Source organism: Rutilus rutilus (assembly GCF_951802725.1).
Source record: "Rutilus rutilus genome assembly, chromosome: 9".
Classification (NCBI taxonomy): Eukaryota; Metazoa; Chordata; class Actinopteri; order Cypriniformes; family Leuciscidae; genus Rutilus; species Rutilus rutilus.
In genome coordinates, this window is record NC_140223.1 from 8,946,536 (window position 1) to 9,018,624 (window position 72,089).

Genomic DNA, 72,089 nt, shown 5'->3' on the forward strand with positions numbered 1-72,089 from the left:
TTCTGTCACCTGATGGAGTTTTGGTTCCTTGCCACTGTTACCTAGGCTTTTGGCTTGCTTGATCACACCTGACGCGTGTTTTGCAGTGAGAGGCGCCTTTTTTCAATTGGTTTCCTATGGCAGTGAGTGTACTGCGCGCTGTTTATGCACCTGCTGCGCCTCGAGTTTTTGCAGTTGAAAAAAAAGCAACTCCAAGCAGAAAAAGCGTGCGACGTCATCGTGTTTTTTTTTTCACTGTCCAATCGAATGAATGGAGAGGCGGGCCTTCCGTTTTAGTGATGAAAGCTACAGTTGCTTGAACGCCCAGAGTGCGATGATAGAGGACAAACTTGTGGTGCTCTCGTGGGTTACCAGGAGCTTAACGACTTCACGAACCGTAACTACCACAATGTTAACAGAAAGTAAATAATGTTAATAAAAGGCTGATTTGACGTTTACTTGACTGACAGGACAGCTGTTTCAGTGGTTGCCTAGCAACATAAAAAAAACAGGTGCACTGCTCGTTCCGTGTGATGGTGCAGTACTGTGCGCCTCGCGTTTTCGAACCTGAAAAACGCGTTAGGTGTGATCGGGCCCTTAGTTGGGGACATTTAATATTCAACAATATTATTGATCTGCCTTATTTTAAGGTCCCGTTTTTCGTGTGTTTTTGAAGCTTTGATTGTGTTTACAGTGTGCAATATAACATGTGTTCATGTTTCGCGTGTAAAAAAACACAGTATTTTTCACACAATTTACTTATCTGTATACCGCTTTTTTCACTGTCCTAAGAATGGGCTGATGACTTCCTTGTTCTATGAAGTCCCTCCTTCAGAAATACGTAACGAGTTCTGATTGTGCCAGCGGCTCCTGTGTGGTGATTCGACAGCAGCTTAGCGCACGTTGCCCTGAAAGGTCACGCCTCTTATAACGAGTCAAATCAAGTTTTTATCACCTAAGGAAACTGGCAAAGGTGAAACCTTTCCTTTCCAGGCAGCAGTTAGAAAACGTAATCCATGCCTTTATTTCCTTACGGCTGGATTACTGTAACTCCCTTTATTTTGGACTCAGTCAATCCTTACTTGCACGTCTGCAGCTGGTTCAGAACGCCGCTGCACGGGTTTTAACCGGAACCCGGAAGAGAGAACACATTACTCCCGTCCTGGCTTCACTCCACTGGCTGCCTGTGCATTTTAGAATCTATTTTAAAATCCTCTTGTTTACTTTTAAAGCTTTAAATGGTCTTGCTCCGCCTTATTTAACTCAGCTACTCAACCGCTACACTCCCTCCCGGTCCCTCCGGTCAGCTGACCAGCTGCTCCTGGTCGTCCCCGGATCCAAGCGGAAGCTCAGAGGGGACAGGGCCTTCTCTGTTTGTGCTCCCAAGTTATGGAATGCCTTACCTTTAACCATTCGTCAGGCTTCCTCATCATCGATTTTTAAAACTCTTCTTAAAACTCACTTCTATACTTTGGCCTTCAACCCAAACTGAGACTTGATCTTATCTGCTAGTATTTGCTCTTAACTGTCTTATTTTGATATAGTTTTATTGGGTTAGATCTTTCACCCCTAGTTTATTATTTTTATGATATTGTGACTGTTATTTATGTTTTGGTTGATGTTTTTGTACCCTTATGTACAGCACTTTGTTCAGCTGCTGCTGATGTGAAAGCGCTTTATAAATAAAGTGATGATGATGATGATGATGATAACGTGGAGATGCATGCGCTCAGTGCCAAACAAAGGTGATTGGACTCCGGGATGAAAAAAACAGCGTCTCGACGACATGGTGACAAACACACTCTACAAACGCAACTCTTCCTCTTCTCCGTGGGAGCGCAACGAGACCACGCCCCCTCTTTTTGTGTATTCCTGTGGGCGGAGGTTAGTCAAAAAACTGTTCTAGTGACGTCATTAAAGAAGGAAGTAGAGGGATGTAGTCCAAACGGGCCGTTCGATGTAGGCGACTTCTGTTAAATAAAATATCTCGCTTGGCATTGAACTTTGAGCTTTATAATTTTACAGATATTATTTATACTCTAACAACAACATTACACACTAACTAAAGTTTGAAACATGGGATCACGAAGAACGGGACCTTTAAGGTGGACGATAATGCAATTTTCTTCTAGAAACAAACTTTGTTGTATTATTTTCATGTTATCACTGTGAAGCTGCTTTGATAAAATCTGTATTGTAAAAAGCGCTTTATAAATAAAGTTGACTTGACTGTAGCCTACGTTGCAGGAAAAATAAATAGCCTACGCAACTACATGCAGAAATGAATTAATCATTAAAGAAAAATAGAAATAAACTTTCAGCTTTGCATCTCCTTTGACATTTCCCCCAAACATTTATTTATGTTTTATATTCTATTATTTTGCATTGATGGGTGCATATTTATTTATTTATTTATTTATCTCCTTGCACATTTATTTATGTATATATTGGGCTACTTATTATTTATTTATATAGGCCTAGGCCTACTTCATATGGAGTTCTTTCATAGCGATACGGTATTTATAATGTGGTATGTTTATTTATAGGCTACGTCTCTTAAGTGGAATAATTTATAAAGCTGAGGGCTATAGGCTTCTAGAGTTAAATAAAGGTAAATTAATAATGACATTAAATAAAGGCATAGCCTACATTTTTTGGTTAGGTTTCTAGAAACAGAAAAATTGAAGAGTCTGTCTAACTGTCATTGCAATACAGTAAAACAAATGAAGCAACTGCATTTAGAAAGAGTATACTTATAATCCTGCTGTAAATACTTCTAGGCAATAAAACAATGATTAATAGAGTTTTTTTTTTAATGAAAAATATAAAACAAAAACAAAAAAACAATAGGCTATTCAAAGAAATACACACCTGACAAAGACTCCTATAAATAATAAGAATAACTGTAGAAGTACAAAACAATCTCGAATCATGACATCTTGTTATATTATCTCACAATTCTTCTGGGCAACTCAACAAAATGCTCTCTGCAAGTGCGTTTAAAAAAATAATAAGAAGAAAAAGCGCGTTCTCTATCCCCAACTAATTACCTTATGCAGTGTCGCCCCGCCCCATACCTACTCTGATCACCTAATTTTCTATCATAGAGGCCTAAAAAAGACGATGGAGCCAATCAGAGTAGGTATGGGGCGGAGCGACACGTGCAGCCACGCCCCGATCTGCAGGCTGCAGCCAGGTCCTTCAGGATTGTTACTGTACTCCTTTGAAGCTGCAATGGTTTAATCCTGCGGTCATAGTCGGAGTTTGGGAGTTATCATTTTAGTGCAGAATGAGTAAAGCTGTTTGTTTAAAAAAAAAAAAAAAGTTGTAAAAGTAATTTTTTTAGGATAATTACATTTTAATGCACAGTGGTCTAAATGCCATAAATGTAAAAATGATTGAGATAGCCATTCAAATAAAAAAAGGAGGGGCTTACTGTTTTTCTGTCACTGTCACACGTTCGTGGAAAGATGTAGGCTAAAAATATTTAAGACAGCTAGCTGTTTTACGATAAATATCTTCATCAACTGACAGTTATAGCCTGTGATTCAAACGACGACAAGAAACGTTTGCATTTTCGACATACGAATGAAAAAGAGTGTGTGCTCATTTAAAATAAAATATTATTTGCAAATAGTTTAAATTGATTACTTAGACCTAGAATGTCTTTTACAATTCTTAATTATGTATTCCCTTAAATACCTGTTAATCGTTTAATTATTTAAAACCAAAATGGGTTTGCCCGACTTTTCACCGAAAGTGAAAGTTCGTTGTTGTCACGGGTCATTTTGTGAATAAAGGAACTGCATCACGTTGTCAAAACAGCAAAAAAAGTGAGTATTAAAGATTATCACTTTATAGGCTCAACAGTATGCGATACGTTTGTTTGTAGTATGCTATGTATTGGTACCTACTACACCGCAGAAAGACGTTTATCTTGTAGTGAGGCCCATTTATGAAAGTATCACCAGTTACGGATCATAATGTCCATAGGAAGCTAGTCATTGTCCATTTAACCTTTGATAAAGTTAATTCTGTTTATTAGAGTAGCCTACTTAATCACATATTTGTGTAGTGTGGGTTATTAAAAATCTTTACAGCTAAATGTAAGCATTTATTGTGCATGAATGATGACAGACAATAAGTTAGTTCACACTTTACCTTTGAACCTTCCCCATTACTTCAACGTGACAAGTTACCAAAAGCTGTGGGAGCAACAGAGTATGCATATCTTTTAAAAAAAATATATATATTAACAAATAAGCAACACTCTCTACAGTTCATCATGTGATAGGCCTAATATACACAGATTTTGTTCTTAGCATATACAGAATTGAACTCTTATGTAAAGTAAAGGCACTACAGCATGACTGTATAAAAACAATCATCAGTCCAATAACTAAAATGAACAAAAAAATAATTAAATAAATAATCGATAGTACACAATTAAAAAATGTCTATGTGCCTGTGTCCGATCTGTTCAGTAACTGAATGCTCCTCGGCACAAATCATGTAATGGCACGTTTGGTTTTTGTTAGGGGCATTCGAAATCTATGTCCAGAGGGGAGGGGGGAAAACTCTGAGCAAAGTGGGTGGGATGAATCATCCAGTATCCTCAGAGCCAAATTGAGGGTATACTGATCTGTGAGATTAGAGAAGCTTTTGACATCAGATCCAGTAATTTTCCTGCCCATTTTAGTCACCTTGTCCAGCATGTTCCTGTTCTGGAAAGAAAGAACATTTCTGCATTTGCTGTACGATTATTTTTGTATAATGGTTACATGATGTTCGCAATGCCTTTTTCCTATATTTCAAGCTAAGTTTACCTCAAAATGCTCACCACAGACTTAACGTTATACCAAAGTTTCACACCACCACTTCAACTAGTAGCTACATTAACAACAAGAACTGCAACAGTTTTTTTTTCTATGCCATCTTCTCAGCAGGTAATGTAGGCTACTGTGAAACATTGAATTTTAATCGCTTAACCACAAATTTGGTCATACCAAGTCGATTCAAGCAACAGGGTGAACACAAAACAACTAACTTATGGTTGTGGTTGATTATTTGGAAAATATGAACAATAAGGTACCATAACAGGAACAGGTGGACAGCTGGTGGTGTTGTTTACAATTATAATTTATAAGTAACTTTAACATGGCTTATTCAGTCATTTCTTAATGACTTCAGGTTACGATTTTTGACATATTTTGACTTACGTCATCCTGTGTCCCTACACAAGTTTTGGGAAGTTTTGAAAACCCCTTCTGCTTGCAGTACAGTCCTTTCAGCAAAATCTTTGTTTACAGTGCTTGTTTTAAAAAATAAAAAATAAACACTTAGTTAAATATAGGCTATTTCTCAGTACTAGTAGACATTTTCAAAACTCTTCAAACTGTCAGTAGGGCTACAACAGCAGAGTCTGAGGATTAATCTGTGGATCAATTCGTCATTGCTTTGATATAAAAAAAAAGTTTTTGAGGAGCATATTTTTCAGATTTTACAGTACACTCTTACATAACACTTTAAAAATTCCATAATATTTACAAAAAGAGAAGTCCTCAACTAATTGTCTAAAATAACACTAATTATTATTATTGTGACTCTGTGTTGGTTTAGTTTTGTGAGTCAGTGTTTTGGTGAAGGTGGAAGATCCAGCTATCCTGCCCCAATATGGATGACACTCAGACATCCAGTGATGAAGAAATCAGGTACTCTTATTAAAGACTTGAAATAGTAAATATTGATACACCAGTAAAATGCCTCAGTGAAGTTAAGTATAAAGATATGCTGGTTTTATATTATAGTATAATTGTATTGTTGTATAGTATTATCTCTCTCTCGTATAGTATTATAAATTGTTTGAGTGCTTCAGGAACAAAAAATTGTAAAATGTTATAATGTTTTGCTGCAACTGTATGCTATATGCAGAATAATTAACTCTGTAATATTAAATTACTGAAAAAGATGTTAATGTGGACATAATGGGAAGCAAGTGGTCCTTGTGTTATGATTGAGATGACAGAGGTAGATCCAAGTGCAACAATTTATTAAACTCAGTCAAAGATTAGATTCAGCATCAACAGATTCAGGGTTAAACAAAGACATGTCGAGAACCAGGCTGGAGATCATGGGCAGGCTGCAGGCAAACGGAATCCAGAAACAGGCAGAGGGTCACTAGGCAGGCTGCGACAATCAGAGAGGTTCAGCAAGGCAAGAGTCAAGACACAGGTAGGCAAGAAAAACCAGGAACGCTCAGACATGCACACAACAGTGAAACAATACTGCACAAAGAGACGCCAGGTTAACAAGCCAGATATAGGTTAACTGATCAGAGTTAAATCAGAACAGGTGATAGTCAATCAGCAGTCAACAATGCATACTAGAAAGCAAGTATGCGAGTCCATAAACATACAAAAGGGGGCGCTGAAACTTGAGTGAGAATAATCCAGAAGGGCTGGCTACCGTCACACCTTGCCATTATTCCATATTTATATGATGTACAGTAAATGTTTATGTTTATAGTATGTGTGTTTTAAATCTAAAATGAACAAACATGAATTAAAACTGTGAAATCTTGGTACATTGTGTGGGAACAGCTAGTACTGATGGTGGACAACAGGTGAACTGGTGTCCATTATAGTGACCCTCACTCTTCTGTTATTCTATTCACAGACAATCATCACTGTCTCTGTCTTTCCATCACAGAAACTTCCACAGGTACAGATAATAGCAGAGCTTGTGTAATGTACAGCATGTTTTTTGCCTGAAATTGGAAATTCTTGTCATTTATATTATGCTATCCCCATATTAAATATAGATTGGAAAGCATATCTTCACACAAATAAATGTTTAAATGTTTTCTCTTGAAAGTGGAAGTGTATGTTTATTCATTTGTTTTGCTAATATTCTATAAGTGTCTGATTTAGTGACATTTTTGTGTCCCTGTATGTTTTGGCCCTAATTAAATAAGTGTTTACAGATTTAAGTGGTTCTTACTAGAGAACTAAATGTTACAGTTTAAATGTTACACTCCTCTCTGACAGTTTAGTCCAGCAGGAATCATCAGACTCACCAGAGCCCAGCTGTGTGTCTATAAGGAGTGACTGGTCTATGGGTCGACCACCAGATTTAAGTGCTGAAAAGAAATCATCAGACTCACCAGAGCCCAGCTGTGTGTCTGTGAAGAGTGACTGTTCTATGGATCGACCACCAGATTTAAGTGCTGAAAAGAAATCATCAGACTCACCAGAGCCCAGCTGTGTGTCTGTGAAGAGTGACTGTTCTATGGATCGACCACCAGATTTAAGTGCTGAAAAGAAATCATCAGACTCTCTAGAGCCCAGCTGTGGGTCTATGAGGAGTATCTGGTTTGGGGATCCACCATCACATTATATCTCATCTGCACTCCGGTACAATATTTCTGCATACATATGGTATCAGTATTATTATTTGCAAACACTAAAGTAAAGCTGCAAAAATTCACTGATGCTCAAGAAGACAAACACAAATTGCCCATTAAGAGCTGGGGATGTAAACTTTTGAAAAGGCGTGAGATGTGTGAATTTTTCATATTTTGTTTAAATGTGCCCGGATGATTTACATAAATAGTAATATAGAATGTTTCCCAGAAAAGAAAAACAAAAATATATAACAATTTAGCCCAATTATTGTATTCCAAAAGTTTTCATCTCTTAATGCATTGTGTTGGCTTCTTAAGAATTAGTGAGTGTTTGCATTTTTTTAAGAGTTGTGTATGAGTCCCTCAATTGTCCTTAGTTTGAAAAGATGGATCTCAAAATCCTAGTCTTTGTTGGAAGAACTCAAATGTGCAGAAGATGCTGAAAAACCAAATAGTTTTCTGAAGAAGTGTTGGCAGTTAAACTGCTCAGGACAAACAAGGGACTCATGAACAACTATCACAAAACTAAAAGACAGCTGTGGATCACCCAAGTAATGACACACAGTATTAAAGGGGTCCTATTATGCTTTTTCACTTTTTCAACTTTAGTTAGTGTGTTATGTTGCTGGTTGAGCATAACAAAATTAAATATCATTAAGTAAGTAAAAGATCTGCTAGGTTACAAAGCTCAAAGTCCACTCCAAAGGAAGATATTTGATTGGTAACACTTTACAATAAGGTTCATTAGTTAACGTTAGTTAATGTATTAACTAACATGAACTAACAATGAGCAATACATTTGGGTTACACTTTTTGGGAAGGTGTCATTGTTACAGTGTAATTAAATATTTAAGTACAGTGTAATATTAATTAACTACATGTACTTACTATAGGGTTATGGTAGGATTAGGGTTTGGTTGAGGGTTAATTGCATGTAATTATGCATAATTTACTGTCATTACATATGGTACTATGGTACTATGCTAAAGTGTTACCTACATTTGTTACTGTATTAGTTAATATTTGTTAATGTAAGTTAATACAAATATTTTTTTCATGTTAGTTAAAGGGATAGTTCACCCAAAAATGAAAATTCTATCATTGTTTACTCACCCTCAAGTTGTTCCAAACCTGTATGAGTTTCTTTGTTCTGCTGAACACAAAGGAAGATATTTGGAAGAATGTTTGTAACCAAACAGATCTCAGTCCCCATTGATTACCATAGTATATATTTTTCCTACTATGGAAGTCAATGGGGACTGAGATCTGTTTGGTTACAAACATTCTTCCAAATATCTTCCTTTGTGTTCAGCAGAACAAAGAAACTCATACAGGTTTGGAACAACTTGAGGGTGAGTAAATGATGACAGAATTTTCATTTTTGGGTGAACTATCCCTTTAACAGTGCATTAACTAATGTTAACAAATACAACCTTTGATTTTAATAATGTATTAGTAAATGTTGGTAATAAATGCTGATGAAGTATTGTTCATTTTTAGTTCATGTTGACTAAGGTAGTTAACTAATGAAACTTATTGTAAAGTGTTACCATTTTATTTAACAGAATTAACATTAAAATATTATAACCTCAACGTTTGTCTGTGTGCTGCACATTTTTACGGTGAGCAGATTCCAGAAGAGAGTACAATGCAGGCTAATGTAATGTTATCGATCCACGTGTGATGATTTGCATACTGAATGCTGATTGGTTGTTAGCTCTCTGTATGAGGGGCAGTTGATATCCAGTAACTACTGAAGTTAGACGCAAATGTGTGTGCTCTTGATTATTTCTTGGTAAGACACTATTTTGAGTGACTGCACAAGAACGATACAGCTAATGAGGCTATACGCACAAAAGCTTTTCCTGAAAAAAAAAAACATAGCCATTGCCATTTTGTCAGGACAATCTGTTGTTTATGGATCACTAATGTAAGTATGTCTTATTATTTGTAGTTGTGTTTTCTTTTTAACAGTTCCAATTAAAAGTTTTATGTAGTTGCTATGATAGCTATGATGTAAACAAAGGGCAAAGCTTTGCCTCCGCTAGCCTGCTAACCAGGGTGCGATTTGTGAAAAAAAACAGAGGGAGGGATGTTTTGAAACATTTTTATTCATAAAAATAAATCATAAGAACATGAACTTCATTCACTGCATTTGCTGCTCTGGACCCTTTTCATTGTTCCTAGCTAGCTAGCTAGAGTTTTCGCGCTGAAAAATTACATAAATATTTGTAGGCTACTTGGTGACATTCTGAAAAGCCATACATGGATCAAAGCTATAATGGAGAGGATCAGATAAATCAGAGCTTAGATTCTCTGCCCGAGCCCAAACTTGACCCGACCCTCGGGCCATATTTATACATATTTCTCGCCACTATCCCCTTGGTCAAGCACTTGTGTTACAAAATGCAACACATCACGTTTCAAGCGCATCGTCTCCTCCACTCGCACGCATCACACCGGGCCCGGGATAATAAACTTTACAAATATTTATTTTGTTTAAAAAATATTCTATATTCTGAAACCTTGTTGAATTAAATTAGAGTTGTAGCCTACTAGGCCTACTCCTCCTAGGCCATCCAAAGTTCATTCTTGTTCATTTTCTGTGTTCATCATTGTTCACTTTTTTTTTTTTTTTTTACGTTTCTTCATTCGGATCCATTTGCGATCCATTTCATTCTGAATAAACAAACAAGGCAGTTTACATGATTTGTCCTTGTTGCATTATTCATTAAGATAATAATTAATAAATGCAGGCACAATTATCCACGAACTTGATAAATGTTGCAGATATGTTTTACTATGCACAAACAAATGCCTTTCAACTTATGTGTGCAAAATTCAGAATTAAATGAATGTGCAGAAATTTGTACAAATAGAGGCCTACTATATGTGTTGTAGCCATTAAATAAGCTCATTTAGTTTCATATTTGTTAAAATATTATAATGTTATTTTTTTCCATCTATGTTGATTATGAAAAGTGAACAGCACAAGTAAGATAGGATGTGCAGTATATTGGGAGACTTGTAGTGGGTCAGACATGATTTTGACCACTTCATTAAGTTTTGTTTTGTAGAAAACCTTTCTTTAAAGTGAATTTCATTTTGTATAAATTGTATCTTAATTTTAATAAATTTTTCATCAACGAATTGCATGTATTTAATAAATAAGAAGCAGTAAATATTTATATAATAAATAATATAGCAGACAATATAATCATGGAGGCGCCGGCGCGGTCACTTGCATTGCACGTTAACTGGAGCGCATCTCATCATAAATTAACCGAAACTCAGTGTATGCCTCACAGAGAATAAAGAAATATTCTAAAGAAATATATCTAAAGAAAGCTTGAAATGTCTTTAAACAAAACAATTCAAAACGAAAAGAAATAGGCAACTCTCTAATGTAATCCATGCACTTCTCCATATTGGCGCGTTCACTATGGAGATGGCGATCGTCAACTTCATCTTTGCTTCATCTCAACTTCCCTGGCGCCCGGTTATAACGGCCCACGTATTAAAAAATGGTCGGGTTTAAATCGGGCTCGGGCTCATAATTACAGTTATTGTGTCGGGCCGGGCCGGGCTCGGACACAACGTGCACGGGCTCGGGTAGGGTCGCGCTTGATTTTTTGGGCCCGATCTAAGCTCTAAGATAAATTAGCCACGATGTCATCTATTGTCTCCGAAGGCTAGCGCTGACAGTGGGTGGTCCATTTCGGATTTTATTGTTCTATCGCACTGACAGTTCACATTACAGCGCTTTACTTTGTTTAATAGGCTAGGCTACTTCTATAGGCTATATCAGCCTCTGCTGAACCACAGATTGATTGCAAAGTTAAACCATCACAGTAGAAACAGTTTTACTGCTGCTGTTAAATTAATAACGTTATCTGTGTTAGTCAATTCGCCTCATTCGCGCGTCCAGTTTGGGACCAACTGGACGCGCGAATGAGGCTTCGCGTCTACCACGCCGCGCGAAACACCTCTAGACGCGCGTAAACGCGTCTTTACATTGAGATCACTCAGGCCAGACACTCAAAAGTGAGTAATCAAAAAACCTTTGCTTTAGCCTCAATTGAGTGAAACACCGTATGTGTAACTTCGGCCATTCTCAGTGGTGTGATTTTCATCGCCCCTTTGGAAAATTATCCATGATTTTGTGATTGATTACTGTTTGTATTATCATAGGTTTCCTACACATATGATTAAATGGATAACATCGTATTTATAATCAGAAACACACACACACAAAAAATACCAATCTGAAACGTCCTGTGAAATCCGTGCTTGCAAAGTCCATACGTGAAATCTGTTCAGCACGATCCTCTTGTTCATTGAGTCTGAATCTGGCTCGAATTGTTTTGACATTGACGCCATCGTTAATATTTACAACTGAGTAGAGCTCACGGTTATGAAGGGGCGTGAACACCAAGCATTGCCAATCACAACACACTGGGCCAGCTAACCAATCACAGCCCATTTCATATTTCAGACAGAGGGCCGCAATCAAAAAAGGCCTGTTCGAGAGAAATTGTGTCACAATTCTGCTAGAGATGGGACCCAAATGCAAATGAGCAGACAAGGGTTTTTTATTAACAAGAATGAAGATAGCAGGGAAAGTGAAGTGTGAACCACAGTTCTAACAGGGCAGAACAGACAACATAACGACAGGCCACTGCTCACTGGGTGACCACTGAGACTGTCAGTAAGATGCATAGACAGTAAAAGAAATGGACACAGCGACCCCATTGGATTCAACGGAGAAAAGTAAAGTCAATTAGAAGCACTCGCTTCCTGATGGCTGAGCGTACTGCGCAGACTCAAACTGAGCTTGACGATGTAGATGTGATGTGAGCAACCCGTCTGTCTTCTAGTAGCTGTGCCAAGAGAAATCTGAATCATTCCCTCCCGAAACTTGCAGAGACGGAGAGTGTGAGTAGGAGGTGTCCATGAGCTAGGAGCAGGAGCAACTTTTGCTAAGTATTCTGATTAATTATTTTGTCATTTTGCCTCCACGTTCCCCCGATTGCCCGCGAGCTTCTCCTCCTGTCCATACGGTAATTTCTCTACTCTCTGGTTATGACGCAATTATTTTTACAAAAACTGCATCTACTGGGCCATAACGTAAGATACAAGGTAATGGAGCCTTTTATACATTGTCGTGTTTCTTTAGAAATAAATAATGGACAAATGCAGTCTTTAAACACCTCAGATGTAAAGTTATTCGCTGTCAAAGTGACACCAAAATGAATGGGAGTCAATGGAATGCTAACAGCAGGTGAGGGTCTGCTAATCAATGGCGGCCCCCGGGGAAGCTTCAGTTTTTTCTGAAACATTGGCCCCCTTGGTAAGATGGCGATAACGTGAATACAGTAGAGACAAGGGTTAGATAGCTGCACCAGTCAGTTAAGAGTCAGTGGCCAGGGAACTCAGGAACACAGGGCAGGAACACACAGAACGACAAGATATAGCAACGATTAAAAGAACCAAAATTAAATTAAGACCAATGAAGAGATAAACAAAAAGTAAAGAAATAAAAATAACTAAAGCAAACAAAATGAAAATAAAGAGTAAAAAACTAAGATCCTAAAAATAAAAATAAAAATAAAAACTGGAATTGCAAGACTTCCACTTATCAGGGAAAATAAGAACAGAAGAAAATAACCAAAAATAAAACAAAAGAGAACACAAACTAAGTTATAATGCACAAGAGCTAAAACGAAGCAAAACAGGACTAGTGAAAAATAAAACAGCAACAAGGATACTCTGATACTGGAAATAATAAAATAAAATAACATAAAAACTAGAGAAAGCGCTGAAATAACTTCAAGAGCATAAACTGGAAAACAACACAAAGTGCACACACAACAAACTAGCAAAGACATGAGGGAAAGAGGCACAATATAAAAGGACCAGAGAACATGAGGATCAGGTGAGCACAGTTAGTGAAAGGAGGACTTAGACCTGGACTAAACAAGGGGGCGTGGCAACAGTAAACAAGGAGGCGGGACACGATGAGCACATGGCAAACACAAACTAAGACAGCCATGTGCTCAAACACAAGACAAACATAGAAACATGAAACAAAGACAACACAGACAAGGCTGGCAGGGCAGAACACAGGCAGAGAGGAGCTGTAATAATGTAAAATATAATGGGTTTTTTGAACAATCAAGCATGAAAACATAGTACACCCCAAAAACAAAATCAAGACTTTGTAAAAGGGCATAATAGGACCCCTTTAAAAATCGAGCATATGTAAAGGGCGGCACTAAATGTTTATGATCTTTCCCTTTTTTTTTAATTATTAACATTTTTCAGATTTGTCAGACTGAGTGGCACAGATGGTAGAGCACTTGACATGTATCTGAGCTATTGAACATGGGGACCCAGGTTATTCCAGCCTGGGTCATGTCCCGATTTCCTTCCTCTTTTTCTCTTTCTATGCATTCCTGTCACTCTACATGACACCATACTATAAGAAAAAAAATGCAAAGAGAAAAAAGTATATTTTAACATTTTGTACATTCTGCAAGGTGTATATCCATACATCAGTGCAACGTGCAAACAACATACAATAATGTCAACAATAACAAAACAATACAAGAGTAGCATGTGTACAGAATATACTAGAAAGAATATAAACTGATCCAATTCTTTCTACATTTTTATTGCTTAGTATTTTGGTGCACAAAACTGTAAAGACTGTAGTAATTTAATCCTCACCTGATTTTACCATAAATTTTATATTGGTAAAGCATCTCCACACATCAGCAGAAACATCACATTGTCGTGTGTTTTTATTGTTTAAATGTGATGTCTGTTGATTTAGAATTTCTGGAGCCAATTAGGCTCTACAATATGAATGTTGTACACAATTATGTAAAGTTGCTCTATTATTGAATTATTGCACATTTGCATTTTTTTTGTCGACTGAAATGTAATAATGTGTTATTTTAATTCTACAGTCGTATATCTAAACTTAGATCAAGTCTGAGGAAGAAGTTTGAGTGTCTTTATGAGGGAACAGCAAAGCAGGGAAACCCAACACTCCTGAATGAGATTTACACAGAGCTCTACATCACAGAGAGTGAGAGTGGAGAGATCAGTAATGAACATGAGGTGAGACAGATTGAGACACAATCCAGAAGAGCAGCAACAGAGGACATACCGATCAAATGCACAGACATCTTTAGACCTTTACCTGGACAAGACAAACCCATCAGAACTGTGCTGACAAAGGGAGTCGCTGGCATTGGAAAAACAGTCTCTGTGCAGAAGTTCATCCTGGACTGGGCTGAAGAGAAAGAGAATCAGGACGTCCAGCTCATATTTCCACTTCCTTTCAGAGAGATCAATCTGATGAAGGACAAAACACTCAGTCTTTCAGAGCTTCTTCATGTCTTTTTCCCTGAAACTAAAGAAATGGAAATATCCAGTGACAAATATAAAGTGATGTTCATCTTTGATGGTCTGGACGAGTGTCGTCTGTCTCTGGATTTTCAGAGCGATGTGAGGTTGTGTGATGTAAGTGAATCAGCCTCAGCGGACGTGCTGCTGATGAACCTCATTGTGGGGAATCTGCTTCCCTCGTCTCTCATCTGGATCACCTCCAGACCAGCAGCAGCCGATCTCGTCCCCTCTGAGTGTGTCCATCGAGTGACAGAGGTACGAGGCTTCAATGATCCACAGAAGGAGGAATACTTCAGGAAGAGAATCAGAGATCAGAGTCTGGCCAATACAATCATCACACACCTGAAGTCATCAAGGAGCCTCTTCATCATGTGCCACATCCCAGTGTTCTGCTGGATCTCAGCCACTGTTCTGGAGAAGATGTTGACCGAAGCAGAGAGAGGAGAGATTCCCAAGACTCTCACTCAGATGTACACACACTTCCTGATGGCACAGATTAGCATCAAACATGAGAAGGACTATGAGAAGAACCTGACAGATGAAGACCTGATCCTCAAACTGGGGAAAGTGGCTTTTCAGCAGCTTGTGAAAGGCAATGTGATCTTCTATGAGGAAGACCTGAGAGAGTGTGGCATTGATGTGACAGAAGCATCAGTTTACTCAGGATTGTGCTCTCAGATCTTCAGAGAGGAGTTTGGCTGGCATCAGGGGAAAGTCTTCTGCTTTGTTCATCTGAGCGTTCAGGAACATCTAGCGGCTCTATATGTGCACCTCTCCTTCACAAAAAACAGCTCACGGGTTTTCTCTAGGGAGTTTCCTGACATATCTATGTTTCTGAAGTATACTTTATCAGATATACATCAGAGAGCTGTGGATGAGGCTCTAAAGAGTAAAAATGGACATCTGGATCTTTTCCTGCGGTTTCTTATGGGTCTGTCAGTGGAGTCTCATCAAATTCTTCTACAAAGACTAATGAAACAGACAAGTAGATCTGACAGCAATGAGGAAACAGTTGAGTACATCAAGAAGAAGATCAGGACCATTGACTCTCCAGAGAAATCCATCAATCTGTTCCACTGTCTGAATGAACTGGGTGATTGTTCACTAGTGGAGGAAATACAACATTATCTGAAATCTGGAAGAATAAATGAAGCCAAACTCTCTTCATCTCAGTGGTCAGCTGTAGTCTTTGTGTTGATGACATCAGAGAAGAAGCTGGACAAGTTTGATATTAATGATTTTGTTGGAAAAGACAATAAAACTGAACAACTAAAGGTTCTTCAGAGGCTTCTTCCTGTGATTAAAGAATCCAGATCAGTTCAGTAAGTATCTCTGAGAACAATCACTTCACTGTTAAAACATTAAGAAAATAAAAGTTCATAAATGTCCAGTGCTGCACATGCTGTCTAGAGTTTAGTCGTCATATGTTTTCAGGTATCAGTTATTAAAATGTTTTTGCAAATAAAAAAGGAATTTAAATATTTGTCATTTTTTAAACCAATGACATTGTGCAATAAGGAAATATTATTTATCTTTCTTTCTTAATTGATCCATCAAACATATAGATTTTTGCTTTAAGTTTGTACTTTCTCTTTAATAATGGATTCACTGTTAAACTGATCTGATCTGAAAGATTGAAGAGTGTGTCATTGTTCTCTACAGGTTGAGGAGTTGTGATCTCACAGATGAAGGTTGTGCTGCTCTGACTTCAGCTCTGAGATCAAACCCCTCACACCTGAGACTACTGGATCTGTCATATAATAAAATATCAAATTCGGTGAAGCTTCTCTCTCCTGTACTGGAGGATTCTCGCTGTAAACTGGAGATACTGAGGTAAGATCATCTCTCCGATATTCACATATATCTTTGTCCTCGGTAAGAAGTGTCCTTTATTGTAATTTTTAGGGCTGTTCTTTAAATAAACTAAATCTCTAAAAACAGAAGGTGAATTTCATTTTATTCATCTCCAATCCATCACATGACATGTTGCTCTTGTTTTTGACCCACCAAACATTTACTGAAGCTTCATTTACTTTTTAAGGCCCTGTCCAAACGAACACGGGTATTTTCAAAACAGCAGATCTTTCTATGCGTTATGTGTGTGAGAGGAATTACGAGCCGAGCACGTTACGAGCACCTCCCGATAATGTATAAACGTTTAAAAAATTCGGGGAGTCGGCCCTACTTTCCCCAGTGTATAGGGTATCCCCTATTGCCAAATCATACACAACCATGTCACAGGCTATCGATGAGGCTATAGCTCAGTGGCTGCAACCATACAGTATGCGCATAGACTGTCACGCACACACACACACACACACACACACACACACACATGCCTCTCTCTCTTTCTCTCAAGTTATTTATGTTGAAAGGAATGGTTACTGTTCTCTGCTTTTCAACAAATCATTTGCACACACATTTCTGTAATTTTTCTATCTGAAGTTATAGCTGCCTGCAACTCTGGTCTCTGTGTTTAGTGCAAAAGCTCACGATTGCCACCGGCTCAGGATAAAATGATATGTATACCATTTACCAGCTGCTTTGACGCATTATCAGGTTAACTGACTTATAATGTGTGCAATATCTCACAACCTCCTGAGTCTCTGAATTCGCACCGTGTACGCCCGCCTTTAGAGTCCAAATATTAGTTCCTCAAATGTCAACATCACAATGTGAAATATTACCATAATGCCTGCCCAAAGGCATACGCAAAGAAAGAAGATGAGACTTCAGGGAATTTTAATGTTGTCGTCATGCCGTGGAGACTCTTTCAGATGTTAAGCCAGGTACAATTTTGGCCATGATTTGGCTGTCAGGGACAATTTTGCAAAACCTAAAAGTTTCCTCTGATCCTAGGCCAAAAACTGAAGTTTTTGACTGTTAGTTTGACATGTTCACTGACAGCCGATTAATGACCATTGCGATCGAATTTTACCTCCGATGAAATTCTGGCAGTGTCAGAAGACTTGACTCACAGTCCCTCAGTGTGACTTCTACAACGACCATCAAATTGTCTTTGTTTTTTTAAGACAAGCTATGATCAAAATTAATGTTTAAGATTTCTTTGTAGCCACCATTTCAATCCAGCGTGTAATGCAGCTCACATCACCGAATGTGTCATTGATTGATGATGTAAAATTCTGGACAAGTTCTTGCGTGCATCCGTTTTTAACATTTCCACTCTAATTATGCTTTTAAACGAAAGTTTGCTGTTGCGTTATGTATTCACAATAACAAACCAGGAATCTCGTGTTACTCAGAATAACTCTTTACTCAGGAACTGACATCATAATACTGTCTCCACTTATATCCCCGTACTACAACAGACCCCTTACAGCTAGTTCCCATTACAGAACACCTCCCCCTTTTAAGAAAGGAAGGACGTTTTTTTTCCAATTGGAATATATTGGATACCTCTTTGAAAAACCTTTAAACTTTCAGTTACAGGCTCCTAGAGATGACCACAACTGGCTTCCATGTTCCATCTGCCTGCTTTTGGTTCAGTACACCCCCCAAGCCAAAGGATGAGGCGTCAGCGGAAACACGTCTCTGCTTTTGGGGAGTATGATGCCAACACACGCTGTGAACTCAGTTCTGATTTTAATTTCTTAAAAGCCTCCTTTTGTGGTGATCCCCAGCACCATTCATTTTTTTCGCTGAGCAGATCTTTGAGTGGGCGGGTGTAAGATGCAAGGTGGGGTAAAAACTTACCCAGGTAATTAGCCATTCCCATCACTCTCCTTACTCCATCCACTCCAGTTGGTTCAGGCATCTCCAAGATCGCCCTGACTTTATCTGGATCTGGTGCCACACCGTCTGCCCCCATTCGGTGCCCCAGAAACATCATGTTGTCAGTTGCAAACACACATTTCTCGTTTAAAGTCAAACCGTCGTCTCTCAGTCTCTTAAGGACCCGATGCAGTCTCTCATTATGCTGCTGCATGTCCTTTACAAAGACTAAAATGTCGTCAGCATGACACACAACTCCTTCACAATCTTCCAGCATTTGTGACATGCGACGTTGAAAGTGCTCTGGGGCTGATGAGATTCCGAATGGTAGACGGTTGAACGCATATCTCCCGAATGGGGTGATAAATGTAGTCAAAAGTGAACTGTCCTTTGACAATGGAATTTGCCAGAAGCTAGAAGTAGCGTCCAGCTTTGTGAATATTTTGGCCCCGGCAAGCATTGCAAGTGTCTGCTCTACAGCAGGGAGGATGTGACGTTCTCTCCGCACCCACTTATTTAGGTGCGTCAAATCCACACACAACCGTATCTTTCCTTGAGCCTTGGGTACTACCAACAAGCCCGCACACCATGGAGTGGGCTGAGTCACTTTAGAAATCACTCCCATATCCTCCATGCGTTTTAAAGCAGGGACATGCAGTTTTGGGAATTTCTTCGCTGTATTCTCGCTTTTTGCTCGCAGGTTTCTCTATAGAGCTCCGAAAAACTGTCTAAAAACTCGTTGGCGACTCCCAGATACCAGAGGCTATAGATCAACGACATCAAAGCAGATGGGACATTCTTTAAAACGTCTTCTTCATTCGGGTTCGAACAGCATGAGGGAGCGCAATAATGACAGAATTTTAGCAGATTTTTTTGCCGTAAAGCAATTCGTTACATCGCGAGACCTGATATCACGCAATACTTCCTGACGGCCCGCCGGCCCAAAGTTGCAAGGGTGGTTTTTCGGCTCACAGGAGCTTGGGGGGTGCGAGACAACCACCATTCAACCCGAAAAAAGTCATATAACTATTCCAATGACTCCGAAGCTGTTCAATTAAGGTAAAAAAGTTACTTAGTTCACCTTTAACTCTGCTTGCACCTTATCTCTCATCGGCAGTGGCACACGGCCTGGAGAAGACAGAGTATATGGGACCGCAGCTGTCTCCAACTCGATTTTATATGGCTCTTTTAATTTGCCTAAGCCAGAGAACACTGAGGGGTATTCTGCTATAATGTCCTCTTGCTGCTCTTGTACAGTGTGGAGACGCTGTATTAGTGTGAGGGCTTCGATTGCAGGCAGCCCTAATAAGGGCTTGGACAGTCCAGCAACTACATAAATATCTTGTTCTGTAGTTTTAGGCCCCGTTTACACGATGGGAAAACGCAGATATTTCCATGCGTTTTGGCCTGTCATTTACACGAAAACGCCGTTTTTATCCAAGAAAACGATTATTTCTAAAAACTCCGGCCAAAGTGGAGATTTCTGAAAACGCCGGTTATGTGTTGCCGTGTCAACTGGGAGAAACGGGGTTTTAGGTTCTCAAACGTTACAATATGCGCCAGAAAATGCTTACGTCATGTGAGCGCCCTATGTTTAGAGTTTGTTTGGCTACTATTTGATCATGGATGCTGTTAAGGTGGTACTCATTTTTACTTTTGTGCAAACGGTTTTGGCCTGTTTGCATTTGGTTCGCTGTCTGTCCGCACAAACGTTGTCGATTTTGAGGATTCTGATTGGCTTGCATGGCTTTATCCTTCTCCCTACACTGCCGCCCATAGGTTTGGCATAATTATGATGTTGCTCGACGGCGTATTTATGCGGGTTGATGTAAACGACAACTTTTTTGAAAATGATGTTGTGTGCACGATGTTATTTTTGAAAACGGAGGGGGAGAAATATTCGTTTCTCTAAATACCCGGCTATGTGTAAATGTGGCCTTATTCTTGATGCTTAGTCGCCCTTTAAACCGTCCCTTTACATCCAGCCTTTGATTGCCTGGTCCGAACAGCACTTTGCCAGGTGGCTGCAACTCCCCATATTTCTCAATGGAGAAACTGCTGTTTGGAATCGCTGTGACAGCAGCACCTGTGTCCAATTTGAAAACCGTGTTTTCCTCATTCAGCACAATCAGTTCATTCCATCCATCAGTTCCTTGTTTATACACCTCTCTAAGAAAAGCAAAATCACCATCCTCATAACTCTCTGACTGCCCCTCTGTTATGTTATGGACCCCGGTGTTCAGTCTTAATTTTAAGTGGCTTTTGTGATCTCCTTTCCTTCTTGTGTATAGCCTCAACATGTTCTATTGGCTGCTCTGCTCCGCGCAGTATTGGCTGTTTTTGTCTCACTCTTGTTATTGCTTTCTCTAGCGTCAAATCAGCATCCAGCTGTAAACTTTCTGACAACTTGGCATCGCGTATGCCGACCATGATCCGGTCTCGTATCAGATCTTCCGTCAGAGCACCAAAATCACATTGCTCAGCGAGTGAATGAACAGCTTTAATAAATGATTCAATGCTCTCTCCTGGCTTTTGATTGCGCTTGTTGATTTGCGCTCGTTCAAAAATAACATTCCTCTTGCTAACGCAATGTTTGCTAAAAGCCTCCGTAACGGCAGCATATGATTTCTTCTGAGCATCAGTCAATGGTAACACATACAGTATATCTTCGGCATCATCTCCAGCCGCATACATGAAAGTGTTCACCTGATATTCCTCTGTCTGTTTATCCAAACCGGATGCGATTCTGTAGCGCTTGAAACGCTTCATCCATCTCGGCCATTCCGTTGTATTGGTAAAGTCGAACTTGCCGGGCAGAGCTAGCTGTGAGGCTAACATCGGTGGGGCTGGCGCTTCTCTATCCATCTTCCCCTTATGTCACCGGTATACTCCCTTTTGTGGGTTATTTTTTTCCTTTTTAGGTTCAGTTCGCTTCTGACACTATGTTGCGTTATGTATTCACAATAACAAACCAGGAATCTTGTGTTACTCAGAATAACTCTTTACTCAGGAACTGACATCATAATACTGTGTCCCCACTTATATCCCCGTACTACAACAGACCCCGCCCTTACAGCTAGTTCCCATTACAGAACATTTGCCTCGGGTAGATTAACAAAAATACCCTAGGCTAGGATGCATTTTGGCGAGAGTTACGCATTAAAAATGCCTCTTGACTGTCGTACAGTCTGACATTAATGACAACTGAGATCTGAAAGCTGTTCCTGAGCAGTACAACCCAAATGTTTGCTTGCGCACAGCGCATTTTACAGAGGACAGCTTCCTGAACCTGGGAGAGTACAAAGACTACTTACCATTGTGAAATGTCCTGTCGTGCCATGCTCAAGTCGTGCTTGCAAAGTTGATTCTTGCAAAGTCGTGCTTGCAAAGTTGATTCTGAATGATCGGTTGTGCAAAATGATACGGTACACCGACAATATTGTTACCTGTGTTTACAATTGCTTAAAGCCTTGGATGCGGAAGCTTGTGATTATGGCCGTTACATTTCTGACACACGCTTGAGGTATTTGGCCAATCACAACACAATGGGTCTTCTGGCCGATTCAGAGCACTCTCACCTTTTCAGAAGGAGGGACTTTGTAGAAAACAGAGCGTTTCAGACAAGCTGGGAATAGAGGAGCAGCAATAATGTACAGTATGTGTAAAATAATGTTAACCTATTTTATTACAATGAATAACAAAATAATGAAATTTTAAAATAACATCATATGAACCCTTTAAATTAGCAACAAGTTTAAAAACACATTGATTAAGGCAGTGGTCTTCACTATTTTTTTCTTTCATGAGAGCCACACTGATAGGACAAAGTCAATAGGACAGCCACTTTTACCACAAAGTATCAAAAGCTTCCCTTTCAAAAGCTACACTCAATGCTGCGCTTGATTCAGCGCATATGGGAACGCTTTCGTGCATGACCAGCTGGGAATACGTGTGTGCAACACGTGAATGGAATTGGCTTTTAACTTTTATAGCCTCGGACAGTGACATCATCGGAATGTGTACGCATCAGAGGCTATAATTAGATGTGCCACAGGTGCAGCGGCAGGTCTTTTGTCTTCAGACCATACTGTGTGTGTGTGTGTGTGTGTGTGTGTGTGTGTGTGTGATATTCAGCTCTGAAAAAAACTAGTTTGTTTATGCAGGCAGTGTGCAGAGAATCCTTTCTCTTTTCATCTTCACTCTGTCTTACAAGAGAGAGAAAAAGAAAAAAAAAGAAAGAAAAGAAATATGAGCGATCCACAATACAAACGGTGTGTCCCTCCGTGTCCACGCCCTATGGCTGAAATCAACACACACCAATACTGTTTTGTATGTTTGGGGGAAGAGCATTCTGCATAAAATTCATTTGTTAAATATTTAAGTATGTTGTGGCCAATTTCTTAAACATCATCACTGCGTAAGAGACACTGAGTCAAATTCTCTTTAAAGTAATTTATTATCTTGCAAGAGAAGGTCAGACAGTCATACAGAAATTCAGAGTGTAAGACCAGGAGGAGGAGATGTGCGACACCTTTTATATTCTTTACCAAGGTCTCCTTCAGCTGTTGCTTTTCCTAGTAGTTTTCCATTAACTTGGGCACACTTTTGCACATGCTCCTATTCATCACTACTTCTGGCACTGGGACCAACAAATTTAGATGCATCCTGACCTCTAAGGTCAGAAGAAGAAGAAGAAGAAACCTTTATTTATCCCACAATGGGGAAATTCGATTGAGGAGAAAAATACAGCATGACATGAGGAGAGATGAGGAGAAAAAAAGGCAACCCCCAGACTATGCTCCTGTAAGGAGTACAGTTTGGGAACAGTAAAAAAACACCTCAGCAACATTAGCACATAATCAGTACACAACATGAACACACAAGACTTGCAACAGGGGAGGGGAGGGGAGGGGAGGGGAGGGGAGGGGAGGGGAGGGGAGGGGAGGGGGGAATGGAGGTAACCCAGCACAGGCAAGCAGCCATCCGGTCCTGCAGCCATTCTCGGCGCTGGTCAGACCCGCTTGTCGGTCTGGGGGTACAAAGCGTTGAAGGCGAGGGATGGGGGGTGGGGGTGGGGGTGGGGGTGGGGGAGGGTGATTGCATATCTGTATATATGTAAGAGTTCGTGTATGTGTAGGCCTGGAGAGTCGCTACGCCTGGCATCATAATCTAGGTGCCTCAGTCCGCAGGCTGTCATAGCGATACACAGCAGTTGCCATGGAGTCAACCTTGATCAGGTCCCAGACAGAGTCAACAATCAGCAGGTGTCAGTGGGAACTGGGGGAAGGAACGCAAGAGCGTCTCGCTGTAGTGATCTTCCGGGGGAGTTGTTGTTCCAACAGCAACCAAGGCCAAGGCCAGTGCTGGTAGAGGGGGGCCGAAAGCAGATAAAATAGGGATTGTTTGGTCTTGGGACGAGTAGCCGCATTCCAATTTACACAGCTCCTGGTCCATTTGGGTCTCCGTAACGATCCATTTGCCTTTGCAAAGCTGTAAGCTTCTCCATGATGTTATCCATATTGTGGTTCATAGTCACAGTCTGAGTGCTGACAGCTCTGCCCACTGCTTCAATCATGACGGGCAGCCTTGTGGGGCTTTGGACAGCTGTCACCATCTTCTTAATTCCTCGATAAACCTAATCCAATCAGCAAAAGACCTGTTATCATGGTTCTGAATAGGTAGATATCTTCAATGTCCTCCACGGAAAGAGCCGCCAGACAAACAACCCGCCACCTCTCCCACGCGTCCATCGTGTAGCCAGCTGCGAACATTCCGGCAGGGCAGTCAGGTTCCCCTGAACCCAAGCTTCTCGTCGAGAAGATGGTGTCAATTGCATTGAGAGACCAGTTGATCAAATCCATAATTTCTTAGTTTGGAGAGCAGTGCGGAGAGAGTCTCTCAAAGTACAAGACAGTAGACTAGACGAGACGAGAGGAGCAAAGCAGGGGAGGTAAGAGAGAGGAGGGGAAGAAAATGCGACCGCCTTCGTTGAGAGCCAAGGGAGGTAGAAGGTCCCTCTTCAGCTATCCCCATCCTGTCTCACTCTTCACGTATACAGGTCTGCAAACATATTTATATACCTGTTCAAATACCACAATACAGATATAGAAACATGTGACTCACATTACAAGCTTTTCTAACATGTCTATTAAAATCAATGAAAATCAAATTTTCTATTACAAGAACAACTTCAGTAATTATTTTTGTTGAATCCTCTGTTGACCTGTTATGATTAAATGTACAATACAATGAACTGTATTTGAGTTGTACTTGTTGAGTATAAAAATAGTATAGATAAAAGTTTACAAGAAATGTGTTTTTTTTTTTTTTTTGAGTTACAAAAAATAAAATAATTCACAATCATGAAGTAAGCTTTATAATTATGACCTTTACCTTTTCAATAATTTAACCACACTTTGAATATCAGGTATTGATTAATTCAATTAAAATTTCTATAGGACTTTTCACAATTTTGCATGGTTGCAAAGCAGCTTTACATAGCCTACATACACTCACCTAAAGCAGTGGTTCCCAAACCTGTCCTGAAGGACCCCCAACACTGCACGTTTTCTTTGTCTCCCTAATCAAACACACCTGATTCAACTCATCAGCTCATTAACCCATGTGATAATGAGCTGATGAGTTGAATCTGGTGTGTTTGATTAGGGATACAAAGAAAACGTGCAGTGTTGGGGGTCCTTCAGGACAGGTTTGGGAACCACTGACCTAAAGGATTATTAGGAACACCTGTTCAATTTCTCATTAATGCAATTATCTAATCAATCAATCACATGGCAGTTGCTTCAATGCATTTAGGGGTGTGGTCCTGGTCAAGACAATCTCCTGAACTCCAAACTGAATGTCAGAATGGGAAAGAAAGGTGATTTAAGCAATTTTGAGTGTGGCATGGTTGTTGGTGCCAGACGGGCCGGTCTGAGTATTTCACAATCTGCTCAGTTACTGGGATTTTCACGCACAACCATTTCTAGGGTTTACAAAGAATGGTGTGAAAAGGGAAAAACATCCAGTATACAGCATTCCTGTGGGCGAAAATGCCTTGTTGATGCTAGAGGTCAGAGGAGAATGGGCCGACTGATTCAAGCTGATAGAAGAGCAACTTTGACTGAAATAACCACTCGTTACAACCGAGGTGTGCAGCAAAGCATTTGTGAAGCCACAACACGCACAACCTTGAGGCGGATGGGCTACAACAGCAGAAGACCCCACCGGGTACCACTCATCTCCACTACAAATAGGAAAAAGAGGCTACAATTTGCACGAGCTCACCAAAATTGGACAGTTGAAGACTGGAAAAATGTTGCCTGGTCTGATGAGTCTCGATTTCTGTTGAGACATTCAGATGGTAGAGTCAGAATTTGGCGTAAACAGAATGAGAACATGGATCCATCATGCCTTGTTACCACTGTGCAGGCTGCTGGTGGTGGTGTAATGGTGTGGGGGATGTTTTCTTGGCACACTTTAGGCCCCTTAGTGCCAATTGGGCATCGTTTAAATGCCACGGCCTACCTGAGCATTGTTTCTGACCATGTCCATCCCTTTATGACCACCATGTACCCATCCTCTGATGGTAATGCACCATGTCCCAAAGCTCGAATCATTTCAAATTGGTTTCTTGAACATGACAATGAGTTCACTGTACTAAAATGGCCCCCACAGTCACCAGATCTCAACCCAATAGAGCATCTTTGGGATGTGGTGGAACGGGAGCTTCGTGCCCTGGATGTGCATCCCACAAATCTCCATCAACTGCAAGATGCTATCCTATCAATATGGGCCAACATTTCTAAAGAATGCTTTCAGCACCTTGTTGAATCAATGCCACGTAGAATTAAGGCAGTTCTGAAGGCGAAAGGGGGTCAAACACAGTATTAGTATGGTGTTCCTAATAATCCTTTAGGTGAGTGTATAGTAAGTAGTTAAAAAAGTAAAGATATGTAATCATGATAAATAAAGAAAAAAACATATAGTTAGTTTGAAATGGTAAAAGAAATTAAATGACTTGATCAGAAGTTTTATTACTTTAGTTTATTCCTAATACACTTCAGTGCACCTACCGTAATACACTTTTCAATTACTTTAATTGCCCGTAATTGCAGCCCTAACTGCAGCCCTTTGAGCTGTCAAAATATAATGAATTATTAAACGAATTATTAAAATTATCCTGACCAGTCCTCAAAAATTACACAAAAAGTTAAAATGTCAAATAAATACAGAAATGTTGACTGCATGAAAAATAACAATGTAAAATGTATTGAAATAATTTCAATCCACAGCATAATGCGAGACCGTCAAACCGGCAAATAATTTCTTTGCGTTTTGCATCAGGAGCCGTTATGCAGTGCATTGAGAGTTGAAGCCCGCAGAGACAATCGGCAGAGAAATGTTACGGATGGTTTTATTCCATCAGCACGTACCGAAACTCAAGCAGTTCTGCACGTTCACATTCTTCCACCAACAAACGTAATTGTCTGTGTTTCAGTGTGTGCGGATGAAATAAAACTAATGTTATGCCGGTTTATGCAATTGCTGCAGCGTTAATGACTGATCATGTCAGGAGGGAAGCAAAACATTCTGCAGATTATAGGCTATTTAATGTTGTGTCTGCTGGCTTTATTTTTTCAACAGCTTCAAGTTAAACGCAATTTCATGTCCTATACAGGCTGTTTCACGTTTATTTTCACACACTGCTTTCTGCGCCTATATTGAGACTTTTCTCAGCGATTCACAGCCTTTAAATCCATATTATTTGTCCTGTCATTGATGGAAAAATGTGACAAATTCAGTCTTTCGGGCCATCTGGTTTCGCTCCCTCGCTCCCTGGGGAGTCATAAACACCTCAGGGGAATCAGGATGCCCCAGACTTCTGGCTCCGCTCCGTAATTTACATCCAGGAGTTTAAGGATTAAAGTTTCGGGTTTCATAAGGAATGTGCATTGTTTTAGATTCAACAAGCCATGATTCATTAATTCAGAACCAATGAATGAAATCTGCTCATACGCTACACTGGTTTTCTCAGGAGGTCTCCCATCCAGGTACTAACCAAGCTCAACCCTGCTTAGCTTCAGTGAGCAACCATTCTTGGGCTACAGGGTGATATGGCTGCTGGTGGGGAATAATGTATAGTGATAGGGAATATAAAGTATAGGGAATTTATAACAGAAACTAAAGAAAGAAAGCAACTCAGACTCAAAGGTAAATGTTATTTACTAGGGATTGTTATTAAGAAAAAAAATTAATTGAATTGAATCTTTTGACAAATAAAATAATATTAATAAACAATAAACAGCAAAAATAAACAGTAGAATAAACAATTTACACCTCAGTTCAATTTGGAAATTTAGATTTCAAGATCAAGTTCACAATTCAAAATCAGTGTCCAGAGTAACAAAAAAAAAAAAAATCGGATTCAATGTTCAGATGTCACTGAATATTTTTAGTTCAGTTCAATATGAAAAATCCAATGATTGATCCAGGGGAAATCCAGAAAAAATAAAGAAAAAAAATAGCACAGTTCAAGGTGAGTATATTTTGTCCTACCAGTTCAGCAAAACGATAGTTTTTTAATTTCCAGGTACGATCAAGCAGACGGTTCGCTCGCCATGTCCAAACCACAGACAGAACATCCACGGCAGGGACAGATCAGGACTCAATAGGCAACGATCTCAAGAAAACAAGAGAAACAAAACAAAAAACAAAAAATTTCGTCATAGATAAAATAACTACTTCAACAAATATACATATTATGAATCGTTAAACATTATTAACAGTTATCATGAAAATATAGATTCAATTACCGTTGTTAGATGCATGTCTGTCACATTACATTTCAAATGATAACTTTCCATATTTTAAAACCACTCAGTATACACATATTATTGCAAAAATGGTGCTCACCAAGAAAAAAGTAAGTGAAAGAGAAAAATAAAAGAAGGTTTTCTTTTGGTTTGGCATCAATCTAGATGGTTTCAGTCTTTTCCCGTTCGTCTCAATCTCTTCGTCTGTCAAGCCGACAACCGACTATTACATTTAAATTGTGACTTCTAAGGGTATTTTCACTAAAATAATCTATTTTTAGATTATTTCGAATCTCTAGTTATGAACACAATGCACTGTCTAGCGTCAATCTGCGTCATCTTTTTCTTCGTCACACTCTCTGCTGCTCTCGTTTCTTCGCGCTATAAAACAAACTCACTTCCCGGAGCCAGGACTAACCTCCAACCTCATCTGATCTAAACTTTCTTTGGCCAATTTCTTTTTCTAGATATACTTTTGTAATATTAAATAAATTAACTTATCTGCATTCTTTTGTTATTAATACTAAATAGATATTAATAAAAATAAAATGATTATAATTACTATTGATCAAGTCAGTGACCTGGGTTACATAAACCTCCTACTCCCTCTTACCTGATGGGACAGAGAAGTACATCACTGCTTTTCCGACTCAGTGAGACTATTGGATAACTGGGAAAGTGTGCCCTTCCCATTGAAAAAGGAATGCTGCGGAACCCAAATCCTTCCCGAAAGAGCCATGTAGAGATAACATATGGACTAACCCCGTGGGGTTATTTGCATATGGAATTACTGAGGTGACACCAATCTCCTAAGAGATGGGTTCTTCCAAGGGAAAGACACAGGCTTCCGTTTAGGAGCAACTGTGGAAAAAAGCAACATATGGGATCCCCGCAGGGTCACTCAAATGGCACCCAGCCTAGACCCGGTTTCAAGGTTAAGCTCGAGGATTCAGCGGGATATAGGCCTTTTGCCAGATGCTCCGCCACCTCCGGCTGCCAAGGGTGACAGAGGACTCAATAGGTTTTTCACTCTTGAGACATGAGCGCAGCGGAAGGCGCAGCAATCCGACAAGCCTCTCGGTGCTTATACCCGTTTGAGGTGAGAAAACAGGAGGATATCGGCTATACATGTAGGCTATAGAATCTAGCGAACGTGTTGGCTGTCACCCCGCCCGCACCTCTACAAATATCTGTTAGCAAGGTGCCACGTGCCAGCGCCCAAGAGGATGCAACACTTCTTGCTGAGCGAGCTCGCAACCTGAGCCAGCAAGGCATGCCTTGTGCTTCATAAGCCAAGGCGATGGCATCCACTATCCAGTGGGCCATCCTCTGTTTGGAGACAGCCTTTCCCTTCTGCTGGCCTCCGTAACAGACAAAGAGCTGGTCTGAGGTCCTGAAGCTTTGAGTTCTGTCTATGTACCATCGCAGAGTGCAGACGGGACAGAGCAAAACCAGGGCTGGGTCTACCTCCTCTGGGGGCAGTTCTTGCAGGTTCACCACCTGGTTCCTGAAGGGAGTGGTAGGAACCTTGGGCACATAGCCAGGCCAGGGACTCAGTTCTACATGGGCGTCACCCGGCCCGAACTCTAGGCTCGATTGGTCGACCAAAAATGCAGGTCCCCTACCCTCTTGATGGAGGCCAATGCAACCAGCACCTAATGACTAGGTCATGCTTCCCAACCGACGGGGGGTCATGATATGCGGAAATAGCAGCAGCACAAACTTTGAGGGTGGAGGGAGACAGCCTTCGCTCCAACCCGTGCTGCAGGAAGGAAAGACCGAAAGAAAGTTCTTCCTTGAGAACTGTCTCCTTTAGAAAACACTGCTTGCAGATTAGAGACAGGAACAAATGAACCCCTCGTCTCTGAAGCGAAAAGCTGAAGAATGCGTTGCACCTGCTCTTCATATGCGCGTGCTGCGATGCAGCGCAGCTGATGCAAATATCGCATGCCAATGTGCATTGACTCGTTTTAGTTACACTCGAAGTAGATTGGCCTCTCTAGTGAGATTCCTATTTGTCAGTCATCCGACGTAACGTTGAGAGTGACCGACTGAAAGGGAACTCTCTAAAACTCTCAGACCAGCCTGACCAAGCTGGGACACCAATTATGATAATCAAACCATGTTTAGGCTGGTTTAGCAGGTTCAGTTGCTTCTGGTAGTTTAATTAATACTCCTTTACTTGCCTCTCTTTTTTTGTACTGGGTCTAAAATCTAAATCACTTTTACAATAAGTTGATTTTCTTTTATCCTTCACCACAACAAACTGATTACCAGTGATTAACAAACATAGCAGATGAAGATTTGGCTCTTTTATTATTAAACTTCCTATTTAAATGTGGATTTTTGAAGCACGTGTTACAAGCTTTTTGAATTTCAATTTTTTTTGATTGTTTTTTTTTATGATCAATTAGAAATATTTAATAGAATTATGACTTGTATATCAAGGTTAGTCAGTTTATTTTTTGTACATGTTAAACTAATCTGAACTGAGAGAGTGAAGAGTGTGTCATTGTTCTCTACAGGTTGATTGATTGTGGCGTCACAGATGAAGATGTTGCTGCTCTGGCTTCAGCTCTGAGATCAAACCCCTCACACCTGAGAGATCTGGATCTGTCTGGGAATAAAATAGGAAATTCAGCCACGCAGCTCTCTGCTGTACTGGAGGATCCTCACTGTAAACTAGAGATACTGTGGTAAGATAATATTTGACTCTCACATGAAAAGTAAATTTTAAATGTTCAGCCTCTTTCTGTTGCAGTGAGCTGATTGAGCTGTAAATGAGTGAACACATGAGCTGATCCTCAGTAACATGAAACTGCAGGACTGAGAGTCACACTGAAATACACACTTTCACACACAATCAACATTTCAGTTTCTTGACTTTAAAGAAAAACACAGAATTTCAGTGTATTGAAGGGTTTGAAGAGGAACAACTATCCAGCTCAGTCACATAAAGACAGATTTTAGTGACCATAGTTTCTTACAGACTACTGAGGGAAAGAGCGATGTTGAATGTTTATTTTTCTGATCTTCATTGATTCATTGATTTTTAATGAAGGGGAAGATTGTCTGTCTAACCCAGATTGGACCGTCTGGAAAAGCTTTCAGAGATGTAGTGCTCACATAACACAAAATGAAAATGATCAAGTAGGATCAAATAACTAGTTAGTTCTTTTTGCTTTCTTCTCTCCTTGCACTGAATATTTTTAAAATATCATCCATTAATTTAAAGGGGGTGAAAGGTTCCGCAAAAAGAGCATAATAATATGATTTTTTTTAAACAGATGTACTATGATTCCGGTTCGCATGGATATGAAAAAAAGTGCTAAAAAAAAATCTGTATTATGAATTTTTAAGGCCAGACAGGTAGTTTGTTGAGGTCAATTTGTAGAGAAAGACTACACGCCTGCGCACATATTTATTCAAATGCTCATACCTATAGACTAAACACGTAATATGCATGTGCACGCCGTCAGCTTTTTCACATATTCACGTTTTTGAAGTTTGCGCGGGGATGATAGCCTGCACTTTGGAACCTATTTCAAGGGTTGCATTCTCAAGCCGCCAGGCATTATTGTCGTGCGAATGAGCAGGTCAGAGCGCATTAAGGGTTTTCTGTTAGAACGGGTGTCGTGTAAGCGGCCCCTAAGTTAAATAACTTTACAACGGAAGTGAATCAATCAAAACTAACTTTAGCTGGAACTTTATTCTTTTTCAACTTTATTAAATTTCAAGACTAAAATCATCTTGTGTAAACACGCTAAATCTCAGCACAATGACTCTGATGACTGACGAATCGTGAAGATGAAGTTAATTTCATTTATTTTCATCACATCACATAACCTGCTGCTCCTGTTTTTGACACACCAAAGATTTACTGAAGGTTCAGTTGCTTCTAGTAGTTTGATTAAAACTCATCTACGTGCCTCTGTCTGTGTAAGAGTCTATTTTCATCTTATTTTTTTACTTGTTTTGAAATCCCATGAACTCATTGTGTTCTCATAGATGTCACAGCATTAATTTGTCACAGTGTCTGGTTTGTGTTCCCTGGGTCACCACTAGATGTCCTCCTTCCCCACGGTGTCTGTCACATTATGAACTGCATTCCCCACAATCCTTGTCTGTACCAATCACTGGTCATTGCACTCAGCTGTTCCCCGTCATCATTGTTCCCAGCTGTTCCCTGTTTCATTGTTAGTTCTGTGTGTGTATATATACCCTGGTTGTTTCAGTGTTTGTCATGGAGTCCTTGTAATTATCACACCACTTCCGAGTTCTGTTCTTGCCCGTTTGTCTTGTGCCTGTTTATGTTGGATTGCTACTTTGGTTTTGATCCCTGCCTGGACTGGATTTGAGTAACGGATTCCCTTAATAAATATACATACTGCACTTGGATCTTCTCTCTATTTCCTACCTGTGGATCGTGACATAATTTAGATGGGTGTAACTGTGAAATACGGTGTATGACTGGAGGCTAATACCACCATTTTTTTTACCATCTTCACGATGCATCGTTGAAGAAATCAACTAGCTATTCACAACAGTTTCCTGAAACCATATTGTCGCAAAGTGGCCGTTCAACCGCATTGGTTTATTATGTCACGCACGTGGTGGAGTAATAACTTCTTTTAATGAAACAGTTTGAGATCAAATCAACACTAGATGTTTTGAAATAAATTACAGACATGGCATCTGAGGACTATTTCTCATTATTCTCAGTTATTTTGCTTTATTTCCAGATTCAATCATAGGCTCGTTCTTACATAGTCGAGCACGTTCGCACATGTGCAGTCTTCAAAAATGGTGTTTTAAATATCTTGACAAATTAAAAGACGCAACTGATATTTGCATGTATTATTCGAATTAAAGTCACGGGTTGTACTGAATGTCAGCTTGCTTATTTTGCTCAAGATAACCATTTATTAAGTCCACATGTCATGCAAACAAGAAACTATCCTTCTAACCACAGGTCGAGAGCTGTCGTTCCAACCACACAAGTTTGCGATGCTGTTTGCGATTGTTTGTTGGAACGATGGTTTCGGGAAACACAAACTCGTTGAACTGTGCTGATAACGACAGAACTTGCGTTCGTAGTTGTCTAACGATGCTTTTGGGAAACGCATCTAGAATGAGATCATCAGCTCGTGAGAGCTCCATTGGATGCATCCCGATTGACGGTCCCTACGAAGTGTTCACTGCTCCCTAGTCCCTGAGCACAGGGGCTGCATTCCAGTCCAAAATTGTCATGCCCTTCACTCGCTAACTTCCCTCCGTCTCGTTCACTCGGATGTACGTCATTGCTTACGATGCATGAGTGCCCACTACTGGCGGAAACTGCAATGGGCTGAATTGGAACGTCCTAAGCCCTTGATCACTTGGAATCAGCTATAGAGTTGATTTATTATTTACATTTTTTTCCCTTTAAGAATTAGTTTAATGCAGCATCCAAATGTATATAGGTGTGTGTGGGTTGTTTTAAAATTTTAAATATATATAATTAATATATCATAGAGTTGTTTGTTATAGTGGTGATTAGACGAGATTTGTGGTGACGTCACAATCGTACTGCATCATGGGACATATAGGTGCCTGAAGTGTACATATGAAGTAGACTCGCTCCCTCGGTCAAAATCAAGCGTGCCGCACAAGCCCTGAAAAGTGAAGCCAAAACGTCTCGATCGCCCCCCGGTGACTGGTCCTAGTATAGGTCATAAGCCCCGCCTCCCCGTGTTATTCAACGGGACGTGAGACCAACTAAACAATTAAATTACACTTCAAATATCTTTTTTCTTTCATTTGCTGTTGTTTTTATCACGCTGATGTAAGTTCAAGTGTCTGTTTCAAAAATATTTTTTTTAGTTAGTTACTTGATGCTATAAAAACGGTGGTGTAACGTCATGACTGACAGCTGTGATTGACAGGTTCTCTGAGCGAAGTAGTCACTGAAGCACCAACGGACATTTTTTTCGGGATCTTCGGAGGACTGATGAGATTGTATTTACTTTATTTTAACAAGCCTCTTGTCGTACTGCAATACATTTTTTAAAAAGTGCACTCAGGGAGAGTGCATTCTGCGAGAGTGAGGGCGGAGGATTGATTTCGCGGCTTTACTTCCTGCTCACTACTGCGCAGGTCTGGTCCCGAGAACGCTACTGCGCAGACTCAAGTCCCAAGATGTCAGCGCCATATCGGGACACTGGCAGCTTCAGTTTTCACCAATGGAAGAGAGCGAAGGGGCGTCGTCCATCTTTTTTTACAGTCTATGGTCAAAATCGAGGGAACAAGGGTCTGTCCATATAAACTTACCTCGTCCACTTCACGACGTACTTCAAAATGGCGGCAGGGATTCCCCCGAGTGGAAGTGCTTAGGGAATTTCGCAAGTGCTTGTCTAAAAGTGGACTGGAACGCAGCAAGGATATCTTTTGAAGCTCACTTCACTTAACAAAATAGCCTACGTTCATTCAGAACACCCTGCAACGTCATCAAACACAGACGAAACTCAAGCTCACGCATTTTATAGAAGTTTAAAGTTTGATGCCATAATAAACTTCTGTAAATATATATATATAATATAAATTAGAGGACTGGAATTGGAATTGGGAATGGGAACCCCTGGATTAATCTGACTCCATTAAAGTTGTTGTTAATATGTAACATCTTATTGTTTGAAGGTAAAAGTCTTACTGATGTTTAGATAATATTAATATGTAAATAGTCAGAATAAACACACGGGTTGGCAGAAGCATCAGAGTTTAAGCCTTTTTCCTCCACCAGCAGTTTCCTTTTCTTCAAATATCCTGAGCAAAGCGTTATTTAAGGAAAAATAAAGTAGAATACGAACACCAAAGACCATAAAACTGAAGGTAAATGGATGATGTTTCAGAGGAAAATAAGCTCATTAACATGATCTCAATGCATGTGTAGGCTGTATCTATATATAAGAATATATAGTTCTTACATTAAGACTTTGAATATCTCTATTGAGTCACATTTCTATTGAGTTTATAAGCTTCCAGATGAGACCAAATATGACACAATTATGTGTTTGATCACAAGAGTTAATCAGTTATATGTAATGGGGAACACGTGGGTGCAAATGTCCTCCTGTAGGTGTGTGTATTAGAAGTAAGTGACTGTTTCTCCAGTCAGAACCGTTTTTATATCACTATGAAACAATATCTCACATTCATCTGTGTGTCTGTTCAGTCCTGAAAAACCATTTCAAACAGTATTATTGAGCATCAACATGCATAAATCTCATTCCATCAGCTGCAGTATGTGGCAATGCTTGTCATTATATCTGATCTCCTGCTCTGAGACCAGAGTGAATTACAAACTACAGACACTTCAACTACAATTCACATTGTGTCATTGTTTTCAACAGGTTGTGCGATTGTGGCGTCACAGATGAAGGTTGTGCTGCTCTGGCTTCAGCTCTGAGATCAAACCCTGAACACCTGAGAGATCTGGATCTGTCTGAGAATAAAATAGGAAGATCTGAAGTGCAGAAACTTTTTGATCTAAAGAATGATCCACATTATAAACTGGAGAAACTAAACTATGTGGGTATATTTTTTATTTAAAGCTTTTAAATTGGCCCAAGTTCAGTAACAGGTCTCATATGTTTGTAACCGGAGAATATAAGATAATAATTCAGCTCCACTTCAGTCTTCGTACTATTAGTTTAATTCTGTGATGTGACTGATTTATGAATATTATATATAAATATTATATATTATATATTACACAGTGTCTCTGTGCAAGTGATTAAGAGAGAGTTGTTTAGCCTATCATTTACTGTTATTAATCTATTAGCAGCTTTTCATTAATATCTCTGACTGTAATATAAATATATTAATATATCTTGCTGTTTTTCCTGAAATGATCTCATGATGTGACAGCAGTAATGTCTCATTCTCACATGTGACTGTGTTTTATTGTAGGACTTTCCGTTATTAGAGGTCAGCAGTTTCCTCAGGATCAGCTCATGGTGAATAAAGACCCGCTACAGAGATTGAAGACACAGAGACACACAACGATCACACTGACAATTGTGACTTTGTAATGTAATTATTTTCTTGTGTCATTCTCTTGATGAAAGCATTTTTTAAGGAAAGAAATGCCTTTTTTGCCTTACCAGCAGAGGGCGATAAAAGCTGAAAATTATTAGGGCCTGAATATGGATGGTGTGATGGAATTGCTCCATTTATGTATAATTTTTTTCTAGTACATTTTTAAAGGGGTCATATAGTGCCATTTTTGTACAAGCTAATATGATTCTTTAGGGTCTAAATTAAAAGTTTGTAATATACTTTCATTAAAAATTCTCATTAGTATTGTAAGAAAACATTCATTTTACTTGGTCAAAAACAGCTCTGTTTTCAGCACGCCGTTTAAGTGCATGTGTCTTTAAATGATAATGAGCTTTGTTCACCCCGCCCCTCTGTTCTGTGCGTACACCGTTTGTAACACAATAACCATAACGTGTTGTTCAGCGGTTCGGATTTAGGAACATCAAAATGACTGCTGTGTTCCTTATTACACCCAAGAACAGAACACCACAATCGCTTAAACGCCATTCTGCTCATAGACAGTGCTCCAGCGTATCAACAATGACCGCGCGGACTATGATTGACAGCTCGCTCACGAGTGAGGGCGGGTCTGTGTTGAAGCGCTGCTGTCAATCAACAATCGTGGGAGGGGCGTTGATTTTGTGACGTCACAAAATCGAACGGCTTGATTTGAGAGAGGGGAAAACATATAAGATTTAAAAAAAAAACACTGGATGGATTTTTATCATTTTATGATGGTTGTGTACAGGCACTGCCAACACACATTTCAGTACAATCAACTTGTAAAAGTGCATGTACCATTATATGACCCCTTTAAGTGATGCGATAAAGATGGATGCTTAAAAAAGCACAAAACCTGTATTATTCCCATTACAGAGTACACACTGTTTGGTGTAACTGTAATTTCTGTAAAATCATATTCCTCTTCACCTACCGTCCTATGCAAAACAATCTGTACAATATTGTAAGTATGGTGGGATTTGCTGTCATATAGTGTATCATAACCACTTCAAGTACATTTAGTGAATTTAAGTGTATTTCTTTACAGTTAATTTAAAATATACTTTCATATGTCTTAAACTACAGTTATAATATATTTGAAGCTTAATTTTAATGTACTTCAGGAACATTTAAATAGCATTTCAGCTCTTTAAAAATGTATTAGCATTACACTAATAGTTTATTATAAAGCTGTTTTATTCAGTATTCAAAATGGTATATTAAAAGTGCAAAAATAATTAAATATAAATGTTAAGACATACACAGACTTACATTTTTTGTAGAACATTTCAGTTATACCTGTATTACTGAAAAGTACACTATGAATATTACATCACTAAATAAATAAGCAACACAATGCAATTTTCTGAAAAAATAAAAGTTACAGAAAAATAATGTGCAGAAGTGAATAATGCATTATGTACAAACTTAGGCCTACAAATGGCTGAACCAAAGAAACAGAAGAGTTTGAATGTCACATCTTCATCTTCAAGTGGACGATCACTTCTTTGAGTACGACTCATTTTCTGCAACTGAGGGCTTGTGGTTCAGACACTGTAGTATTTGAAGACTGCTTTATCACAGGATCTGTGAAAGGGAAGAAGAATTTATATAAAATTAACCAATGATTAACATTTTTGTATCCATGTTTGGATAATTTGCATAGAAATGCATTAGAATTCCGTTGACTTCTCAGTTTACCTTTAAAAGCTTTGGCTATATCCTCATCAAGTTGGACATGATCAAGTGTCTATTTGTATCCTCTTGTCTGTCGTCACTATACAGCACTCTATGAGTTACACTGAACATGAGATTAGAAGAAGCCCAACACAACTTCAAGTTCAATCAAAAAGTCACTGATATAGTTATTTGCAGCAATAAAGCAACCTGTGAGTATTAGAGGGTATGTTGTATATTGATAATTGTGGTTTATTTAAACCTAGGGTATTTCCCATGAACGTGTCTATTGTGGTCATGCTAACATGCACTCTCTTCGCCTCTGTTGCAAAGATTTAAGGAAATTAGAAGTTGTGAAAAATATTGTATGCCAGGACAACTAAGACAAGTTCACTTGCAGCTTCACTAAAAAAACAATTAAATAAACAGATTTTTACATGAATGACTCAAAGGCAGCACAAAAGACACCTGAAATGGACACGTTGCTAACATTTTCCTAATTTTCAATCACCTTCGGGGACGTGCACAGGGGGGTTGCTCAGGTTGCCCGGGCAACTGCCCATATGCCCTTCTCGACTCACGTTGCCCTTTCAAAAAAAAAAAAACGCAAAGCCTCATTCACTTCCATTCGGGCACCGAAAGTGAAAGTCAGTAGGAGAAGGGCAAACTCTGTTTACGTGGCTGCAGCGCTGCACACGACCGGTGTAGCAGTCGATTCTGCCCTTTACGCAATCATACTATAGTACAAATCATGCGTAGTTGCCCAGTTACCATACGCACCATCAGAACTGAATACGAGCAAGAAGCACAACTGAATGTACGGGAAGCCAAAAGGTTAAAAAAGGATTGTATTTTTTCCGAAATTTAAGCGTTTTTTTTAATTTATTATTATTAGAAGCAAGTTTTTCCCCATCTGTCAATTCAATCCAGACTATTTCTTTTCAAATAATAAAAAAAAATAAAAATAATAATAATAAAACATTTTCAGGTCAGAGCAACTGCCCCTCAAAATTCCTGTGCACGTCCCTGATCACCTTTCAATAGGCTTGATTAAAAAAATCTCTATAACAGAGGAGATATGAGATTAAACCAGGGGTGTAACCGTGTAACGATATTCGAACCGAACCGAAAAACCGCGATACACCACCCACGATACGAATCGCGATACTCTCATGGCGTACCGAACACGCCCGCCCCGCCCCGCCCCGCCCTGCCCCGCCCCACCCCGCCCCGCCCCCTGCTGTCCCGGCTCATTCGACCTCATGTCTTATGTGTACACAACGAATACAGCGTTGTTGCCTAACCACCATTAACCACATTTAATCGCAATAAGCTCAGTGTTTTGTTACTTTCGATAATAAGCAAGGTGTAATCTTTCAAATTCTGTCTATTTGATCACGAAATTCAAACATTAAATGTCGTTTTGTCGCTCTTTGATGTGGCGTGACAGCACCGTAGGCTAGGCTCCTCATTTCAAGCGGCAGCGCGCAGCGAGAGTAAACGCGATTCTTTTCCTCAGTTACAGAATAAACATGAATGGACACCTGAAGGTATGTTGAAAAGATACAGTATACTTACTGAAAGGCATCATAACTCGTGTAATCGCTCAGTCAGTGTTTCAACAGCGGAAATACGTCAATAAAACGCTTAGTTTTTCACATAGCTTTATTTAACAGTTACCTCAGGCAAGTCATTCAGTGTCCACAGCTTGTTGGTTTGCTAAGGAAATGAACTCTTTCACTAAATAAATGCACTATATTAGCCTATATATTATATTTTACTTAACCTGTTGATGACATCTTGATTATTTAATGTATGTTTAAAATATCTGTCATGAAAATGACAGCAACTGTGTAAATGATTATATTTCAATAATAAATTTGAGTAAAGACATATGTTAATGTAAAAACTGCCTTATGTGCAGTTTACATGTTTTCATACAATTTGTTACTTGAGTGTTGATTATTATTATATCTAAAAATAAATAGCAACTGAATTTAGGCTAAAAGTCTAGGCTCTGTTGTTAAGCTTTAAAGGGGCATTTCACCCATTTGAACATTGTTTTTTATTTAAAGTGGGTCATATATGTAGTCGAAATGTAAAAGAAATTTTGAATTTGGTGCCTTTGTGACCGAGAAAAGACAAAAAATAACTTCAGGACGCATTTGTATGAAAGACAACAACTCCCACAATGCACCACATTGCACAGCTCCGCAAGCCACTCCCACTAATCCAGAAAGCGCATATTATCTGCCTATAAGAGAAATCACTCTTCCGTCTACAAGTCTAGCTACTACCAGAGCTTGAAATTCATTTCACATTCACACAAAATGTCTAGTTAGTTGGCGAACTCATTAGTGCATTACTCCTCGTTTGTATTTCTTTCGAAAAGGTGAATTATTGCATGGTACCTGGATGTTCAGTCAGAACATATGCGGTGCGAAACTAGGATAGTTCACAACACAAACGTCCATGTCCTCGTCTGATTCAGAGATTTCGTCCAGGAGAAATTGTCATCATTGAAATTCTTTGCCACAGACGGACTCTATCTCTGTGTTCGTAGCGGTTCGTAGTTGCATAGTGAGATCACCGGCGCCACCAGTCCGCCCTAACCCGAGCCAGTCCGGTCAGTCTTCTGCCTCGGCTGCTCTTCGCTATAATGCGGCTTGTAAAGGTAGCCACAAACACCTGATTCAAGCATCAGACTTCCGAAATCCTCTTCCTCTAGTCTATATCATATTGAGCACTCTCCTCCGCTATTGTCATAACTTTACATCTGTCTCCACAGCGCCTGTTAGCTTAGCTTCAAACAAGATGGAGGATATTGCTTTCAGTTTCAGAGAGTAAAGTCCCACCCACTGATCTGTAATAGGTCTGTAGCGTGAGTGGGTCCCGCCCCCTGGGAAAGATGAGGAACTAGTGCTTGTAGTCTCAACAGAAATCCCCCCCTCTTACACTTCCTCCTACAATGACGCAAAATGACGATTTTTGCGTCATTGTAGGAGGAAGTGTAAGAGGTAAATAACGGATTTCTCCCGTCTCAGGGGAAAATGAGAGAGTGTTGCACGACCATTCAATATGACTGGGTTTCTAACAATGCAAAGCTTAATGCAAATGGGTGAAGTGTCCCTTTAATGTTATAGTAATGTGCAAGTAAGGGCTCCTGTCAGTTTTGTGTATCATTACACCACTATAAACCATACTACTCTCTTCTTCGATATTAGAAAGTAATCAAAAAGGCAATAAGGTTGTCAAGCTTGAACAAATATAAACACCAATCAACACACTACCATAATTGGCTGGTCAGCTCAAACAAAGTAACTTTATGTTCATAACGTTTTTTTCTAACTTTTCAAAGATTACATCATAACAATGAAGCCAAATTGTTCAGGAAATCAGAAATAAATACACAGCTTCATTTTGCAAATAAAAAAAATGTTAATGTAATGTTGTACGTTATAATGACTAATTCTGTTTTTTGCAGATGTATTGGAAAAGCAGTCATTTGTATAGTTGTTTTCAGACAGACAAATGTCTCCACATAGATTTTAAACAGATTTATCAAAGACTTTAGACGTTATAGTGCTGAAGTTGCTACAAATCAGTGTCAGCATCATGTTACAGCGGTTCAGTATTCCACGTGCAAGTCATATTAGCAAATGCATAGCAGACCTATCCACCTAGGAAAAAAACTAAACAGTGAGCTATTTCTTTATGCAAACAGCAACTAAAACTTACCAGTAACTTCTGAGGGCAGTATCTTCATCTCTTCGAGTCTGCTTCGACTTCGACTTGAAAAGCTTGACTCTGATTGGTCAAATTGAATGTAGCTGAACTGAAAAAGACGTGCTGTTACACTTTGTCCAAAATAGACTGGCACAGACAAGTAACTTTTTGTAATACAAATCTTACCTAGAATCACAATATAATGAGGTTCCAAATGTCACACGACATGCAAACTTGAAGCTGGGTAAAATGAAAAACAATCCAATGTTTTCTATTAAATAGCATGGTTTCCTCCTAGTCCTCTAAAGAGACATGATCGCTCTATATATTTTTAACAGTTTAAATTTAGACTTCTTAATCTAATCACATTCAAGTAATATATACACACACACGCACAGCATATCTGATAAACGGAAGCTCTGAGTGAGATGCAGGCGAGCTCATTATCATAAGAACCAATCACAACCATTCACCGGCTCTGGTATGGAGTAAATTATGTGCCATACCCTCTGGGCTTCTTCGGTCAAAAATGACCGAAACCTTGTACGTTTTGAATTTTTTTTTTTTTTTTTGCTTCATCGGAATTGGATGACACTTGGTGACTTTTGTTGTATTAGCTATGTGAACACACAAAAAAATCATGGACATGATTCGGATATGTTAAAGGTTCGTAAAAAAAAGTCACACTTAGCTTCCTCGCGGTCAAAAATGACCGCCATAGGAAATGAATGGGAAATACGAAAACTTGGAGAAACTTTTGGTGGTACAAACTACAAATCAGCCACTGTGCAGAAAAAAAGTGCACAGCAATGAAGGGGTGACACTCTAAAACATCAAGAGTGCAAATAAGACACCATTTTTTGAAAAATATAAATTAGAATACATTTGGACATTGTCCTGCCGAGAAACTGCTGATAAAAGACAAAATATATAATTTTTGTACAGTCTTTGACGCCCCCTCATGGGCAATTGTTTCTCCATGAAGAATATCTTGTCATAAAAGCAATAGATTATGTTAATTTTGGGCTCATTTTAATTGTAATAATATGCTGTAAAAAATGAAGTGTCATTTTCAATGATCTGTGAATGTTTCATGAGCTGTATGATGTTTTTGACACATTGCAGTACATTATTTTATAGATTATGAAAAAAAGAAATTCTATTTATCAGCAAATAACTCAGCAATACTTAAGATTTTGCATATCTTCCTTATTTGTCATGGAATAACTCAGGAAGGAAATAAGGAATAGAAATAAGGAAATAAATATTTTTTAGTGAAGTCCCCCTACATGTTAGCTGCATCTGGATAATTATAATTTTTTTGGATAAAAGAATTTCTCCAAAATAATAAAATGATAAATACATAAATATTTAAAATATATTGCAGTGTTTATAAAGTACATATATTTTAAACACACTAAAAGCTTAATTTCTTATTTCTTACACAAAGTACTGATAAAATGTATTTGAAGTGCAACATAAGCATGTTTTCTTTAAATACACTAAAACTTCACTAAAAGTATAATTGTGTTAAGCATATTTCTTAAAAATTGTAACTAAGCAGCATATATATTTATTACCAATGTGCTTATAGTGCACTTTTTAGAAATATGTTAAAAGAATGCTTGTTTTTAGCATATTTCTTAAAAGTTTAATTAAGCATATTTTTATTACCAATGTACTTATAGTAGGCCTACACTTTTTAGAAATATGTTGAAAGTATGCTTGTTTTTAAATATATTTAAAAAAAAGAAACTAAAGTACAATTATTTTAAAGTGTGTTAAAAAATTGTATTGGAAAAATAGTTAAAAAGCATGATGCTAATATACTTTTATGTAAAGATAGTCAATTTTTTTATAGTATATTTGCAATTTACTATTGAAAAAGGTAATATATTTCAAATACAATAAAGTATACTTTTTTTTCCACTAGGGGCGGTTTCCACATTTTTCAGGCCTTTATTCACATATAAATATGTCCCGTGCTGGAAAAATGAATGCAATGAGCAAATTTTCAAAAATTAGTTATTGTTATTTTCTATTAAAAAAACGTAAAAATTAAGTATGAGTTGTTGGAATCAGACAACAACAAAAAAGAAAAGAAAAAAAAGAATGAGCTGTGCTTGTTTTAAGTCGATAGAGTCAGCAAAGTCAATTTTTCTGAAGGTTCCAAACCAAAATCACCTAGCAACCATATATTAAAATCCCTGGTAATACCGTAATAACACCAAATTTGGCACACATCAAGTCAAAACCCATAAGAAAATTATATTTTCAACCCTTTTTTTTCCCCATAATACCAAAATTGTTTGATTAATATTGATGAAACAGATCTATATAATAGAATAATATATAGAGCCTATATAATAAGACCTACTGTACCACACGGATCTAATATAAAGTTACACATCAGATTTTTCTCCCCAAAAGTTAACTAAACGTTCACTAAAGACATAACATAATGTGTGCATGCATGAATACTCGCTGAGACAGATATTTTGAAATACTGTAATTCTGTGTATACAGAATTCTGTGGGGATATTTTGGGGATATTTAATTTGATTTTATCAATCAATAAATTCCACTAGAAACAAACCTTGTTGTATTATTTTAATTTAATACTGTGAAGCTGCTTTGATACAATCTGTATTGTGAAAAGCGCTATACAAATATACTTGACTTGACTTGACTTGTATACAGTATGTATATCGGGATCACGTGATGTCTTTGACGTCTTTGTGCGCAAGCTTCGGATCTGCAGTTAGCACGAGTAAGATCGCTTTGTTTACATTAGTATGAGTCTGAAAATCACATTTCATTGGTTCGAAATCATACCATCGAGAATTCGCTATGAATATTCACAAAGTTGGATTGCTGTGCTTTACAAAACTTGTGCTGAGGAATTATTTTTTTATTTTATTTTATTTTTTACCAAATACACGTCCTGAACAGTGAGTGAAGCCAAAACGATTAGATCGCCCCCATGGTTGGTCCCACTCACAACCGGCGCAACGTCATTGAATGTCTCTGAATAGATTCACGCCCACTTTTAGGGGAAAACAAACCGCCATACAGTATCGGATCGATCCATTTTGCTTGCCGTGTAAATTCCTATAAACAACACCGCCATTAAAATAAAGTATGATCTGCTCTTCACAGCACAGACAGGCTAAACATTATTGAACAATATTATCTCAATAATAATGTAGCCTATTGCATGACATCTCAAGCTTGATTAGAAAGCAGGACACTAGCAACCTTAAACATACTAAGCTATGTAAGCTTCCCACAACTCCAATATTTTACAACTTATCACGACCATGGTGTTATTTTCTGCTGGGCTGTCATAGTGTGTGTCCGTTATCAACTAGCCCAGGCTGTCATCATCCATATCTTTTTATGGAAATATCATGAATTAACAGTTACACTGCAAAAAATGCTTTTCTTACTTAGTAGGCTATTTTTGTCTTGTTTCCAGTCCAAATATCAAAAAAATTCTTAAATCAAGATGCATTTACTGAAGTGAAATGCCATAAGATATTGTGTCTTGTTTTCTGGGGAAATAGATCAAAATAAAGTGAGTTTTTGCTTAAAACAAGCAAAATTATCTGTCCATGGGGTAAGAAAAATAATCTTGTTTCTGTTTGAATTAAGATTATTTTTCTCACCCCATGGACAGATAATTTTGCTTGTTTTAAGCAAAAACTCACTTAACTTTGATTAATTCCTACGGAAAACAAGACATAATATCTTATATAATTTTACTTATCAAGTAAATGCATCTTGATTTAAGATTTTTTTAATATTTGGACTGGAAACCAGACAAAAATAGGCTACTAAGTAAGAAAAGCATTTTTTGCAGTGTACGGATGATGCTATCGAAAGCTAAATCAGGTTAGTTGTATGGCTGGACAGAAAAGTGCACTCAGTACTCTAAATAAAGACATAATATATTCATTTAAAGATGTTTACTTTAAAAAACGAAGTAAAATCATTCACTGGTTTACCTGGTGACTCGATGAGGAGGTACATGTAAATGTCCGGGTAAGACACCTCTGGCCACTGGGTGGGGATGTTACACCAATTTGACGCTGGGAGAATGAAGGGAAGGGACATGTTTTTAAATTGACCAAACTGAGTTTGTGGATGTATCTTTCACGCTATGAAAATGCGTTTAAAATGCTTGAACTTCTTTTACACACAAGCTCAAACAAGACCAAAACAATGGATTTTTACTGCCAAATTTGCCAATGCTTTAACACTGTATGTCAGAAAACATAACACCATATTTTCACATAATGAATGGCAGCTATATTGCATATTTTTGTTATCTTGCAGTAATGTCGTTTTGCAAATAAAGTCTTTATTGCAGCAATTCTGTCTCTGTCTTCATTTTTTCATTAAATTAACCGTACATTCTATAAAGCACTCTTGAGATGGGTCTTTTTTTATTGAATTTCTGCAGCAAAAGACCTAAACCCATCAAACAAAAATGTAGATGTAAATGAGACTTCAAAAGAAACTGCAGTGCTAAACACAATCTATGATCAATACAATATACTGTCTGTTGTTGTATAAGAGCATACCTGACACATATAAAATAATGCAGTTTCTGTAATTCCATCTGATGTTAGTGTTTTTATGACATTGTGCTATGATTGATTAAATCTTCCTGTTGGACGAGAACACATGTTAGTGTTTTGAAAAATTATTTGATTTTGAGACATGTTTGCAGTGTTTTGGTAGACATAGTGTATTGTGTTAGTGTATTATTGTATTTTGAAAATTAGTGTTGAAGTTTAGTTTACAATGTGTGATTTTGAGCATGAAATTAACCGTTTTGCCAATTGTGTGTTGTAGGTGTGTTGGTGCGTTAAGAGTTTTGGAAATTTGTTAAAAGTATTGAAAAAAATGTGTCATAGCGATTGTAAAAAACTGAACGCAATAAGGCATAATATTATATATTTTAAATTACAAGCATGTCATTTGTGTACTAATTCACATGATTTATGTCATAATTCATTCTTAAAACAACATCATACAATACAATAACATTCAATGTAATAAAATGAGTGAACCAACACTTATATAAAAATGAAATTGATTAAATGATACAAAACAATACAAAATGAATTCAACTGAATTATGAGATGTAATAGATTAAATGTTTATTAACACAAAACTACAAGCAAAATGCACATAATTTTTGGACATTTATAGAGCTTTTTAAAATACACAACAATACAAAGCAGCTTTAAACATACATACTGTAGTGTGTCTTTAATTTCCTAAATACTTTTGTGATAGTCCTCTGGCTATACAGTGTGAAGATAAAAAAATGATAATGTTGAGTTAGCGGAGTTAAAATATTTAATGAACTGGTTAAAGATTTTGAGAGAACGTTTTTTTTTAGGTCCATCCTGGATTAACTTATGAGACACAAATAGATGTAGTGTCTTTTTCTGTATGTAAAGTCAAATCTTTAGTTTGAATTAATTCATGTATGTACAGTCAATTCTTTGTGGAACCATAAGGCCTAGATCATGATGCAGTCAGTTGAGATGTGCCGAGGCATGGTGGGGTCGTGACCTGGTGGACGAGGAGGCTGGACTGGCTGAGGAACTCTGCAAAATACATACAGAAATATAATATTTAGAAAGATCACTGCAGTTTTGAGTTGTGAAGAAGAAAGTGAAGACGATAGAATGATCATAGTGTGTTTGAGCAGCAGAAGACAGCATAGACACTGTGAACATAAGGCCTATTAATGGGACAAATTTAGATCTGATGCATCTAAACAAAGAGCCATTTCAATATGTATAGAGTAGCCTATACGGTGGCAAGAATAAGTTTGTGAATCCTTTGACAATATCTGGATTTCTGGAAGTCACACTTATAAACAAACAGTATCTGATTGATCTACTAACACACAAACTAGGGATGCACGATATTGCATTTTGGCCGATATTCGATATGCCGATATTTTCAAACTAATTTTGTCCGATGCCGATACCGATACCGATATATACACATTTTCCCCCTGATATATTTTCACTTTAATTTTACTGAAGAGAAATCCAAGTCTCTCTCCTGTACTACCTTTACTGTATTACACTCATGTGTTGTAGATAAGGCAATTTACAAGACAAACAAAACAACATTTGATTCTACCATAAATGTATAATTTTACAAATGTAGACAGACATTCACCCCTGAAAAATAGGTAAATTATTTATGCCATTGCCACAGTTTATTTTTAAGTTCAGACATTAAACTTCAGCCCTTAGAAGTAAAATAAATAGAAAAAAAAATTCAAATAATTTTTTTTTCCTCTTCTCCTACTTGAACAGGCTAGGTCTACCAAATGCTCCCCTGTTTTCGGTGCTGATGCGGTGGTGACCCGTTCATGTACTGTAACATGTAAGGGTGGCGCTGCCAATAAAGCAGTGTTGGGAAAGTTCACTTTCTAACGTACATGAACTAGTTCAAAGTTCAGTTCACAAATTTTTAAATGAACTAGTTCAGTTCATAGTTCATATACTCAAAATTTTGAACTAAGTTCACAGTTCCAAAAATGAACTAGTTCATAGTTCTTTTTTTCCATGTTGTTGCGAGATATTATTTTTCAAAATGATTACCACAGCCCCCACAGACAATTATTTTATCAGTTTTAACACTGAAGATATGCGTCAGATTTTTTCCCATCTTCACCGACCTTATCATAAAACTCGTTTAAATGATCATACGACGCCTCCTTGCTGCTTTTTGTTTTGATTTGTAACGTAAGTGATGAGTCGTTCATGAAAGACTCGAGGTGAAGTAATTATTTATGTTCCCTGTAAACGATTTTTGACTGCATTATAATGATTTCTTAATTCAGATTCAGAATATGATCAAGATTGCGTAGGTGGATGTGTTCGGGGAATTTGCCAGTTAATAGTAACATTTAAAGCCCCTTAAATGAACGAAATGACTCGAAAAAAGATTTGTTCATTTTGATGAACGAGATCGAACAAGAGGTCGAACACGGGTGGCTGGTGTTGCCAGATTGGGTGTTTTTTCCGCTACATATTAAGGGCGGTTTACGGTGGGTTTTAGCCTGGAAGGCTTTATAGAAATCTGGCATCCTACTGAACGAAGTTAAACTGAGAGAGCGTGCCGTTCACAGACACCAGAATGAACGAGTTCACAGTAACGTTCATCAGGCAGTAATGCGGTACGTTCAGTTCACGTTCGCCCAAAATATGAACGAGTTCATGAACTATCGTTCAATGAACGCGTTCAGGCACAACACTGCAATAAAGCAACTAAAAGTTGTCACAGAGAAGCGCAAAAGTAATGATTATGAATATGTCAAATATAGCAAGGAGACATTTTAATTGTTTATTAATAAACAAGTGTTTTCTGTGTCGGCTGCAAAGATGAAGTTGACTGACTCGCGATCTTCGGAGTAGGCTCGCGAGTCAGTCAACTCATCTTTGCAGCCGACACAGTGAACGCGCCAGGGAGAAATGCACATTTCGGATTACATAGTTTTCTTTCGTTTTGAATTGTTATGTTTAAAAAATATGATTTCAAACGTTCTGTAGATAATAGATATATTTATCAGGTCTGTGAGGCAAGTAAGCTATATGCTGAGTTTCGTTTCATTTATGAGACGAACTCCAGTTCACGCGCGCGCCTCTGTGTCGTGATATCTATTATCTGGTTTACTTATTATTTATTAGGCTAAATCCTTTTAGAAACATTTTTTAAAATTAAGATACAATTAATACAAAACGAAATTCACTTAGAAAGGCTTTGTGCTTTCTGTTTGAGGTCTCTGTGGAAGTTTTAAAGCAGTCTCTATCAGTGCCGCTTTCAGAGCGTTCACGTCTGTAACCGAGAACTGTCACTGTTTTTCCTCATAAATGCCAACACGAAAAATAAAATAAAATGAATATTTTATGCTCTGTGGAGAGCATAGTAGCTTGGAGAGTTTACATTAGTAAGCTACAGGACATCATCTTTCGAAACATGACCTGCACGAAAGAAAAAAAAAATACTGCGGCATTCTACCTGCACTTGCGAATGCGTCTCTGTCCCCAGCACATCTCAAACCAAACTGATGCTCATGCTAGAAATGCCTCCACATGTTGGAAGTTTAAGTTGCTGGCACTCATGCTATGTTCACGGTCGTCACGTGCACATAGGAAACACGCCACCCTATCGGCAAGGCTCATCGGCAGAAATATTCATATCGGCCGATGCCGATGATGGTCATTTAAAGCTTTTATCGGCCGATACCGATGTTGTGCCGATATCATCGTGCATCCCTAACACAAACAGTTATATTTTTCAAAATTATATTGAGGTCATTGACTGATCATTGACAGGATAGTATGTGAAACTGTTAAAGCAACACCAAAGAACTTTTCCTCTTCGGTCCCCCTACAGGTTGGAAGCAAAATTGTCCATTGCACGCACGCTATTTTTTTATCCAGCACCGGCTTTGGAAATAACGATGTCCACAGACAAGGTAGATTATGTTGCATGATTTTATGAAAGTATGATGTATTGCGACATCAGAAACGAAGAAAAAAAAAATAATGACATAACGCTTGCCGTAAAACAAGTCAAATTTGTAGTTTCTTATGTCTCATTCGAACTACAGATCCGCTACCCAATCTGGCAAACTTGCATAGTGTGGTGGTTATAGCCCGATAAAGGGCCGCAAAGCGAATGCAGAAGTGCCGTTCATCCTGTTACGAGTTGATGAACTACTGAAACGATTTTGGAAACGTTATTTTAAGGTACAAAAGAATAGTTGGTGTTGCTTTAAGACTTCTCCAAAAGATAACTAGTCAGGTAACGAGGTTGAAAGTGTGGGTCACACAGGTGCCCTCCCTGTCCTTTAAATAAAGGTACACAAAACCTGGTTACTGACAAATATGAAAAAGATGGGTTAGTGTGAAGGATGCCTCAATCCAAAAAGCTTTCACAGGCATTAATTCCTCTACCTGAGGACCTGACCCTCCGGTGCTGTGGATAATCAGCCATAGCCTATACATATATAATGTTTTTCCCTTCTGTGCATTATAAGTAAGGCTTTGTGAAACTACACAGCTTTTCCAGTTTAATAAATGACACTCCTTCCCACACCAACTACGAACACATTTTCTTTCATGTATGCCTGTGAAAGACAATGGAGCCAATCAGAGTAGGTATGGGGCGGGGCAACACGTGCAGCCACGCCCCGATCTGCAGGCTGCAGCCAGGTCCTTCATGCCTGGTCCTTCTTGGTAAATTAATGATCGTCAGGATTGTTACTACACTCCTTTGAAGCTGCAATGGTTTAATCCTGCGGTCATAGGCGGAGTTTGGGGAGTTTAGGAGTTATCATCTTAGTGCAGAATGAGTAAAGCTGTTTGTTGTTAGGATGACAACAAGTTTTAAAAGTTACATTTTTAGGATAATTACATTTTCAGGCTGCTCTGCCTCAGTGGTCTAAATGCGCTCGTCAATGTCAAAATTATCAAGCTAGCCAATCAAATCAAGGAAGGCGGGACTTACTGTTTTTCTGTCACTCACAAGTTCGTGGAAAGAAAGATAAGTAGCTAACAGCTAACTGTTTACGATAAAACATCTTCATCAGCCGTTATAGCCTATGATGGAAACGACTTGGCAAGAAACGTTTGCATTTTAGACATATTCGACACACGAATGAATAAGAGTGTGTGTGCACATTTAAAATAAAAATATTATTTGCAAATATTTTAAATTGATTACTTAGACCTAGAATGTCTTTTACAATTTTTATTTATCCCTCTGAGGTCGAAAAACGCGCCCCCGCGTTTTGCTGGACTTTTTTTACATTGTAGCACTTTAAACTTAAATTACTCCGTCATTTATGGTCATACAGAAAAAATAAATATAAAAAAATAATCTGTGATATTTCTACTTTTGTATGTGTCTACTTACAATCAAATCAAAACATTGTGCTTTTGAAAAATAAAGAAAATAAACAGGGTGTGCGTTCTGCCTCTCCGTCGCGTGAACTTTTTTTTCTTGAGCACGTCTATAAACTGAAACAAAACTCAGCGAATACTTGTCACACATTTATGAGCCATATACCTTTATAAACATTTAAGTGTGTACTTTTAAATGATCGGATTCAAACTGAAAACAAATATTTTCTGTTTAAGTAATTTGTATAAAACCAACAAGATGTCCAGCTTCTCAAACGCTTGCTCATTACAGTTAATTTGGCCACGCCCACTCGCGCAAAAGATATTCACATGCAAATCTCCACATGGAACGCGAACGCGCTCATTACCTCAGAAACAAAACACTTCATCAGTCTCTGCTTTTCGTCGAGTTTGAAAGACGTGAGTTTACATTGGATTTACCCCAGAAGAAGAACGCGATTTGAAGACAAGAAAGATAAGGTAAGAAATTCTTACATATTAGTTTGTTATTGTTGCATAAATTTCACATTGCAGTTGAACTGTTGCTAGATATAAGGTGAATATTATAATATTTAGACCCGTGTTTACTGTTACTGTGTTTGTGGATATCTGCTCAAACGTAGATATGTATATGGTAGGCCTAACCATAATGTTTTATATTTGAGCGCGATCGCGTTTGAATGTATCATATCTTTGATCACGATCGTGTTTGAATGCATCATATTTTGGAAAAGCAAAACGCTCCCAACGGCTTCATGTTTTTACTGTTATCTAGTTTAATATCATCATAACGAATGGAAACATTTGAAGTAACATGATAATCAATATATTTTTCTCTAGCTTAGTTGTTACTGAAATCTTTTTGAAAATGTATATAGGCTGCTATATTGTTATTATTTTATGCAGCACTGCGCATAGCCTATACCTACAAGGCACAACAAACCTGTGTTCATTATATAATATATTGTTGGAAACATTTGTGTGAGTGTGTGTGTGTATTCTGTGAATTTTAAAAAGCAATTTTAACCAGAAAAATCTAAAATGTATTCCCCAAATCGTGCAGGCCTTTCTCTTGATATCAGTGTTCACTTTTTTTATTTTTTATTTTTTTCAGGGCCCAGATGCCACTGAGTCCTGCTGACTTCAACATTCACAGTACATGTCTCTGTACATGAACATGGTAAAGTGAAAATCAAACACCTTGGAAATGAAAGGTATGTACAATGTTTTTAGGAATGGCACAAAGGTCTCTTTCTTTGGATCATTGTTATCAATAAGTGTTTTTTTGTTGTGTATCTTTGGATTATGTTGTAAATAAATCCAAACAATTTTAAAAGCCATTCTTTTTTTAATCTCGTCATTCTTTGTGCAAGGTTGGTCAGAATGATGGGCCCTGATAAGCTCCTAATAGGGCCATTAGGGCGTGTCTTTGTCTTTCTCAGGTGTGGAAAGCTTGCATATTAATGAGATGATCCGCCCCTTCGCATATTGCTTTTTCACACAAAACACGTCGTAAAAATTTTAAATCAATATATTGTCTTCTCTGAATGAGCAGTCAAGGTGATTTTCACATAGTTTTAGAGCAAATATTTTAGGCTACGTCATACAATTTTCAAAAGTCTTGTGAAGAAATAATCAGTATGGGTTTCATGACCTTATTTCAGTGAGAATTTTTTTTTGTATTTTCACAAACCACGCATAAATGTCATTATCTCAAAACAACAAACTTTTACACACATGCTGTTGATATATTATTGTAGCAGAGTTTGTGCTGAATACAGTGTAATAAGACTTTAGCCATGAAAATGTCACAAGTAACAGAAATAAGCACAAATGTCAGAGCATGTCAGAACACCTCCAGGGCCCAGAAAACAGCTCAGACCCCAGAGGGTTATTCATTCCATTAAATACCTTGTAAGGATGGACTTTTACTAAGACTGAATTCAAGAATCCTAACCTGCAATAAAACAATAAAACTCACTAATCTGAAGAAGAGATCTATGGGACAGAGAGCACAACACAACTTCTTTGATCTCGTCTCTTCCCCCCATGCTGGGGTCCTGACTCCTCACACTATCTTCTCCCCCCAGGTCTCATTCAGTCATGCAAAACACACACCTACTGTCTCCAGTTGTTTTATGAGAGGTCAAAATAAATACTTCTGGTGCGAGTGGTAAAGGAGTTTCATTCCCGCAGCAGCAGAACAGTCAGAACAAAGAAAACAATGCCTGTTCTTCTGATGTGGGAAGATGCCCCAATAAAGATAATAGATAACCATTTGTGTTTATCCCCCAAACTCAGGCGTGACCACTTGGGCACGAGAAAGGGTCCAGCAAAAGCTGAATAAATATTTGGGTGCTAGATGTTTATTGTTCTTTTGTTCCTCTTGGGTATTTAAAGGGGATTGGCAAACCACTCAAGGAAGCATCTGTAAACAGAACTTCCCACACTGTTGCTGTGTGTCTCTATTGCCAGGTATGCTGACTCTTTGAAACTATTTTTGATATTGCATTTTGAATTATGTTTGTATTTTATGCTGATCAGTTATGTATTGTGTATTCTGCTTAATTCTTTTAATTGATGTTTAACCTTACCTGGCAAAATAAATGTTACATCTTGATTTATTCTGAAGTATTCTGAAATCATTATTTTAGTATTGTTAAGGAGGCTGGTGCTACCGCAAAATCTTAGTTAAGGTAGGTCAAACTAAAGGCACATGTATGAACGGAGCAGTAGGCACGTCAACATGGAGACCTTTTGATTTCTGTCTATCACTGGTTTAGCAAGTTGTATGGAAATGGCTAAATTAAACTACACTCTCTAGTCAGTAAGCAGTAGGCGACTGACTTTAGGGGTAAATTAGCAAACCCTACATCCACTGACTAAAATCAGAATTAACAGGTTTGTGTCCGTGAGAAACGCGATTTGGCCAACGTGATCTCTAAGCGGCATTCGGGTCCATAATGTATTAATAACTGAAAGTATGGAATGTTAAGAATAGTAAAGATCCAAATTAAATCACAATTCCTCGGTTGATCAGCTATTAAGAGAAAAGTCAGTAAAAACAAAGAGTCACTTAAAATTGGAGTCAGATTAAATTATTAATGGAGTCAGAATTAAAATTGGAAATCAACTGTTTAATAAATTAAAGTGATTTTTCAGAAGCGCCCGAAAAGACATACACGCTGAATTCCCTTCAAACCAAGACACTGGACGCCGTCATTGGACCGGTGATTGGAGCTTACAAAGTGGTGACCCCGACGTGATCTCCCAGTCTCAGGCGAGTGACGTCTTTCGGCGCGACAATTCAGATCCAAACGGAGCATGAGGTTTGAGCTTCTTCTTCTCTGTCTCCAGCTACTGTGGTAAGTACATTTTTCCTGTATCTTTTAGAAAGTGTTGAGGGAAAACTTAGACGCACCTCATATAGACACATTGGTAGAACGGGTCGGAATACCCAGGATAGACCGGAACCGCAGAAAACCGGTATAAATCTAAGATTACCAGAAAAACATGGCTTATCAGGGAAATGGTAGTTTGAGTGTAGACAAGGATGTAATGGAATCTCTCGCTTTGCAAATCAAAGATCTTCTTTTCCGTTTGCGTAACAAGGGAGTAGATTTTGATTGGAATAATGAGCAAATTTTAGCCTGGTACGCTACCGAGGGGCGGAAACTAGAGATTAAATCTCATTTTCGGAAAATTCCGGTCGCGATCGTCTATTTGCTACGACGAAATGATTTGGCAACTATTGCTGAAAACGAACGCGTGATTTCAAACATCAAAGAACTAGAAAAATCGCGATCAGAGGAGTTGAAAAAACTCAGAGCACAGGTCGAAGCATCTGTGTATGATAAACAAACTTGGGCAAGACAGGGCGACGCGATGGGAACACAAATTAAAAAGCTTGAAAAGAAACTTAAAGTGGATAAACAATACACGTCCGCGCTCGAGGAGTGCTGCGGTTCTGCAGGCTTTCCTATAGCTGCAGTTAAAATAGCGGCGATAAATTCAAAAATTGGCGATGATATATACAGTGATAGTGATGAGGATGATATGGTAGCAGCTCTACCGAGCGGCATCCAAGATCAATCATCCCTGACAGAAACCCGCAGACAAACTCCAAATGCACGCTCGAGTCTGGGAGTGCGCGATCTTTCTCCAGAACCCGCGACTGAAATGTATTATCCAAATAGACCCGAAGAACCGAAGCCCCGCAGTCCCATAAGAACTCGAAGTAAATCTGGCACTGTTCTCAAAAAAACAGTAAAAATTGCTGTACTTAAAACAATGACTAACGCAGATGATGAAGTCACTACCATTAGCCGACCTTTAACTTGCGAAGAATGCACAAAACACAAAGAAGTTGTGGGCACAATGCCAAGGAAAGGCCCTTTTCAGCCCTACTGGGACAACTTAATGTTACAGGCCTCAGTGTACAAGTTAGAGCCTAGAGACGTTTGGCAGGTAGCCCTCCTCACTATTCCAGACGAGCTAAAACCAAAAATGTCACGCGAATTGAGATCTGGAGAAATTATAATCAAACAAGAAGATGAGGATGAAAATGAGGTTTACGAAAGATTGAGGGAGACTTTATTAGAGTTAAGGGGACCAACACACGCCGAGTGGAACAGAATTTTAGACATCAAACAGGCCAACAAAGAGCCATTTGAAATTTATGCTGAACGTTTATGGGTGACCTATAAAGAGCACTCAGGGTTAGAAGATGCACGGCGTGATCAGGAAGTTTTACTTCAACTCCTGAAAAATAATGCAGGTCCTCATATACAGCAAGCGCTCGTTCATGGAGCCGATCCATCCGAGAATACCTACCGGTCACTGGTGGATTGGGCTTCCAAAATAGAAGCTAGACTCAAGCAAAGCAAAGCTCGGTCCGTTTCAACAACACAATGGCTAGCTGAAGGGAAAGGAAACAACAAATTTGATCTAAAGCCCAAATCTCAACCCTTCTGTTACTTCTGCAGAAAAAATAATCATGTTACACAAGATTGTTTCAGATTAAGGAGGGCCGAAAATAATCAAAAGGCAAACTCTAAAGCTGATGACGACATTCTTAAGCGGTTAGAGAATTTGATTATAAAAAACAACTCCTCAGGGAGCAGCCCAAAACAAACGGAAAAACAACCTAAAAATCCGAATAACCCATACAGGAACCTCCAAGCAGACATCGCTAACCTGCTAGCAAAATACAACAATCCCCAATAGGGGTGCGTGGCCTCCGTTGCTATAGGAAGTGTTGTCACAAGCGGAAACCGAATCAAAATAAGAGCTAACCTTGGAGGCCGGTTAGTTAACATTCTTATTGATAGCGGAGCTGCTTGTTCTTGCACAAACATTCCGTTACCACTAAGCACGCGAACAATCCAAATTAAAGGTATAGGCGATACTTTGATGACAGCAACTCAAACCAAATCAGTCCAACTCGATCTAGGCATGGTAGTGTTAAACGAACAATTCTGGTATTTACCAGATAACAGCGAAGGAACTGTATTGGGTATGGACATTATGAGAAAACATGGCTTTGTAATTCATTGTTTTGAAAAACAAATTGAAGTACAAACAAACAAAACGGCAAAGAAATGCCTGCCTCAAGGCAGGGCAAACGTTATGTCCATATCCAGTACAGATCCAATTCAACTTCTCATCAACAAACATAGCAATGTTTGGGCTAATCATGAACACGACTGCGGCCTTGTGGATTTTGAAGTATGCATTGAGGGAGAGCCCCCTCCCCCACAAAAACAATATCGCATTAAGCCAGAGGCAGAGGTCGCTGTTCATGAGATAGTGAAACAACTTGAGATCAGAGGAATAGTTCGGCGATGCTGTTCAACTACAAATTCTCCGTGTTTACCAGTTCCAAAACCTAATGGTAAATGGCGTCTTTGCATTGATTACCAGCGTCTCAATAAAGTTCTGCCTAAAGCAACAGCTATAGTGGCAAATCCAGCTACAATCTTATCACAAGTCTCAACCAATGCTTCGTGGTTCACAGTGCTTGACATCAAAAATGGTTTTTGGTCTATTAAGGTAAAACGAGAAGACCAGTGGAAACTGGCATTTACTGTAAATCAAATGCAATACACCTGGGAAAGAATGCCGCAAGGCCTTCACAACAGCCCCTCCATTTTTCATCGAGCTGTGGCAGATGTGCTCAGTCCCTTATTAGGGACTGGCAAAGTAGTTCACTATGTAGATGACATATTGATAGCCACAGATGAACCACTTGAGAACCACTTGCACCTGGTTGACGAAGTGTTACAGATGCTAGGTGACGCAGGCTTTAAAATGAACAAAGAAAAAGCCCAAATTGCGCAGAGGGAGGTACACTATTTAGGATACACTCTGACTCAAAGCCACAGAGCTTTAACAGACGACAGGAAAAAATGCATTGCCGAACTGCCTCGACCTTATACTTTAAACTCGTTGCAAAAAGTATTAGGAACGGCAAACTATTTACGAGATTTCATCCCTGATTTTGCAAATACCGCCGCACCGTTGTATTCGCTTTTAAAAGGGAAAACAAAACCAAATGATGTCCTTGAATGGACCGATGAACACGAACAGGCTTTTACAGATTTGAAACAGCGTTTGTGCGCCGCGCCCGCCCTGGGTTTGCCCAACCCATCAAAAGGGTTCCACATTCAAGTAGACGCGCATGAAATTACGCTAAGTGGAGTCTTAGCTCAGGAATATGGAGGAAAACTGCGTCCAATCGCGTACTACAGCCGGAAAAAATCTCTGGTCGAACAAGGATTCGACCCATGTACACAGCATGTGCTTGCGGTGCATTGGATGCTAAAAACAACAGAACCCATTGTAGGTTTCCAATCTGTGGTTATACACACAATGCACACGCCTGTACGAATGCTGTTACAGGGCCGAATAAAGGGAGTTTCCTCCCAAAGATTAGCGAGATGGCTAGCAGACATTCAAGCGCGCGAAATCACAACAAAAAACACACGAATTTTGCCACATCTGCTCGGGGATGTTGAGGGACACCCGCACACATGCCAGCCCAAACAAGAGGCACAAAGCCTTGTCCATGACGAGCCACTTCCAGGCCAAGTGCATGTGTATATTGATGGGTCTCGATTCTGTCAAAATGGTCATTTTTATACTGGCTGTGCAGTGTGGACCCCTCATCTTCCCGAGACAGATGCTAAACGGCAATTATTGTTTAAACTACCAGCTAACATATCCGCATAAGAAGCTGAACTCATTGCATTGCAAGAAGCAATCAAGGCACACCCTGAACCGCTCTGCGTGCACACTGACAGTCGGTATTCTTTCGGCGTCGTAACTGATTTTATGGCACAATGGCAATTGAGAAAATTCCTCACTTCTGCTGGAACACCCATAAAACATTTCAACACCATAACTGCGATATGGCAAGCTGTACAAGCGCGAGAAAACTCCATTTCCGTGGTAAAAGTGCGCGCGCACATTAACAAAAATCCAGATGTGCATGAAAGAAACAATAACATTGTTGACCAATTGGCAAAGCTGGCAGCAGTGAAAGGCGACCGTTGGCAAAACGAGACAACCTCTGTTTCTGTAGCAAGTGCTGCACAAGTCACACCCATCGACCTCAAACAGTATCAACAAGATCTGTGGGTCTCTGATGAAGAACTTGTGCCACATTTGAAACATGATCAGATGGTGAACGTAATTGAAGGCATAGTAATCCGAGATGGGAAATTTGTCGTTCCAGAAGCCCTCCAAAAACCAATAATCAAATTATATCATGATTATGCGCATGTATCGGCTACAAAAACAGCACAGTTGATACAAAAACAGTTTTGGTGGCAAGGAATGACAGCTGACATTGAAAGATGGTGCTATGCCTGTCTGGTGTGTGCAACAATTAACCAGGGAAAACTAGGTCGAACAAACCTACGCAGACCAGAACCACCAAAAGGGCCCTGGGAGTCCTTACAATTGGATTTCATTGGTCCGCTTCCCAGTGCCAAGGGAGGGTATCGCTATTGCCTCGTGATAATTGACAAATTCTCAAAATGGGTTGACGCAATTCCCACTCGCAATAATACAGCAAACACCGTGGCACGTGTGATGGCGAACCAACTCATTCCTCTTTGGGGAGCACCCATTCAAATTGAATCAGATCAAGGATCTCACTTTACTGGACAGGTCATGAAAAATATGTGCAAAATTCTGAACATCAAGCAAAAATTTCACATTTCATACAGGCCGCAAAGCTCTGGTATGGTTGAACGTGCGAACCGCACCATCAAAGAAAATATTGCTAAGCAAATAGCTCAACACCAAAACAGGTGGAGTGATGCTTTACCCACTGTTCTGACTGTGCTGCGAGCAACCCCATCAAAAGCTACAGGCATTAGCCCATATGAGCTTATGACTGGAAGGGTGATGAAGTTACCCATTGATCCAGAAATTTCCCCAGCAGACCTGGGGCCCCTCATGCTCGCAACTCAGCAGACGGTGTTGGTGCAATTGCAAGAAAGGTTGAAGGTGCTGCACGCCCAGGCTGGACTGAAACAACAGCAGTCAGACCTGACAAATGATGCACAATTTAACCCAACCTCTGAAACAACATTTTCAGAAGGAGACATTGTGATGGTACGCGTTTTTGTAAAACAAAACGCATTTTCCCCAAGATGGCACGGGCCCTATGAAATTAAAGCTGTTTGCAACAGTTGCGTGGCCGTGACTATCAGAGGAAAATTAAGATGGTACCACATGTCCCAATGTAAACGGTTCAAAGGTTCATTGAATTAATTGTGATCTTTTTCCTTCATAGGACAGTCATCGCAATTCCATGGAGGCCAGATGCCAGGACAGTGTCCGGACCCACCTGCATCGAATTGGGACAACGAGTCACACTCGCACACACCTTAGGATGCGGTAGATGGGTATGGAAATATATTAAGGGGCCATCCACATCATACATTCCAGTCACATACAAAGAAATAGTCACATGGCCCCCCGGATTAGCACCGGAACCAAATTGTGCAACAAAAATATGCTGTAAGACAGGTTCTACCCATCTTCCAGACAAAAACTTCACAAGCTACACACGCGCACCACAATTTCACCACAATATTACCGCCTGGTACCAACTTGAAGAATTCCCAGATTCAAATATTGGTAACATGCACACACTATATGAAAATAACAACCATGGCGGAGATCCAAAAAAATGTTATTCCACTAAGGATCTCCAACCATCCACATATAGGTGCACACACACTACAACACATAACAATACACATTTAAAGTTTACTGAACTTCTTTTCAATCTAACAAATAAGGTGTCTAACAATAACTTGAAAACATTTGTTTGGACTGGCCGAAAAGAAGGAACATACTGTGTGGGAAAATGTGAGGCAAACATGGATAATTTCACTAGCCCTCACAATTGTTCATGGACTTTACACCATTGCTTTAACTTAACCACATGCGGTTATAAAAAACCCACACAGTGTCCGAAATTGTATACCACCCCTCCAGGGGGCATAATCAAAGGAAATGTAAATAAGACTTTACTACATGATGTCAATCTTGTGATAACACATGTCACATATAACATCTCTAATGTGTTATCTGCTTATGTAAAACACTGCAACTTTAATGATAAGACGTATACATGGCTACAGTCACGCATCGATGATTTAATTTCTGATTACAAAAACAGACTTGCAGTTCAAATTCCATCTGCTCGTACCAAACGAGACCTGTTTGGAAATATAGCAGGCCTTTTTGGCTCAGTTAATTCTATATCCAACACTTACAAAATAACAGGTCAATCTCAATATTCAACTTGGTTGGCAAATCAGGTAGCTACTGGTTTTCAACACATCACCAATAGTAACGAAAACATTATCAAAGCGGTCAGATCTGAAGCGCAGGCGCTTCTGACGACCAGTCAATCAATTTTCAATCAGACCCGTACCATCGAGCATGACTTAGCCTGTAGATTGTATGCACAAGATTTGTTTACTGCAGCAAGACAAGAAATTTTAGATCTTCGTCTCCATAAAACACCTAGGCATGTTTTAAAGGATCTTATTGAAATTTTAGATCTGCATAGATGGCTTGCATCAGAAAGAATGAAAAATATTAAGTATTCTGAATTGCTTTCAACATTAATGATGTATACTGGAAATGAATGTACTGGCTGTATTGGGTTCTTTGCCACTTTCCCTCTAATTCACCCAGATCAAATTTATCTAAATTCCACTACCATACGCTCTATTGGCGTGGTAGTGAGGGATCAAATTATAAAATGGGATCATCTGACGGGGTATATGACTTTGAAGGGCACTGAAACCTTGTTTACCACTCGCACCTGTTGTCATGAAACATCTAGTTACATTATCTGTACCTGCAACACTCTACAACCCTTTTCTTCAAATAGTTCTAAGCTCATTAATGTTCAGTCATTGCATGGTCATTCTGATGCTGTTCAAGTGTCTCACACACAGTGGTGCGTCGTCAGTGAGATGAATTCCTTCTCCTATGGAGGTCTGACCTGCCCTGCGAACCACACGTTCTGTTTGGAAGTGAAAGAGGACTTTTCAATGGGTCAGATAAACATCCTGGGGAAGGTACCGATGGACGTGGACGTTTCTCCCTGGTGGGAGGACACCTTCTATGAACAGAGCACTCAATCTTTGGTCAAAACAATGGACTTGGTGCAAGAAATCATCTTACAGACTGAGTACCATCTCAACCAAGCTCAAGTGGAAGCGAATCTGGCGAGAAAGACTGCAGAAATCCTGTCCAGCTCCTCTACCCGCTCAGCAAGGTATGCTTATACCTGGTGGGACTGGACGTTCCGTGGATGTGTCTTCGCCAGTGTGATCATCTTCGTATTCACACTCTGCCAGTGCTGCTACTTCAGATGCCTTCTCCGCACAATGCGCACTTCAACGAACGTGGCCATTGCGCTCAGTCCATTACAGGTACCAGCCCTACGGAAACTGCAACCATAAGCGGACTTCATCAAATTGTGGCCCCTCAGGGACTGATCTAAATCTGCCCCAAGGGGCCAGGGGCGGAAACTGTAAGGATGGACTTTTACTAAGACTGAATTCAAGAATCCTAACCTGCAATAAAACAATAAAACTCACTAATCTGAAGAAGAGATCTATGGGACAGAGAGCACAACACAACTTCTTTGATCTCGTCTCTTCCCCCCATGCTGGGGTCCTGACTCCTCACACTATCTTCTCCCCCCAGGTCTCATTCAGTCATGCAAAACACACACCTACTGTCTCCAGTTGTTTTATGAGAGGTCAAAATAAATACTTCTGGTGCGAGTGGTAAAGGAGTTTCATTCCCGCAGCAGCAGAACAGTCAGAACAAAGAAAACAATGCCTGTTCTTCTGATGTGGGAAGATGCCCCAATAAAGATAATAGATAACCATTTGTGTTTATCCCCCAAACTCAGGCGTGACCACTTGGGCACGAGAAAGGGTCCAGCAAAAGCTGAATAAATATTTGGGTGCTAGATGTTTATTGTTCTTTTGTTCCTCTTGGGTATTTAAAGGGGATTGGCAAACCACTCAAGGAAGCATCTGTAAACAGAACTTCCCACACTGTTGCTGTGTGTCTCTATTGCCAGGTATGCTGACTCTTTGAAACTATTTTTGATATTGCATTTTGAATTATGTTTGTATTTTATGCTGATCAGTTATGTATTGTGTATTCTGCTTAATTCTTTTAATTGATGTTTAACCTTACCTGGCAAAATAAATGTTACATCTTGATTTATTCTGAAGTATTCTGAAATCATTATTTTAGTATTGTTAAGGAGGCTGGTGCTACCGCAAAATCTTAGTTAAGGTAGGTCAAACTAAAGGCACATGTATGAACGGAGCAGTAGGCACGTCAACATGGAGACCTTTTGATTTCTGTCTATCACTGGTTTAGCAAGTTGTATGGAAATGGCTAAATTAAACTACACTCTCTAGTCAGTAAGCAGTAGGCGACTGACTTTAGGGGTAAATTAGCAAACCCTACATCCACTGACTAAAATCAGAATTAACAGGTTTGTGTCCGTGAGAAACGCGATTTGGCCAACGTGATCTCTAAGCGGCATTCGGGTCCATAATGTATTAATAACTGAAAGTATGGAATGTTAAGAATAGTAAAGATCCAAATTAAATCACAATTCCTCGGTTGATCAGCTATTAAGAGAAAAGTCAGTAAAAACAAAGAGTCACTTAAAATTGGAGTCAGATTAAATTATTAATGGAGTCAGAATTAAAATTGGAAATCAACTGTTTAATAAATTAAAGTGATTTTTCAGAAGCGCCCGAAAAGACATACACGCTGAATTCCCTTCAAACCAAGACACTGGACGCCGTCATTGGACCGGTGATTGGAGCTTACAACCTTTTAATTATTTAATTATTTAAAACCACTTAAATGGTTTTACCCGACGTCGCCTCAAAGAAAGTGAAAGTTCGTTTTTGTCAGGGACCATTTTGCTATTTGCTAATGTAGATTAAAGTTAGTCATTGTTCATTTAATCTTTGAGTAAGTTAATTCTGTTTATTAGCATACTTAATCATATATCTGTGTAGTGTGGGTTATTAAATATTAAGTACGAACTGTGGGGTAACATGGGGTAAGATGCCCCCTGGGGCAATTGTCAAAATATTTTAAACAGAATATTTTATTTAGTATTTTACATTAAGGACACTATAAAAATACACTCTTAACCGGAATTAGTTGACTTTACTCGCAAATCGCGTAGAAACCCGTTGCCCTATACCACTTTAGTTTTTACACAAGCTGAAACTAAACATGTTGAGTTGTATTAACATATAATCTTAAGTGGGTGCAGTAGACAAATCAAGGAAGTCAGTCACTGTTGCTTTCCATGGTGCTGAATGTAGGATTGCTGATTGAATTGTACTTAAAACAGCGTTCAATAGCTCCATTTGCAGCAGGATGATATACCGACGTGCGAATGTGCTTAATGTCTCTCTTTCAGGAACACAGCGAACTCTGCTGAAGTGGACTGAGGCAAATATTAGACTCTGTGGGTCCGGGGCTGGTGCCATTTTTAAATTAAAGTCTGCAAAATGGGTCTGTCCCAGACAGACTGAAATTGGCCACTGTTACACCTGTGCTAAAGAAACCCTCACTCGATTCAACTGTCCTAGCAAACTTTCGCCCAATATCAACTTTACCTTTTATTTCCAAGATGTTGGAAAAGATAGTGCTCTTACAACTTCAATCTTTTCTAACTGATAATCTGATTTTTTCAATCTGGGTTTAAGGCAAGACATACAGTAGTACTGAAACTGCCCTATTAAGAGATCTTAAGGGTTAGTTCACCCAAAAATGAAAATTCTGTCAGTAATTACTCACCCTCATGTTGTTCCAACCCCGTAAGACTTTCGTTCATTTTTTGAACACAAATTAAGATATTTTTGATTAAATCTGAGAACTGTCCTCCATAGGCTTCTATGTTATTGAAACTTGTTTAAAAAAAAAAAAAAAAAAATAACGACTTTATTCAACTATTGATTTTCTTCTGTGTGGGCCTCTGAGTGAGTTCATCATGTAGAGTAAAGCGCAGCGCTTCTGTGTTGTACGTCACACGTATCACACACATGACCAGCCTCAGCCAATAGTGAGCCTACGTTCTGACGTACAACACAGAAGCGCTGCGCTGTTACACTACGTGAACTCACTCATTATTATACACAATTCGATAAAATTATTTTTGAAATATTAAAGCCACAGATGAGAATCCTGTGCTGGCCAGTGTTACACTCACTTATACTGATACTGGCGTGCGTCTGTGCAGCATCAAGCAAAAATAAAGGTTTACAGTAACGGACGTGACTGTTAATACGTTATTCGTGAGAGATTTATTTAGTGTCGATCTTTCCTAGAATGGGCAGTTTGTGACTTTGCGAGATAAACAACATAAAGTAGCACTGGTAGGCTATTACAAAACATTCAGTGGCACATACCAGACGTGACACAAATAACACATTTGAAAAAATATTACTGACTTTAATGCGTTTAATTGATATTTTAAATATCACAAAATTAGGCAATTTATTTAGGATTTTGTGTCACAATTACGTCAGTATAGGTGCTCGATTAATCTGTCAGTCACTACTAGAGGTGTCTCAACATACAGTGACATGTTCTGCGACTCTGTCAGTCAGGTGTCAGTGTCAGTGTGTCGCGATAATGTAAGTGACACATGCCAGTAATATCAGTGCCACTATCCACTGGCACATGCCAATGAAGACCGGATGTGCCACCGAATGTGCCAGTACGCATAGTGACATGTGCCATTGGCTTCTCTGCGTCAGATGCCATTTCACTTAATGTTAATACCGCCTCTCCTTATGGTGTCAAACCTGTATAATGCTTTCTTCAGTGAGACATAAGACAATATTTTAAGGGAGGTACCTTTTTTTGTCCATACAATGAAAGTCAGTGTGGTGAGGGCGGGGTCAATATTCTTCTTCTCTTTTTCTGTTGCAAATTTGACAACTTCATCCTCCTTTATAGCACTCATGACATCTTCTGTGCCACCCTCATATATCTGCACCTCTCCCCCCTACTGTGAAGTCAGGAGAACTATATAAACCCCGTGAAAGGAAGGATACACAAAAGGATCCTAAGCGACCTGTCCTACCCTACCCTACCCCATAAGTCATTGCGCGCCGTTGACGACAGCATTTTTATTTAATTTTAAAGGTGGCTGAGACTAGAGATCGGTGGTGGACAGCAAATTCACATTTAAATGTAAGCATTATGTTTTCATTTACTCAAATAGCTAGCGAAACCAGAGTTAAAGTTTCTTATAAACTTCTTAACTCCTTCGTCACCATTGCGTGGCTTCATTTGTCAGAGTTTGAGGCAAAACTTGTGCTAATATTAGTTTAACGACCTATTTGTAATATTTGAACTAGTCTATCTCACTTGTGTATTATAAGAAATATCACTCACCCTATAAAGCCCACAACAATAAGAAAAGCAGTAGATAAGGCAATGGGGTTTCACTTTTATGTGTTTTTGTAGTGCTGTCATGAAAGCTATGTCTACAAAGGTTTTAACCTAATTTGAGTTACCAGAAATATGATTTCTGAAGTATTTTGTATGCATGTCTTGATGTGTCATATTTTGCAGTGTTAACAATTAGTGATGCGCGGGTCGGCTTTTTTTCCAACCCGCGGGTCCCGCTTTTATGAAATTATTTGGCCCGCCTCAGCCCGCCCCGCACCACTGTATCTATTTTTACAACCCGCCCCGCCCCGCCCCGCACCGCACCCGCGACCATTAAATAGACAAACTAGGCATTGTAATGTAAATGAAAACAGCCTTTATTTCAGCCTGAAAGTGCTTGGAAACATCGCCCTGTAAACTGGCAATAACAGACGATTCTGAATATGAACCATAAATCAGGTCATATTAATAAGATAATGATTTAAACATTTTCAATATTTACAAAGCAGCGTTTGTATTCATCTAATTCATCATTCACCTTTTTTTCTTTTAATTATGTAAAATCCCGACCTCAATTTCTCCCGCACCTCATCTTCCATCTTCACTTTTATTTCTCCGTCTTTGTTGTTGTGGCTGGCGGCGGGAGCTGCTTGGCGCGAGCTGCTTTGCGCGAGCTGTGTCACGTCACGTGACGCCAAAGGTTTGGGGAAATCACGCAAGTTGCATTGCTACGGCCTTATCAAATAACCTACTAAAATATGATTAGATTGATATTCCCAAATATTTAATATAGGCTGGACATTGCATGCAACATATGGATTTTTATTTTATTTTGTTTAATGACCCGCCCCAACCCGCCCCGCAAATAAAGTGACAATTTTTTGACCCGCCCCAACCCGACCCGCGGGGCCCGCGGGTTATGAGACGACCCGCGCATCACTATTAACAATGCACTTAAGATTGCACCCCTGTGTTAAGTACCCTTTTCTGCTTTTTTAGAGCAGTGCAGGAGAAAAAAAAATATGGCCCGGGTGTGTCCTCATGGATGAGGTGTTGGGACAGAGGCATTGCACCAACCCCCTCATTGCCTCAATCCCTGAGGACACACCAGGGCCGAGTTCAGCAGTGTGTGACCAAGAAGAGGAGGAGCCAGGGGCAGCAGCACCAGCACCAGCAGCACCAGCACGAAGGCAGCGAGACAAAGGGCAACTAGAGAGGGAGGCAGAGGCAAGGTGAGCACAGGAGAGTAGGGAGAGGATGGACAGGCTGTTTTTTCTTCTTGAGAGAATGATTGAAAAATATATATTTTTTCTACATATTCTTGTTTAACTTTTTTCACTTTTATTGTTTTAAAAGTGTGACGGGTGCGTAGCTGACCTCACATATTTAACTCTACCATGATTTAAATTGGTTATTTTGAAGTTTAATTTTAACGTTTTTTTTTTTTTTTTTAATCCCCTTAGTATAAGAAACAAACACAGATACGTTAACAAGTTAAGTTTATTAAAGTTTGAATGTACAGAAGGGTGCACACTTCTTAGATTCTTCTTTGCTGTTTAACTGCTGTTTAAAGTCCTAGATACCTCTGGTCCATGGAGTGAACGGCCGCATTCCCTGTGTCAGCAAACAAAGGGAGAGGTGGGGATCCAGCCTCCAAACTTATGCTGTTCTAGAGGAAGTTGGACTGTACCATCATGATCCGATCGGAGAGGGATCTTTTATTTCATTTCATTCAGTTTCATTTTTGGTTTGTTTGTTTGGAGTAGTTTTTGTATTGTGCTTAAAGTATTTGATTGTATTATGTTAGGTACGATACAGTGGATATTTTGTTGTAAATATTATTGTTAATTGGGGAAAGTTTTATTTGATAATTATCTTTATTTTTGTTTGGTAGAGGCTAAAGGAGTATGTCTAGCAGTGGTGAATATCAGAGGGGAGTCCGATTTGCCCAGCCATAGACATCATGATCTGCTGACCTTAGTGGTTTTTGGTTTGTTTTTATTTTGTTAACAGGGGAGATTTATTCATTTTCTAAGAAATGTTTTGTAAGTTTCAGTGTAACTTCCATCTTAAGTCTTTGATTTGTATATGGAATTTATTTTCATTACATCTGCCCCTGTATATAATAGTTGGAAGAAATAAATCTTCTCATCTGAACACTACCTGTCATGCCTGTTCTTGGCCACACCCCCACAAAAAGGAAAGAAAAAATCTGTACATTATTTTTAAATGTACATCATAACTTTAAATGTGTAAATAAAAGAGAATGAATTGGTCTGGACAATGTTTATTTTTGTAATGAAAGTAATAATTTCTACATGAAACAAATTCTTCTCTACCTTTTTTTATTTTTTTTATAAAATTGGTAAATTAAAATCATTTGTTCCACGGGCTACATTAAAGTACTTTTTCAAACTATTAACAATATGCGTTAAACATATAAAAATCAACATAAACATTTACAGTACATAAAATAAGAAAAAAATTATGTAGAGTTGTATTCAGCTGAGTGGGAGACCCTGGTGGTGCTGCTGGACTGGGATGGGCTCCACAATAGAGCCCCTGGTAATGCCTCCTGCTGGTGGGACATCATCTGGGATGGTCTCCAGAGTGTTTGACTGCATATTTCCACTATCCATTAAGTTGTCTACCAACAGGTTTGCAGGGCTGACTCAATCGACGACTGCCATGTCACTGAGGATTATTTATTTTATTTTCAAAAAGAGTATATTTCTTAAAAAAAGTACATGCAGGTCCTTGTGTGTGTATGAGAATGCTTGTTAGGATAAGGTTCATATTAGGATAAGGTTATGATGATTGTTAATGTTTTACCTTGAAACAACACTGATTGTAATGTTTTGATATGATAACTTGATGATATGACGGTTTGTAGTACTTGCGTTCCATGATGGTACAATGTTGCCTGAGGGCAACAGCTGGACAATAAATGTTACTTTTTATTAAATATGAAATTTGTAATTCATTAAAAACTTGATAAATCTGTTTTTTTTTTTTTTTTTCATGAAAATGTCAAATGTTAAACTTGTGAGGTAATGCAGCGCTGTTTCACTTAGTCTAACGTTACACTATCACAATAAACTGCATTTTAGTGTGTTGAAAGTTATAATGTTATTCTATGTGTTAGTTTGTTGGCTGTCTAGCCAGCAGTAAACTAGATCAATAATAGAATAACATACTGACCATATTCAAAAATGTCATCATGCTGAGCTATATAACATTGATTCCTTTTATGTACATTTGCTTACCTGTCTAATAAAGTAGGCTACATGCAAGAGCGGCATTTCTGTCAAGTCCAAGTTTGCCGCAAAGCTCTCGGCATCTCGAAAACACCACACCGATATTGATCCTCGTTTTATTTCACCTTTTGTCCCAACGTCTGCTTGCCATGATCCATAATGTTTGAACGAAACAACAACAGCGTGCCGCTGGACATTACGCAGTTGCAAAGAGTATAGAAGTACCAAGAGGCGAAACTCCGTTGCAGTTTTGACAACAATCGCTAGATGACGCTGCTGTCGCGCTGTCGCGCTGTCGCCATTTTGGACTGAACCAACGGCTTTACCGTTAGCACAACTACCATATACAGCATTAACATTATGTCTGGAAATAATTGGAAACAAAGAAAACAGTGTTCTGCCATCAACTGCAACAACTACTAGTGTACAACCAATCAACTAGCATTTCATAGATTCCCCAAAGATCCAGAGAGGTCAAGTAGAAAAGGTTTTTATTAACGTTAAAGTGAGCTAACGTCAACGATAACAGTTGCTACTCTAGCTCCACCCTTTAGTACGGTACCACTGTGCTAGGTACCCCAACGGAAGGGTACCTAAAAAGTGGTACGGTACGGTTCGGCATTTTGGTACCATTCACAACTTTTGACAGTGGAAACGCAAATAATTGCGTACTGTACCGTACCGCTCAGTGGAAACGAGCTATAAGTGTTTGTTGCACATTTTGATGCCTTGATAACAGGGGTAATGTATGTTTTGACAGGATATCAAAAATTACCCAGAGCACTCTGCTTTAATACATGTAGCCTTAATGTAACTAGAAAGACTATTAATACAGTATAATATATAATTTAAAATAAAATTAAGAAATACATCTTCATTCCTTCCCATACCCACTAACATTTCCCTTAGTTTCAGATAACGTAAGCTACCCAAACAGAGCCAAAGCTTCTGGCCTGGTTGCAAAGTAGTTGTAGAGTTTTTGACTGCATCAATAATAATCTATACGATGGGCTACACATTAACGTTAAAGCTTCCAACTTAACGTTACCTTCTCCATCACGACGTGTGTTCGCGCAATGTTGTTAGTTACCTAACGAACGTACGGTGGCCGAGAATGTTCCGTCAACTTTTGTGTGTTCGCGCATCTATGTTGCCTAGTAACGAACGCAATCTGGCCGAGATACGTGCTGGCGGCAGGAAACTTCACTTTGTGTGCCTGCGCCTCGTATACAACGTTATATAAAGCTTGCAGGACAACCTGGTTGGCATTGCCTTTTCAGCGTGAGAAATACACAGTGTGGCGTGTGAGTGTGTGAACTGGTTGAATTGCATGTATTGCAATTGCAACTTGCATTGCAAGTCTCACGGCCAATGCGTGAGACTTGAGAACCCTGGGTGAACACAACTTCAAATGTGAATTGAAAAAACTATTTTTTATGATGTAGGCCGAAAATGAGGGTCTTTGAAAGACCAGTAGCCGCCACTGCTTTCTGTATATGAATAATTTTCTTTAAATGTTCTGTCTATAAGTGACCAAAAAGACATTTAACTCCAGCTCACCATAGGTGTCGCCAAACTGCTCCATCTCCAAAACGTTCACACGCATGGGTCAGAGTTTGCGTGCAGGTTCGCTAATTTTCCCATCAAGTTTGTTTTTATAAATCACAACTTGTGCGTGGGAAGCGCCTCTTTCAGTGCCTGTTTTGTGCATAAGCAACGATTATAAATGAGGCCCCAGGGGTCTCATTTATAAAACTGTGCATAGGATCCTTACTAATGTGCGCCCGAAAGCCAAAAATGGCATATGGCAAAAAAAAAAATTCAGACTTATAAAACCGTTCGTACGCCAGAACCTGCGCAGAATTCACTTTATAAATCCCAGTCAGCGGAATATTGTGCGCACATGTGTCTCCTCCCCGAAATAACCATATATGGAGCTTACAACGCCTAGTTTTACTATGCATATCCTCATCTGCATATCATTTGCATATGATTATTCATCCACGTGATAACATGTTTAACGGTACAAGACATTAGGAAAATGTGAAATATGGATGGGCCATCACATTACATT

At 39.0% G+C, this 72,089-nt stretch overlaps 2 protein-coding genes across 2 annotated transcripts; both read left to right on the plus strand.

Moving 5' to 3' along the window:
• The first annotated feature begins 3,470 nt into the window (after positions 1 to 3,470).
• LOC311296724 (NACHT, LRR and PYD domains-containing protein 3-like) lies at positions 3,471 to 43,907 on the plus strand. Its single transcript, XM_084418602.1, has 11 exons — positions 3,471 to 3,812; positions 5,599 to 5,690; positions 6,655 to 6,699; positions 7,026 to 7,391; positions 14,353 to 16,119; positions 16,460 to 16,630; positions 30,870 to 31,040; positions 35,733 to 35,910; positions 36,292 to 36,590; positions 37,239 to 37,405; positions 43,831 to 43,907. Exons 2-9 carry the CDS (start codon positions 5,653 to 5,655, stop codon positions 36,340 to 36,342), a joined length of 2,787 nt encoding a protein of 928 aa, XP_084274728.1. The 5' UTR covers positions 3,471 to 3,812; positions 5,599 to 5,652; the 3' UTR covers positions 36,343 to 36,590; positions 37,239 to 37,405; positions 43,831 to 43,907.
• A 16,567-nt stretch (positions 43,908 to 60,474) lies between these two features.
• LOC311296867 (uncharacterized protein) lies at positions 60,475 to 62,767 on the plus strand (the record flags this gene model as incomplete). Its single annotated transcript, XM_084418851.1, has 1 exon — positions 60,475 to 62,767. The coding sequence occupies exon 1, from the start codon at positions 60,926 to 60,928 to the stop codon at positions 62,765 to 62,767; it is 1,842 nt and encodes a 613-aa protein (XP_084274977.1). The 5' UTR covers positions 60,475 to 60,925.
• Between the last annotated feature and the right edge of the window lie 9,322 nt (positions 62,768 to 72,089).

What these genes read in the sequence shown, in the direction of transcription:
- LOC311296724 (XM_084418602.1), top strand. Translation starts at nt 5,653, where the DNA reads ATGGATGACACTCAGACATCCAGTGATGAAGAAATCAG. An exon ending in TATATCTCATCTGCACTCCG is followed by an intron (nt 7,392 to 14,352) that starts GTACAATATTTC and finishes TTAATTCTACAG; the next exon opens with TCGTATATCTAAACTTAGAT. An exon ending in TGTAAACTAGAGATACTGTG is followed by an intron (nt 31,041 to 35,732) that starts GTAAGATAATAT and finishes TGTTTTCAACAG; the next exon opens with GTTGTGCGATTGTGGCGTCA.